The sequence below is a fragment of the Brienomyrus brachyistius genome, unplaced genomic scaffold, assembly GCF_023856365.1.
Source record: "Brienomyrus brachyistius isolate T26 unplaced genomic scaffold, BBRACH_0.4 scaffold37, whole genome shotgun sequence".
NCBI lineage: Eukaryota > Metazoa > Chordata > Actinopteri > Osteoglossiformes > Mormyridae > Brienomyrus > Brienomyrus brachyistius.
Genome location: NW_026042312.1, coordinates 534,257 through 606,345, shown reverse-complemented (window position 1 = coordinate 606,345; position 72,089 = coordinate 534,257). Strand labels below are relative to the sequence as shown.

General features: G+C 44.1%; 1 protein-coding gene across 1 annotated transcript; it reads right to left on the bottom strand.

Annotated features, from left to right (window-relative positions):
• Positions 1 to 24,352: 24,352 nt before the first annotated feature.
• LOC125722273 (uncharacterized) lies at positions 24,353 to 70,302 on the bottom strand. The gene is made up of 11 exons (XM_048998473.1): positions 70,117 to 70,302; positions 59,539 to 59,656; positions 53,194 to 53,389; positions 46,144 to 46,296; positions 45,554 to 45,719; positions 44,966 to 45,066; positions 42,352 to 42,508; positions 27,098 to 27,209; positions 25,591 to 25,786; positions 24,745 to 24,897; positions 24,353 to 24,532 (listed from the first exon to the last, which is right to left on the bottom strand). Exons 1-11 carry the CDS (start codon positions 70,268 to 70,270, stop codon positions 24,353 to 24,355), a joined length of 1,686 nt encoding a protein of 561 aa, XP_048854430.1. The 5' UTR covers positions 70,271 to 70,302.
• Between the last annotated feature and the right edge of the window lie 1,787 nt (positions 70,303 to 72,089).

Genomic DNA, 72,089 nt, shown 5'->3' with positions numbered 1-72,089 from the left:
TTATTGCCGTGTAAAATGTACGATGTACAGTGGTAAGGGAATGTGATCTCTACATATTGGTTAATGACATGCATATATGTTTGCGTCATTTCATTTTTTGGTAAGACACTTTATTATGAATTTATCCTTGAGTGAACTAAGTATGCTTAATAAAAGTTTGCCTATTTCCAGTTACTTAATGACCCGTACCAATAATAATTGATAGTTTGTTAATTAATGATAATTTCATGACTTTACTTGATGGGGCACATCATTATTAACTAATTGATGAAGTAAGTATGTAATTAAAAGAAAAATATGTGTAACAGAGAATGTAGCAATCCAGATCATGGGTATGTGAATGAGAAGCCAAAATTGCCTGTTTTTTGTGTTGGTGGCAGTTGACTATAGTTTTGACTTAAAGCAGACGTTTCTGTACAGAACTGCTCCAAGACCTTTGTTTTTGTGCCTTTCCATGTAGCTGATGTGGAACCGTTAAGGGCTGAGTACCAAGTATCTTCCTGTACTAACACATCAAAGCTGCCCTGCACCCTCACAAAGACTTAAAGTATGATATCTGCAGAAAATCCATCCATTTTCCAAACTGCTTATCCTTCTGGGTCACGGGGTCTGGAGCCTATCCCGGAAGCAATGGGCATGAGGCAGGGAACAACCCAGGATAGGGGGCCAGCCCATCGCAGGGCACACTCACACACCATTCACTCACACTTGCACTCCTCCGGGCAATTTAGCAAGTCCAATTAGCCTCAGCATGTTTTTGGACTGTGGGGGGAAACTGGAGTACCTGGAGGACACCCCACGACGACACGGGGAGGACATGTCTGCAGAAAATCTCCCTGGAAATCACCAACTTAGGGCACCGTCTTTAGGTTTACATTCATTCGGTTACATATGCAGCATTTAACAGATGCTTTTATCCCAAATGATTCCTATTTCCTAACTACAGGGGACAGTCTCGCTGGAGCCACTTGGGGTTAAGGGTCTTGCTCAGGGACCCAATGGTGGTAGTGCTGGACATAGGTTTCAAACCCACCATCACCTGTTAGCCCAGCGGCGAGTATCCTACCACTAGGCCACCACCACCATCTTTAGGTAAAACAACAGAGCAATAGACAATATTGTATTAATTACTAATTAATTAAGTAATTTTTTTTTGTCAGAAATGTGTTAGTAGGTAAGAAAGACATGAATTGTATGACTTCATTGGGTGTTAAGGGGCATGCTTCAGGATTTACTGATGTGTACATTGTTAATAAATGCATTAACTCATGGTTACTTTGGCATTCATTTCTAAATATATGCTTATTTGTTGACCAGTATTGTAAAGTGTTATGGACAAACCTGTCTCTGCCTGGCCTCACTGAGGTCCATTTTGAAGTGAAGCTCCTCACCAGAATTTTTCACAACCCTTCTCTAAAGAGCTTTACAACCTCTAGTAGATCACTTACCTTATTCCATCCAACTATCCATTTTCCAAACCGCTTATCCTACTGGGTCGCAGGGGGTCCGGAGCCTATCCCGGAAGCAATGGGCACGAAGCATGGAACAACCCAGGATGGGGGGCCAGCCCATCGCAGGGCACACTCACACACCATTCACTCTCACATGCACATTTAGCAAGTCCAATTAGCCTCAGCATGTTTTTGGACTGTGGGGGAAACCGGAGTACCCGGAGGAAACCCCACGACGACATAGGGAGAACATGCAAACTCCACACACATGTAATCCAGGCGGAGACTCGAACCCGCATCCCAGAGGTGTGAGGCAACAATGCTAACCACTGCACCACCATGCCGCCCCTACCTTCTCCCAATTTGAAACAAATGAAGCCTTTTCAGGTTACTGTAATCAGTTTTACACCACACATTTACAAATGAATGAAACCATGAAAACCGTTGTCTGACTGAATCAGCCACATCTATACAGTCAGTCAAAGGCCATTTGGGCTGCTGCCCCTGTCTGCACTTCGGCTGCTACAGCTGCTGCCCTGTTTCATGGTGTGTAGAACAAATTTAGGTATATAGACATATTCATTCAAAGCAAAGCGTTATACATCACAGCTCACCTGAAGCCTTTAAATAAGTGATTCTAAAGGCTGAACTCTGCTTTAAACCCTGGGGTGTCTAATGAAACTGCACTTAAGAAAACAAGTCCATATTTATAAAACTGCGTGTGCACATGGCTCCACATAACTTGTTTATACTTCACCAAAAACTTGAAAATATACTCTTTAAAAAAAGCTCAGTCCCACCCAATACACTCCCGCACAAGTCAGTACAAATAGTTATAATCAATATTAAGGCATTTGTGCTTTTCTAAATGTTGATATACATATAAACAAGTTTGCACATTATTGCACTCCAATGACATTAAATGGAAGATCAAAAATGTGATCTTAAAAACGTATTTATGCAATAGTATAAATTTTATTCCCCCTTGACTTTTGTTGGGACAAAGTACAGCAGGTGTCTGTGTGTAGGAGATATAAAAACAACTGAAGATTAATTCATAAATAAAAACATCTTAAAAACATTACATTTACAGTTACTGTAAAATGGGTCTTTTTTGCAGTGTAATAGTTGCCGATCCTTATCACGACCACCACAATTTTTGCAAAACCTTTAACTATGTATCAGCTTGGTACAATTTTTATTTAAACGCTTCTTAAAACACTACTTACCTGCAGAATGTGTCACTGTGTGATTATCTCGGCAAACTGAAACTCACCCCCCAAGGCAGACGTGTAATAAGAGGTCCAGCTGTGTCTGAGGAATGGTTATCCTGTTGGGGTTAAATATATATATTCAAAGAATACTACAAACGTGTCTGTCTATAGCAGTTTTCATGAAGTCTGATGAATTGAACAGTTTTATGAAATAAAAGGAATGTTACAGGAACCATTCCAAAGATCTGAATGCTAGTATTTCTGCACTCTGACTCCCCAGTTAATATGAGGGAATAAAAAAGAAAAAAGTTTGAGATGAAATTATTTGCAGTGTCTTCTAGCAACACACTACGAACTACATCAGAGAAATTCTATTACTATTATATGGAGGTGGGTAACAAAATATTTCTATTAAGGGAGTCAAATCATTAAAAACCTTGACACATTTTAACTATCAGAACTGGCAGTGGATTGTTTTTAACAATAATAAGAATGGATGATTTATTTATGTAGCTGCTCTGCAGCCCCCCTGCACTGCATGCTGAGGCATTATGCTTCCTCCCCTGATCACCTGTCAGCGGTGCGACCTCATGTGTATGACTGCTGGTAGAGAGTCTGTTTAAACATTTCCTGAAGCGATTCACTTTTGAGGGCCTGCATGGTTGTGCTGTGGTTATCACTGCTGCCTCACAGTCTTCATGGCTCCATGTGTGTGGAGTTTGCACGTTCCCTCCATGTCGTCGTGGGGTTTCCTCTGAGTACTCCGGTTTCCCCCCATGTCGCTGTGGGGTTTCCTCTGAGTACTCCGGTTTCCCCCCATGTCGTCGTGGGGTTTCCTCTGAGTACTCCGGTTTCCCCCCATGTCGCTGTGGGGTTTCCTCTGAGTACTCCGGTTTCCCCCCATGTCGCTGTGGGGTTTCCTCTGAGTACTCCGGTTTCCCCCCATGTCGCTGTGGGGTTTCCTCTGAGTACTCCGGTTTCCCCCCATGTCGTCGTGGGGTTTCCTCTGAGTACTCCGGTTTCCCCCCATGTCGTCGTGGGGTTTCCTCTGAGTACTCCGGTTTCCCCCCATGTCGTCGTGGGGTTTCCTCTGAGTACTCCGGTTTCCCCCCATGTCGTCGTGGGGTTTCCTCTGAGTACTCCGGTTTCCCCCCATGTCGCTGTGGGGTTTCCTCTGAGTACTCCAGTTTCCCCCCACAGTCCAAAAACATGCTGAGGCTTGGAGTTACCGAACTGCCCACAGGTGTGCATGTGTGTGTGAATAGTGCATGAGGGTGCCCTGCGATTGGCCAGCGTCCCATACTGGGTTGTTCCCTGACTAGCACCCATAGCCTCTGGAATAGACTCCAGACCCCCTGCAATCCTGAATAGGACAATGAATGGATTCACTTTTGATACCATTAATTATGTGAATATGATAACAGGAAACAATAAAATGAATATAATGATGCTACCTAACAATAATAACATTTTCTATGGCGTGTATCCAGTGTTCAGCCTGGTGTCCATTCCTGGAGGCACAGGTACAGTGCTGTGCAAAAGTCTTAGGCAGCCAATGAAAATGTTTACAGCTATTTGTCTGAGTAGAAAGCATGTATTAGCAGTAAAAAAAAGTCAGAACTGAAACAGTAACCCAATAAAAAGCAACTTGAATTTCTCCTGTTTTCCAAAAAGTGACTGATACCTTGTTGGATGGTTATAAGAACACAGCTTTGGTTCCCAAACCTCTCCTCAGCTCAGCCATTCCATGTGTTTGTTAGATCTCACAATCAGCTCACTTAACTTAATTGATTAGCTCTGCCCTCAACAAAAGGAACAGCAAGCAGATTATTGCCGAAGCGTACCCCCAATATTTAATTTGGCTACCTTCGCTCCTCCTATAAATATGCCTTTGCCTTTATACTATTAAGTTGTGCCCCCCCCCCAATATCAAACTCTCTCCTACACGACCATGTGATGATTTGTTTAATACTGACTTAATGCATTAAGTTCATTCATTAAAAAGAAGTGTGACTGAGCTGTCACCTGAAAGCACTGTGCTACAGTGAGTTCTGCTATTACATTACATGCTGGGCAGCACTACACAAATGCATTAACACCAACAGGCTAAATTTAAAATCAGCAACCCCGCCTGCCTTCTTTAGGAAAGCACTGGCCAGGCCATATCTGTGGTGGAGTTATGCCAATTCCAGGGGACCACGAGCACCATCATGGTGGGACATGCCTCCATCACCAACAAAGTCCAGAAAAGACTTTTCTTCCTACATGAACTCAAGAAGCCTGTAACCTTAGGGGGGAGCAAGTGGCTTCGTGGGCTCAACCTTTCAGCCTGTGACCAGAAGGTCACTGGTTCAAGCCTGGGCTCAGTTATGTTTGCAGGTTCTTCAGCAAGGCCATTCACCCCCAGCTCCCTAGGTGCTGCTACAGGTGGCTCACATTCACCCATCCACACACAACACATTCATACTCCGGAGGCAGAGGCTGCCATGCAAGGCGCCAACCTGCACGCCGGGAGCAATTTGGGGTTCAGTGTCTTGCTCAAGGACACTTTGATGGGGTCAGGAGAAACCAGGCCTTGAACCTGCAACTCTCTGGTTGCTAAACGATAGCACTACCTCCTGCACCATCATCTTCCCCATAAGATGGGGCAAGTTGGGGGATGTGTGAACAGAATTTGCTCACAGGGAATAATTATTATAATTATTATTAGCACAGGGGGCGGCATGGTGGTGCAGTGGTTAGCATTGTTGCCTCACACCTCTCTTCATCTGGGTTTGAGTCTCCGCCTGGGTTACATGTGTGTGGAGTTTCCATGTTCTCCCCATGTCGTCGTGGGGTTTCCTCTGGGTACTCCGGTTTCCCCCCCCACAGTCCAAAAACATGCTGAGGCTAATTGGAGTTGCTAAATTGCCCATAGGTGTGCATGTGTGAGTGTGCCCTGCGATGGGCTGGCTCCCCACCCTGGGTTGTCCCCTGCCTCGTGCCCATTGTTTCCGGGAAAGGCTCTGGACCCCCCGCGACCCAGTAGGATAAACGGTTTGGAAAATGGATGGATGGATAGATGGATTATTAGCACATCATGGAATAGTTAAAGATGGACAATATACACTAGTGGCCAAAAATGTGGATATTAAGTAGCATTTCTGGCATTGTGTTTTAAAAAATATTACACAAATATTAATAATAAATAATAATAATACATTTTATTTATAAGCGCCTTTCAAAACACTCAAGGTCACTGTACAATGCAAAAAATACATAGATTCAATAAAACAAGAAAAAACCTAATGATTAAAAGAAACATGTGTGATTAAGAAAGATAAGACAATCTAAACAGGTAGGTTTTGAGTCTGGATTTAAAAAGCGGAAGAGAATCTAAATTACGGAGATCAGGAGGGAGAGAATTCCAAAGCTGGGGGGCAGAGTAACTGAATGCCCTGTTCCCCATTGTCATTAAACGAACAGAGGGTACAGTGAGAAGGAGAGAGGAAGAGGAGCGACGAGTGCGGGCAGGAGCAGCAGAGTGGATGAGGTCAGATATGTATGGAGGAGCGAGGTTATGTAGAGCTTTAAAAGTGGTAATCAATATTTTGAAATTAATTCTATGTTTTATGGGAAGCCAGTGGAGTTGTTGTAAGACAGGAGTGATATGGTGAAAAATAGGAGTCCGTGTTATGACCTGGGCTGCAGAGTTCTGAAGGAGCTGCAATTTCTGGAGGGATTTATTAGGGAGACCAAAGAGAAGAGAATTACAGTAATCGATACGGGAGGTTACAAGGCTGTGAACTAAAATAGCCGTGGTGTGGGGAGTGAGAGAGGGGCGAAGACGAGAAATATTACGTAAGTGGAAGTATGCGGACCAAGTAACATCATTGATGTGTGAGTGAAAGGAAAGTGTACTGTCGAGGACGACACCCAAACTCTTAACCTGAGGGGATGGATGGACAATTGAATTGTTGATATTAATTGAGAAGCTGCTAGATTTGGAGATTGCAGATGGGGTGCCTACTAAGAGGACTTCTGTTTTGGAACTGTTAAGCATGAGAAAGTTAGTGGAGAACCATACATTGAGTTCCTGTAGACAGAGAGTAAGTGAGGATGGAGGAAGTGATGATGAGGGGCTAGAGGAAAGGTAGAGCTGGGTGTCATCCGCGTAACAGTGAAAATGAATGTTGTGCTTACGAAAGATAAAACCAAGAGGGAGGATGTAGATAATGAAAAGGAGGGGCCCCAGGACAGAGCCCTGGGGAACCCCAGAGGACAGAGGGAAGGTGTTAGATGTGTGTGATTTTAAGTGTATGTACTGTGTACGGTTGGTGAGGTATGAGGTGAACCAAGTAAGTGGAATGTCCGTGATACCGATAGAAGATAGTCTATGGAGGAGAAGGCTGTGGGAAATAGTGTCAAAGGCAGCGGTTAGATCGAGAAAGATGAGAATGGAAAGCAAACCGGTATCAGCAGCTATAAGAAGATCATTAGTGATTTTTATAAGTGCTGTTTCTGTACTGTGGAGGGGACGGAAGCCGGATTGAAACTGATCATAAAGATTATTATTATTAAAGTGGGCATGTAATTGAGAAGCAACGATTTTTTCGAGAATTTTGGAGATGAATGGCAGATTAGAAATGGGACGGAAGTTGTTGAAATCATTAGGATCTAAACCAGGTTTGTTAAGAATCGGAGTCACAGTAGCAGTTTTGAGTAATAAGGGAACCGTTCCAGAAGTGAGAGATGAGTGAATAATGTTGGTGATGAGGGGAGCTAGTACTGGAAGGCAAGTTTTTACAAGGACAGTAGGTAGCGGGTCAAGGGGACATTAGAGGGTTTAGATTTTTTAACCAGTTGAATAATGTCGGTAATAGAGAGGAGGGTAAAGCTGGAAAAAGTGGTACCTAGGTATGAAGGAGACGCACAGATATCCACTCCAAGGACTGCAGCGCCGGAAGATGAGAGGTGTTGGTGAATGTTGCTGATCGTGAAAAATGACATGAGTGAATTAGCGAAGTCGGTGGATTGGAGGTGGTAAAAGAGTGAACCAGGGGGTTTGGTGATGCTATTAAGAAGAGAAAAGAGAGTCCTAGAGTTATGTTGGTTTGACAAGATTAAACCAGAGTAATAATTAGATTTAGCAAGGCAAAGAGTGTCCTTGTACAATTTAATGTGATTATTGTACATTTCTTTATGAATAGTGAGTCCAGTTTTATTGGCAGTAATGTTTCAAAACAATGAAAGAATGTTACACATATTATACATTAGACAATTAAATAAATAACTGGTGTAACAGTTCATAAAATCTTTAAAAATTGCAAGTGTTTCCACAATTTTGGTCATCAGTGTATATATCAGTTAACGTATCGGTATTGGCCGATAGTCATTACAAATCAAGATATCAGCATCGGTCGGGGATGTCAGTCAGGCTAATATTACCGGCTGAATTAACTGGAGAATAGGCTATTTCCTTAATAGCCCCCCCTTTCACCAGATCTGCATGTACTTCTCTCACTCCCTCCTCTGCATCTCTAGATAAGGGATACTGGGCCTTGTGAGGCCGAAAGTCAGACTTGGGGTGGATCACCAAAGGCTCAGCTGACACCACTCTGCCAAAATCATTTTTCCCTTTTGCGCATAAGCAGTCAGGTACTTCCCATAACCAATCTGGCAGTGGATGAACACTTTTCTCCCTACATTCTTCTGCATCCCCCATTCTCTGTACCTCTACACAGTGATCTATTTTGTACCTTTGCACCTGTCCATCTCCACACATCCACCTTCCATCCTCTACACACACCCACTCAGTCCTTCTCTCATATTCTGCGACTCAGGGTCCTAAGTCCTTCTATTCTAATGACCCCTTTTGCCCATATGATAAATGGGGGACCGAACCTCCCACATATCACTGCTCCTGGGCGGCTGACAAATGGACAGATGCAGCAGACCTGTCCTCTGCCACATAGAGGTAATCAAGCACAACAGTCTCTCCCAGTTTTCCTGCAGCTTCGAAATCCTTTATCCACTCAGCCCCTCCTCTTCCAGAAAACTGAGCATTGCAATGCAATCTTTCAGGCTGTTCTTGACCTTCAGGGATACAGTCTCTCAGAATTGTGTCATCTGCTAGCCACCAAGTGGCAAAGTTTTCTTTCTCCTATAAACAAAACAGTCCCAAAGCCTCTGTCCCGGCCTTTGGGTACATGTTCTTCTTCCTCATCATCATTCTCTTGGTCATTGTCCTCATCCTCCTCATCATGGGAAGACTCTTCCTGCTTTACAGAAGGATGTGGCATCGGACCCACTGCCCCCCTTCTGCAGCAGGGGCAGAGGGCTCACCTCTTCCTGTTGGAGGAGGGACCTGGACAGGAGGGCGAGGTGCAGGTGGCAGCGGTGGAAGAGGGGACACTTCAGGCAGGACAGGATACAGGAGATCTGCATTAGGCTTTTTCCTCTTCTCAGCATTAGCCACAGGTGGAGAAACAGCAGCAGTCGGATCGGCCCCCCTTTCCTCTCTGCTAACCATTACATGACTTTCCTTATCAATCATCAATCCTCATCAAGGCCACAGACTTCCACCGAAAATAATATTCTGGCTTGTACATTCCCATACTACAACAAACATTCCCTCTCCTTTCCAATAACGTTTCACAACATTCTATCTCCAATATGTTTAGAGTGCCCTCCTTTGGTCATCTACCCCCAGTCTGATGATACCAATTTTTACAAGCCTTCTTTAGTCTCAGGCCAGTCACCCGTTCCATTATCTGCAGTGGGGATGGTTTTCCCTTATCCCCCCTTTTTTTTTTTTTTTTTTACATTCCCTCATTATCTCCCTCTCGATCTCTGAGTCCCTTTCAGGGGAGTGCGAATGTTTGCAAGGTAGCTGCCGTCTGTACAAAGCACGCAGCTACTGGGTGACCACTAAACTAAACAAGACAACTTGTTACTGGGTGACAAAACCCTAAAAGAACCAAGTGTAATTCTAAACATTAGATGTTCTAAAAACACAATTCTATCTTTACTTTTGACACCTGCATGCGTCAGTGTGGAGCAAAATTCCATGTATCAATTTATCTCAATGAGGATACTGCACCTGGGAGGGTACTGCACACCCTTTACCACATACACATTCTCCAAAACCATACACCCTTTATACTCCCGTGGGACCGAGAGTGGACCAAACCCCAAACAGTCCCTCAGCCTGGAGTCAGGGGTCTACGACAGCGCCTGTCTTAGGTTGTCCCTGTCCACACACAGGAATCTTACCCGTCTTTGGCCTGTTACGCAGTGCTGGGCTACTGCATGCAATGCATTCACTGTCCAGCCTCCGCCATACAATGCCACGCCACGCACTGTGTGTATCAGACACACACAGACCCAATATGCCAACCTCCCGGGCCTACCGATGTCCAATTTTAATTCCAGTTACCTGAAATAAGAAAGAATTTTATATTCATTTCTATCTTCGACATCGGTATGTAACAAACTCTTCATCATTTATATTCCCATATTGTTAGGTTGAAGAAACAGTTGTTAATCATTTCTGTATGATCAGCAATGAGTGTAAATATATATGTATACGTTATTTCTTATCTTCTAGCCACATACTCTTAGCTATTGTACTCTAAGTAAGTGGTTAACAGCTGCCTACTTAGATAAGAATCTCACTTCCCTCTCTTGCGCCCCCCATTGACTATAAATAAAGAAGTCAAGGGGAACCACCCTTTGTAACACATTCTGCTGTAGTTTGCATTGCAGAGAGTGTGGGTACCCTTGCAAGTAAAACTGTAACCTGTGTGTGTCTCGTAAATGTGGAGTTGGGGTGGAAACGCCGGGCGCTTTCCCCAACAAAGAATTTGGTCCTTCGAGCCGGATCCGAGGAACCCCGAAGACGTCTCCAGTACGCCGAGAGAAGCGACACCGAAGTCTGTCGACAGCCACTCGAAGTCGGGTGCAAGAAAGACCTGTGATGTGAATTCGTCATCAGGCCGGTGGTTAGAACTGCGCTCGACGTCTGGTGATGTCTGAAGGACCTCGGTGACGGATCAGAGAGCACACTATACAGGTGAGAGATACGGCACCTAAGTGAGTAGGTGGCCAAGTGAGAGATATGGCACCTAAATAAGTAGGTGGCCAAGACATGCATGTGGTTGAGGTTAGCCGAAATTAACCGGGAGAGAAAGTAGGCGTTATTGGAAATATATATATTGATGTATGTGGATGTGTTTTTATAGGTTTTAGATTAACCTACACGATCCACCCTAAAAGCAACAACATACTGGTGACTGAAGGATAAAGGACGGGTTTCATCCCTGAAAACTAACACCGCTGCTCTAATAGGGAGCAGTAGAAGGCCGTGTTAGTGTCCTCCTGAGGTCTCATGCCAGGGACTTGCTTTTAGGATTTTTTATTTTTTGTAGTGTATCCATTAAAAGGTAACAATGGGGAAGAATCAAAGTAAACAAATGGAACTAGAGGGAGATGAGAAGTTTATGGAAGGATATAAGCCAGGATCAGGACAAATAAGTAGTCAGAGATGGAGGAAAAAACATGGGTTTGAAGGAAAACTCCACACTCCAGATATATTAAAATTACAGGGAAACTTAAAACTGGAGATGTTACAGACTACCAATAAGAAAGAAGGTAAAGACAGAAAAAAAGAATATGTTTTTTCTGATGCATGGTTGGAACAAAGTAAGTTAAGAGATGTACGTAGAAAACAGAGTATGCAACAATTACATGGAAGGATAGAGATAGTGTTTATGAGACGAGCAGATTATGGCAGAATAGCGCAATGTAAACAAAAAGATGGAGAGGAACCTGAGGATTTTATGGATAGAATGAGAGTTGTATTTAGAGGAAACTCAGGGATCCCATTTGATGAAGAGGCAGTAGGAGTGTACCAACAACAGCTAAAACGAGCTTTTGTTGCAGGCCTAAAGCCCGAATTGCGAAAATATCTTGACAAACATTGGGTACATCAGAATACTGGTTCAGTCCAACAAGCACTAGAATATGCCCAACACGCGCAGAGAGCGCAGAAACAGGAAAAGACAGACACAATATTCAGCGCCTCAGAAGTAGTAGCGTTAGTGCAAATGAATCCTCCGGGGAGGGGAGGATTCAGAGGAAGGTCAAGAGGCCGAGGAAGGGGGAGAGGTGTTTTCAGAAACAATTACAGGAATTCGTCTCAGCAAGATAACATTTGCTGGACATGCAGGAAACCTGGACACTTAGCTAGGAATTGTAGAGTAGGGAAACAACCATATAACCCAAACTCCATTGAAAACAATGATCAATGACCCCCCTCGGAGGCCCCTGTTACCGACACCATCCGAGGCAAAACAGAGGTGATTTTAAGAAAGGAAACGGAGGTCACTTTACAAGACCTTTTAGATAAGGAAATAGATTTACAAGCAGTGTGTCAGTTATTAGCAGAAAGGCAGTGGGAAACCTTGCCAAGTCGGAAGTTAGTCATAAACGGCAAAGTATATGAATGTCTGTGTGACACTGGAGCATGTAGGACTGTCCTAACCTCCAGTCCTCCCGGAGTCACATATTCTTCATCAGTCATAAATATAAAAACGGCAGGAGGTCAGACAGACAGACATCAGTTAACAAACCCAGTTGCAGTAAAAGATAAGGAAACTGGACTTGAATGTCAAGCACAGGTGTTAATAAGCCCTTCTTGTCCTGTTAACTTGTTAGGTCGAGACCTTATGGTACAAATGGGCATTAGCGTGGTTGCCACAGCCACTGGCATGAAAGCAATCGTAAATGAGGAAGCTTATGTTGTGCAAGGAACCACAACACCACAATATTACTGGTCTCTGGACCTAGGGGGAACTGCACAGACACGAGAATTATTGCGGAAAACTAGAGAAAAGCAGTCCCCTAGACAGGCCCAGTTCATGCCTGACGATGCCTTACACGTCACTATGTGGTACAAAGACACCCTTGGACCAGATTATGTCTATGACAAAATGTTTCATGCCCTCCAAGACACTTGTATTACCTTACAACATATGTATGTTAACCCCACCACTGGGTTTTCAGCAGCCTCAGTCATTTTATCTAACAAGCAACAGGCTGTATTTAGAGAGAGAACACCACACGTATCTCTTTCAAAACCACCCCAGATGCAGTGGAGAGATGTAGAGATGTTCTTACGAGATTCTATGCACAGTTACAATGACTACCAACCCGTATCTGGCTCCTGTTGGAGCTATGATGAGAAACACAATGTGTGGCGGTTTCCTTTGGGATGGAGAGTTCAAACCACTCCCACCACACACTTAAAGGACCCAACCTGACAAATTTTTTCAACCCTGGAGGAGGGATCATGTCCAGATCTAGATCGCCTCCCAGAAGGGTTATGGTCCTCCTCCCCCACTGATGTAGGGCTGGTAAAGGGATACCCACCTTACAAAGTAACTGTGAAATCAGAACACCGTCCGGTAGTTAGACAATACCCATTAAAACCTGATGCAGAGAAAGGATTCGCCCCTGTAGTGCAAGACATGTTAGCATCAGGAATATTGCGAGAGGCTCCTGAAGCCACTTGCAACACTCCTATCTTTCCAGTCCAGAAGGGACATACAGGGAAATGGCGCATGGTGCAGGATTTAAGACCGGTTAATAACATAGTGCAACATGCAGCACCAGACGTGCCTAACCCACACTTATTGCTCAACTCATTGACTCCTGATAAAAGCTACTTCTCAGTAGTGGATCTTAGTAATGCATTTTTCTCAGTACCATTGCACCCTGATTCTCAACATTTATTTGGATTTACCTATAAAGGGAAAAAATATACATATACTAGACTCCCTCAGGGATTTTCTGAAAGTCCACATGTATATACCATGGCCCTTAGATACTCTATGAGTACCTGTGAAATACCATCACATAGTCAGGTATTACTATACGTGGATGATATCTTAATAGCAGCAGATTCAGAACAACATTGCAAAGAAACTACCCTAACTGTGCTTCAGCACTTATACAATACTGGACATAAAGCTTCTAAACAGAAGTTGCAGTATTGCAAAAAGACAGTTGTCTATTTAGGGCATAACCTTTCACAAAAAGGTCGCTCGCTGCTAGAGATAAGGAAACAAGCTATACAGGAAGCACCTAAACCACAGACTAAACAACAGATGATGTCCTTTTTAGGGCTCTGCAATTATTGTAGAGAATGGTTACCAGATTATGCTTTTCTAGTTCAACCTTTGCAAAATTTAATATACGGGAAGGAGATGACTCTAAAGGACAAAATACAATGGACTGAGGACGGAGAAAATGCTTTTACAAATTTAAAAAGAATGTTGCAAACCAATGTGACCCTTGCTCTACCAGATTATCAACAACCATTCACCCTATGTGTAGATGCTAATCAAGGTTATATGAAAGCAGTATTAACACAGCCATTCGGAGCAAAAGAGAGACCGTTAGCATTCTATTCAAAACGATTAGATGCAGTAGCAGCTGGCTTTCCACAGTGTTTACAGGCATGTGCAGCTGCTGCAGAAGCAGTAAAGGTATCAGCAGAATTGGTACTTTGTCACCCCCTCATACTTAAAGTTCCTCATTCTGTGTCTCTAATCTTGTTGCAGACACCGCTTCCATTCTTAACACATACAAGACATCTCACCTTAGTGTCACTTTTGTCTCACAACCTAACATTGAACTTCAGCGGTGTGGCCTATTGAACCCTAGCACGCTCCTCCCCACCGCAGAGGATGGGGAGCCACATTCTTGCAAAGCAACAATAGAAGAACAAACAAAACCAAGAGCAGATATTCTGCAAACTTTTATACCAGGATCAGAAGTTGTTTATGTAGATGGCTCAGCATCAAAAAATGATATGGGAAAAAATAAAGTTGGGTATGCTGTAGTTACATCTACTGAAGTGTTAGAAGCCAATGCACTCCCTTCTACTTGTTCAGCACAAGCGGCTGAACTTTATGCTGTGATCAGGGCATGTGAACTGTTCAAGAACAAGTCACTTACTATCTACACTGATAGTCAATATGTGTTTGCAGCTGTCCATCACCATGCAAGAGTCTGGAAAAATAGAGGTTTTAGAACATCACAGGGCACATCTCTTACTCATACAAATTTGCTACTTAGATTATTAGACGTTGTGCATTTACCGACTCACTTTGCACTGTGCAAATGCAAAGCACACCAGACTGATGACTCTGCAGAAACCGCAGGAAATAGTTTTGCAGATAAAACCGCCAAAGAAGCGGCACTGAAACAACCTACCACAGTGGCAGACATTCTTTTTATAGATAGCGATGTGCTATGTGATGCACAGATTCATGCTCCTAAAATAGAAGTACAAAGTTGGATCAAAAGAGGAGCAATACAACGAGAGAAAGTTTACTATATGAATGACAAGCCCATCCTACCAAAAAATTTATACAAAACAGCTGCTTTGGTGAGCCATGGAAATACTCATGTCTCAACAGGAGGGATGGTACATATCATACAACAATATTTCTATGCTATAAATTTTTCTGATTATGCAAAACAATTTTGTAGGACATGCTTAATTTGTTGTAAACACAATGCACAAGGAAACATCAGACCAAAACGTGGCCAGTTCCCCACAGCTGAGTATCCGTTTCAAGTTGTACATATGGATTTTATTGAATTATCTTGGTCACAAGGAAAGAAATACTGTCTAGTTATTATAGACACCTTTTCTAAGTGGGTAGAAATATACCCTGTAAAGCATTGTGATGCAATGACCGTTGCAAAATGTTTGGTAAGCCATTATTTCCCTACCTATGGCATACCTCATATTATAAGATCAGACAATGGGACTCATTTTGTAAATCAGACTATGTCCCTTTGCTCACAAGCATTAGGTTTTACGCTTAAGAATCATTGTGCGTATCACCCCCAGAGCGCAGGCTTAGTGGAAAGGACCAACGGCACTATTAAAACAAGGCTAAAAAAGACAATGGAAGAGACAAAAAGGCCGTGGCCAGAATGTTTGTCTCTAGTAAAATTATGGATGAGAATAACTCCCACTCCTGCAGGATTAACACCTTTTGAAATAGTGTATGGTAGACCGTTTCCCCTAGCAACTGAAATGAATGACATAGAAAAAGCAGACCGAGAAAATACGCTGGCTGATTGGATGCGTAAACTACTAACATCACAACAAAAACATAGCCCCAGTAGTCTGCCGGTAAATTCTGTTTCTACTCAACAGGATAACTTGCAGCCGGGAGATTGGGTCCTGGTCAAGGTCCTGTTGCGGAAAGATTGGAGCACACCTCGGTGGGACGGTCCTTATCAAGTCCTTCTTACAACACCAACAGCAGTAAACATCGCAGAACGACCTTCCTGGATACACAAAAGTCACTGTAAACCCATCAAGCCCTTATCAGAGGCCTCAGCAACAGAGTAGCAGTGGAAGTCCGCTACAAAGGCACAGTAACCAATAGGGTGCTGTTGTCTCAACCCGGTGAAGAAAACAACTGAGCTGCACTCTATTTAGGATGGCCCTGATAGGGTGGGGATGTGGTAAAGTGACTCTAGGGGTCATTCTTGTTGTAGGACTTGTATGGTTGTCCTGGCTCTCACCAACTCCATTACAGCACCTACGGCGATGGACCCATGATGACTTCCATCTACGCCCGTTGCCCGCTGACCACTCACATCCATTTATGCAAAACTACTGGTACCGATATGTACATGATACTGTAACAGCGAAAAATGTGACAAATTGCTATGTTTGTTCAGTAATGCCCACTCATAGTGAAGGACCTACGGTGTATGGTAAAGCTATGAACATATCCCAAGCCAAGTGCGCTGCTTCTTTCGCAGGAATAGGATACCAGAGCCGTCTTTCCCTTATATTTTCGCTAGCAGGGGAAGATGTGAACATAACTATACCTGGGACTAATAGAATGACAGTGGTCCGAATTAAGTATCAGGAGGCTACAGGAAACTACCCAGATGACGTTGGGTTTCAAAATGGTACCTGTATACAGGATTTCTGGGTAGACTTCGCTGTTGCTAAAACTAATGTCTCACTTCCTTTTTCTTTCTTGATGGACCGAGACCCACTGACATATCAGCATGCCATTTGTTTTAAGCAAGATAATGGTACGCGATGGATAGGAGGAAACACCACGAACTGTAACCTAACATATGTAGACAGCATGTATGGATCTCCAATTTCGATGCTTCGCCCCAGTAATGGAACATATTGGGTGGACGGAGTAGCATGGTTGTGTGGACCTCGTGCATACTTTGTCTTACCACCGAACTGGTTTGGAGTATGCGCTCTTATTTTTGTTTCAGATCACACCTTCCTGATAGCACAGGAAAGTAAAACTTTCTTCAGAAGCAGGAGAAGGCGTTCGATATCAATACAACCCCATGATAGTGTGTGGGGAACCGACGTGCCCGCTGAACATAAATTGTGGGGAACAGGCAGTAAAGTTATGCTGGCCCTGTTCCCTGGGCTAGGAATCGGAAAACTCATGCTACGCGTAGAAACTCTAAATTATAGACTAGGTCTATTTATGAATGATTCGATACTGATTAACCGAAAACAAAATGAACAATTAGACATAACCAGACAGATGGTAATCCAGAATCGTATGGCATTAGACCTACTGACAGCCGCACAAGGAGGAGTATGTGTCCTCCTGAACCAAACGTGCTGCACTTACATTCCTGACAATGGGCACTCACCCAATATCTGCCTTAGACCGCCTCCGAAACTTACAAAAAGTGATGACCATGGACAGTCGACCGCAGTCCTCCTCATCCTGGTTAGACTGGTTTATTACAGGAACATGGTGGTCAATACTGATGAAAACATGCCTACCTCTTCTTTTGTTTTTCATTTTATTTTTCTGTTGTTTTATTACTGTTATACCATGTTTGAAAATGTTTATTAATCAAGCTCTTAATGCTGCTTTTCGGACACGCAGTACAATGTTTCTCTCCCTTACCCAAACTATAGAGACAGAGCCTGTTTCCAGCGATGGCGATGAAGAAGACATATAATTCATAATGACGGCCGAGCCGAAAGCACCCGTGCAGGGCTCGGACCTGAAGAACCGGAATTAAATGTTTTCCAGGACAATGACAATGTGGTCTAAATGAAGGTTGTACCTAAAGTGCCTTTGCAACTTGTACAATGTTGATGCTTCTGATCATACTGTCATGATAAACAGGAGGGACTGTTAGGTTGAAGAAACAGTTGTTAATCATTTCTGTATGATCAGCAATGAGTGTAAATATATATGTATACGTTATTTCTTATCTTCTAGCCACATACTCTTAGCTATTGTACTCTAAGTAAGTGGTTAACAGCTGCCTACTTAGATAAGAATCTCACTTCCCTCTCTTGCGCCCCCCATTGACTATAAATAAAGAAGTCAAGGGGAACCACCCTTTGTAACACATTCTGCTGTAGTTTGCATTGCAGAGAGTGTGGGTACCCTTGCAAGTAAAACTGTAACCTGTGTGTGTCTCGTAAATGTGGAGTTGGGGTGGAAACGCCGGGCGCTTTCCCCAACACATATAATGTTATTTAATATATTTATTTTTCAAGACCTAAAAAAGATGACGTTTTATATGAAAAACTAGAAAGGTTAAAAATATGATTACACTTCTGCAGGTCTTCCTTCAGTCTCTGAGCAAGATCATTCAGGTTCATCTAATTCCAGATTTCAAGCATGACATTGAGAGCTTACCTTGTTAATTTGTTTCATGGGATGCTCACCCTGTTCAAGGACGCTTACCTTGTTAATTTGTTTCACGGGATGCTCACCCTGTTCAAGGATACTTACCTTGTTTTTCTGAGGGGTTTTCCTATGGACAAGAGAAAGTGTTGCGCAATATGTTTCGTAAGCCCCTGATCGGTTCACAGGACACTTGTCTTCAGGAAAGAGGGAAAGCGTTGCTCAAGGACACTTGTCTTATCATTTCTGATTGAAACCGCAAGCAGCATCACCCAGACAAAATTGGAGAATTAAGAGTGCATTGGCTGAGGGGAGGGGTGAGCCTGGCCAGCTTGACCCCGGCCCACATGCAGCGCCAAAATTAGTATAAAGGAAGGGGGAGATCCCGGTGTTGACCGGAGATCAGCCGTGGGATAGAGCGCGCATCGCCCGGCACTTCTCAGGAATCACGTGTTGGTCTCCTGCCAGGACTGAAAGGGGCTCCCCAGTCCATGTGTGAAGGTGGGTGATTATAGCACGTCCGATTATAAATAGCTCTGCAACTGCTTATGCCTTTCATTGATTCTTGGGAATAATTATCACTGCTTGTGATAATAATTCTTATATTTCATTGCTTCTTTTCTATATATATATTTATTTTCCTACTGTATCTTTGCATCTTTTCTTATTAGCTATATATAAAATAATTCGATATCCATGGTAGTATGGATTATTTTGCATTTGCTTTTGATACGATATCTTGGTATTGCTGTTAAATGCGAGGTTATTTTGTGTTATTTATTAAAGTGTATTTGAGTGAACCTAAGCGTGCCTGTTTGTTCCTTCGAGATGCTGGAACAATTTAAAACGGTCTTACCCTGCTGCCAAGTTTGCATTTCAGCTGGCAAGAAGCACATTGCGGCTGGACCATATGGAAAGCACAAGTGAACGATTTCAATGGCTGGAGACTTAAAATTCAACGTTTTTAAATGTTCAATTTTATTTTTAAGGTTTTTCCTAAGAAAGGTTGTGAGAGTATTGAGGTTAATACTATTAAAGATATTAGCTGAAATGTTGCCTGAGATGTCTTCAGTACCAATGGTACACACATTTAAAATCAGCACATTTTAATAACATTGAAGCATTCATATTGACTAAATATTTTGTTCATATGAAAATGTGTGTGTGTGTGTGTGTGTGTGTGTGAGAGAGAGAGAGAGAGCGGGTATACCTATCCTTATGGGGACACAATGTCCCCATAACATGATAAATATCCGTTTTTTTCCCTTATGGGGACCAGGAAACTCTATTTTATAAAGGTCAGTGACTGCTATGAAAAAACTAAAAATGCAAAAACTCTTGTATTTTGCTTGGTTACTTATGGTTATGGTTAGAGCAGGGTGGGGGTTAAGGTTGTCATAGTTAGCGTTAGCATTTTTCCCATAGAAGTGAATGAGCGGGCCCCATAAGGATAGGTATACCCTACATGTACATGTGTGTGTGCGTGTGCATGCACGTGTGTAACATGCTGGGACACACAAGCTGGTAGAGTACATGTAGTACAGATAAGCTATGTTGTGAAAAAATAGCATCACTGCTGTAAAGAAAAGTAAAAACTAAAATAAATTTCCTATCCACAGCTGCCACTGGGAAAGAAAAAAAAATCCCTTCCAACCCATGACTGACAACCAACAGGAACCAAACCTTTTTTTTTTCATTGAAACTTCTGCACTTCTAAATGAAGACGACAGTTTTGAATTCCAGCTGCCAAAACACCAGCGCTGTGCTTGTAATCTACTAAACCCAGTAGCTAGAGAAGATGGCATAAATGCAACATCCAGTGAGGCATACAGGAAATTGTACCATTCTACATTTAGCAAGTGTAATGGTCTGCGGAACAAATGTGGAAGGTCCACTGTTCCCTCCAGCTTCTCCGACCGAATAAGACAAGGTGGAATTCCTTGTTCCTGGCAGTGGAAAGACTATGTAGGATAATCGAAGACAAGGGTGAGGGGGCAGTAGGAGTAATGTGCACTGGCCTGAAGGTCCCAATGTAAGTAAGAAATATGCTATGTGTTTTATTAGTTAATTAAAATGAACGTGTTCAGTTTTTTCTTTTTTGTACAATATTCTGATTTAATTCAATGTAAAGGTAGGCTTAAAATTGCGGTGCTGTTTGTTTTGTTTTCATTACAGGTTCAACCCAGCCGACTTGCGTTCCTTACTGAGTATGCTGCTGTAATGAACCCTGTCGCCCGGGCAACCAACATTCTGCAAGCGGAATCTAATGCCCAAATGGGGTGGCTACTTCCGACAATCAACCTCCTGACCATCAAACTTGACAGTCAAGATGCAGCTGAAGTACTGCAAGCCTCTTGTTGATATGCTACAGACTGGAATTAAGAAGCGTTCTGGGCACATGTTGGGGGATGCTGAGCTGATCGCAGCTTCGATTCTTCTTCAAAAATTCCGAACATAATGGACAAAGGATGATATCACAATCAAAATGGATAAGACAGCATGTGTATACACTGTAAAACCTAACAGTACTTCTTAATAAAAGAAGTTAATATAACAATAATTAATTGTTGGTGGTGTATTTAATTGCCAGTGCTGCCCTTGGATGATTAGCATATGCTGAAAGGTGTTAGGACTGTTGTGATACCCTTTTCGGTGTAGTTCCTGGTACCGCCCACTCCCCTGTAGATCAATGGTGCTGGATGTATATTTGCATAACATGACACAGTACTGTTTTTGACTTAACAGATTTTTTTTAATTCACCACGATTGTGATGAATAGGGCAAGATAACAAAAACCACAGAAATGGCTATTGTATGTTAGCCAGTGACTACGCGAGATAGTATAGTCTCTATGGTTTAACTAGAGAAGGCATTGGCCGGGAAGAAAATGCTGTGAAAATCAACTATTTTGTTTCTCTTGTAAGACTGGGCTGTCTAGGAAAAACATCAAGTCCATATGTACTTCTATAATTGAGGAGATTTCTTTGGGGATACACATATATAAAGGATATATCGAATTTATATTGTATAGAATATATCTAAGCATCATTCATACTCAAATGACAAGACAATTATAAATCCAGGTTATGAAAAGGTTTCTGTGTCGGAAAGGTACAGAAAGAGCCTAACGCAGGTTTACAGGAAACAAAGGTGTGGTGTAGAACACAAGGACATGGACAGAGAAAGGCAATGGCACAACCCCTCAATATGATCAATTCATCTACTCTGTGTCGTCCTCCCAGCTGTCAAAGTAATTGTCAGCAAAGTCCAGCATCTGCTTCATGGCCTTGAGGAGCAGGATGTCACAGGTGTCACTCAGCTCACTCTCATCAAAGTAATTCTTCACTGGAATCACATTTGATGGTAGGATGCCCAGACACTCGCTAGCTCTGTAGATCTGCAGAGAGACACATACATTCATGTATAATTTCCTGCTGCTCTATCACATGATTTGTGTCAAACAGGGCTGTAATAAGCCACAACTGAAATGGTATAAATCTGCCTTTAGCAGATGCTGCCAAATGAGAATGTACAGTAGAACCTTGGAACTTTAATAACTCTTAACTCAACCAACTCTGATATCAAACGGGTATTTTTTTTCAAGGCAATATGTTGGATCTCAACCTTTCCTACTAGAACATCTATGGGTCGAGAAGCGTTCAACTGTACAAATTCGGACCTCGAAAGGGTCTATGGTGTTTAATTAGTCTCAAAACTCACGCACATAAAAACCACGCTTGCATATGCACTCGCCAGCAGAAATATCATCTTCACTATACGCTTCACTATACGTATTACACAATACTCACTTGCTCACTCAGTATTTAATTATTACTCTCAAAATATGTGTCACGCCCGGCTCGTACGATCCTCATGTGTGCCACGCCCCCCTGATTATCCACGTGTGCTTCCCTGATTATACCCAGCTGTACCCTGTTGTCTTGTCTATTTCAGTCCCCGTCTTGCCTCAGTTCAGGGTCTGTAATTGATGTTAGTTTGGTTGCATGATCCTGTCCCGTCCGTAGCTGCCATTAAATTCCCGTTTACCCCGATTTCACCTCCTGCCTCCTTCCTGCCCGCTTGCCTACCCATGCGCCTTACTCGCACAACCGGCGAAGCGTGACAGAATGACAGACCCTAGGAAGAAAGCACCTTCCGTGATTGAGGAAGAATACGCCGGTTACGCTGACCAGGTGCTATTCTGGATCGCCCAGCCCGGCATCCGGGAAGATCCCCCGGCATGGGGTCTCGTCAGCTGGAGCTGGGTCATCCTGGACCAGCTGTCCCTAGAGGAGGACGCACACCTCGCAGAGGAGGTGCGCGATAACTTCCGGCAGCTGGCCGAGCTCCGGACGGAGCGGTGGGTCGCTCCGAGTGAGCCCGGGACTGTCCTCCCGCCGTCTGCCTTTGTGGACAGCGCGCAGCCTCCCTTCCCGACGAGGACCCGAAAAAGGAAGAAGCACGCGATCGTCCCGGCGATTGTTCTGGGGGCGTGCGCACTCGCCCCCGCCTCCCTCTCAGCCGGGGAACAGGAGGACTCTCCGGCTGTTCCTGAGGTCACCTGCGCAGCTAAGCTGCCTCCCCGGGCAGCTTCTCCCGTCCGGAGAACACGCTGGGCCGCCACGCAGCCTGAGTGGCTGCCTCCCTCTCAGCCGGGGAACAGGAGGACTCTCCGGCTGTTCCTGAGGTCACCTGCGCAGCTAAGCTACCTCCCTGGGCAGCTTCTCCCGTCCGGAGAACACGCCGGGCCGCCGTGCAGCCTGAGTGGCCGCCTCCGCTGCCTGCAGGTCCACCGCCCGAGGTGCTCCCTTTGCCTCTGCCTGCTGCAGCTGCTGCACCCCAGCAGGAGGTCCCGGCTACGCCCGCTGCCCTCGCCACCAAGTTCTTCACCCTCCAGGGACTATGCTGGAGGGTACCACTGTACGACTAAAGTTCTAAAGCTCCTGAGGGCAATTAAATGTCAAAAAACTGTACTACTTGCCGATAGAGTTTTTTAGTGTGATAGTATTCATAACCGGCTTCTACTGAATATGTATCAGAATGTACTCATTGATAAGACTTCTACCCACTTATGCAAGTCGCTCTGGCTAAGGGCATCTGCCAAATGCAGTAAATGTAAATCCAAATTTTGGACACAAATTTGTCATCCATCCATCCATAACCCCCAATCCCAGGAAACAGAGGACCCGAGGAAGGAGACACCCAGGCCAGCATCCTGGTTTATGGAGGCGTGAGGCCACAGTGCTGCCCACAGGGTCATTTTGCTGCCTGACAATATGTTTTAGAAAATAAAATTGAGATAAAGTTTTGTGAGCCATTGGAATATAATAAACCAAAGGTTCAGACCCCCCAGGGCTGTGGCCTCGATCCCTGCCGCTGGTTGCATGTGTGACGTTTGCTTGTTCACCCTGTTTCCTGCTACTGCCCACAAACATTCACCCAGATGAACTGCTATCTCTCACTTGTTCACTGTGTGTGTGTCTGCTGCAAGCTTTTAGTACTGATTCCAGTGTTAGACCCAGAAACTCACCATATCCTTTATGTAGCAGCTGTGATACACCTTCTTCAGGTCCTTTTCCACATGCGGGCACGCTTTGTCCACATGAGTCAGTAGCACCAATAGAGGGACCTCTAAAAACAGCAACAGAAACGTCTCACTAGTGACATATTATATGTTGTCTGCCAAAGGCATGGAAAGCGTTCAGTTTGCCATATTCCAGTCCGGTAAACTGAACTTCTCTGTGTTCATACTGAATATCCAAATACATTATTAAAGTCATTACTTCTCAGGGGTGAACTTACATTTCTACTTTCCCGTATGATTGTTCAGTATTATTCATGGTTCAGGAAAAGCAGGTCTTAAAGCATATTACAACATGTATATAAATAGTTGCTTGTGAATTGTGACCCCCAGATCCACCCCCTCCCCCACTGACACACACTCCGTCATAGATGCCACCTCCCTCCCTGTTCTCCACACTCACTGACCTGCCGAGATAGTTCTCTTTCTGATTTCATCAATTTTATTCTTCATTCCTTGGTCCACAATTCCAATTGTGGAAGCGTCTATCACATACACCACACAGTGGATCCTGTCCTTAAGAGCCAATGTGCTCCATGCCTGAGAGTTATCAGCTTTCATTGGCTGCGCAGGGTTGAACTAAACAAACAAAAAGGTGTGAATGACATACAGACATGCATTGACTGTGAGATCATAGGAAGCTAAAGCGAAAAGCAATGTGAGTCCTTTCATATGACACTTATGTAACAACAGCACATTATTTATGCCAAAAACAATCAGTGAATGAGATTTAATTTCCTGTATTCATATAGCAGTAGTTTTTGAGGTGTGTTTAGATACACAGTTCTTACCTGGTACTTGTCTGGAACGTGGCCCTTCAGGATGCTCTCAATATCTTCAGTTCTCACCCCTCCATCCTCCCTTGCTTCCAGTCCCATGGTGTCACACAGTAGGAATCCCAGAGGCTGTCCGCCTCGGCCCGCTTTCACCTGGTAAGTGTGATACTGGAAGAAGACACATGATGTCATTCACCTTCTACCTGCTTATCCAGTTCAGCAGGCATCTCAAAATGATGTAACTTGGTGGCCACTGGTGAGGAGGTCTTCAGCTCAGGCAACCCACTTTATTTAAACAATACAAGGATAATGGACTTAACAACCAGCATTAAAATGGGGGTGTGGGGAGATTCACTAAGCTTGGTGTCACTGCTGATTAGTTTTTTATTTTTCAGGGAGACCAATCACTTGGTCTGCGGATTGGATTTAATAACCATTAAGAATGACATTATGTGCTCAACCGGTACGATGTGATTTCATATCACGGAAAATACATTTGAGCACCACATGTCCTGTAGGTAATGGCAATAAGAACATGATGAGGGTGGGACAGTGGCTCAGTGGATGGTGCTGCAACTTCACACTTCTAGGGCTGGAAGCTCAAATCGTGCCTCTGGCTCTGTGTATGTGGAGGCTGCATGTTCTTGCTGTGTTATGTGGGTTTTCCATAGGTTAAAACTAAATATCCTGCCATAGAGTCAATCCCTTCCTAAATCGCAATGAGGATAACAAACAGCAACTGAAACAGAGTGAAGCTAAAAATAACAGAATATCGTCCTTCCTCTCAAGCAAGAACATCATATAAAGACATCTGGATACACGAATGTTATACCAGGAAATGAAGTTAGACAGTCACATTACCTTCAAGGTCAGGCTGGTTTTCATTTCTCCTACTGCAGCTTGGCTTGTAATGTTGCCACGGAAGATAGAGTTGATGGAGTTGAAGAAGCTTGATTTTCCAGCTGTAATCTGACCAATTAGAAGAATCCGAGCCTGAGGCACTGAATCAATAGTGGGCTTGTAATCTTGCAGGTATTGCTTGAGATCAGTTCGTGTGCTAAAAGAACAGACATTGGAATTGGAAATAGGAATTAGTCAGAAATCATAAGGAATATAAACGATCCCATAATAGCATATTACTATGGCTTCCTTTACATCTCATTAGTCATCTGCAACTGAAACCACTTAATGAAGTGTCATGCATGCTTATTAGAAAGTGTTTATTTATTTTTTATTTACAGATGCTAACCAAAGCTATGCAAGGGTCTTGTTCAAGGACCCAATGGTGACATCACTCTGTGGAACATAAAATCAGAATCTTCAAAATCTTTATTCCATCCATCCATCCATCCATCCATCCATCCATCAAACCGCTTATCCTACTGGGTCGCGGGGGGTCCGGAGCCTATCCCGGAAACAATGGGCACGAGGCAGGGAACAACCCAGGATGGGGGGCCAGCCCATCGCAGGGCACACTCACACACCATTCACTCACACACCATTCACCCACACATGCACACCTACGGGCAATTTAGTAACTCCAATTAGCCTCAGCATGTCTTTGGACTGTGGGGGGAAACCGGAGTACCCGGAGGAAACCCCACGACAACATGGGGAGAACATGCAAACTCCACACACATGTGACCCAGGCGGAGACTCGAACCCGGGTCCCAGAGGTGTAAGGCAACAGTGCTAACCACTGCACCACCATGCCGCCCCCTCAAAATCTTTATTGCAACATAAAATAAAACTTGCTTTGGCACAGCTTGTTACAATTGGAGGAGCCCATTACAATAGACCATTAACAATTAGGGCATAAGCAGACAGATTAAATGTGAGGCAAAAGATACCCAGCAGAGATACATAAATGCAGTGTAGGTGATAAATGCAGTTACCAGCTGGTGAGCTAACCTGCAGGGCTGCACACTGCCCAGTGTTTATATGTGTGTTTGTGTGGGAGGGGAAGGTTATAGAACTTATGTGTCACGGGAACGCTCGCGTTTGCTGGGTGAGCAGGCAAGCACGAAGCAGGAAGGCAGTATACGGGGCAAAACGGGAGTTTAATTGGGAAGACGGGGACCGGGAAACAACTCACGCTTTCAAACATCAGGAACATCAATGACAGACACTGGATTAGTACACAACAGGAACTTAAATACAAGAAACAAGGCAGCAGGAAACAAGACATGACTGGGCACAATCAGGGAATCACACATGGGTAATTAGAGGGCGTGGCACACACGAGGAACAGACGGAGCGGGCGTCACATTATGCATATTTTAAATATATATCCATAAAATTATGTGATGCTAGTAAAAAATAAACAAAACAAGTTGTTGATTATGTTGGATAAAAACAGGCTTCAAACCTGTGGTCCCACACAAGATCCCTCCAGGCTTTACCAAGGAGCTCTGGTTTGTTCTCCTCTGTCACTGGGGTACTGCTCCCACTTCCCATTTTCCGAACACCAACTTTCTGACCTGTTCATGGAAAGCATTGTGTTTTCATTATCGGTCCACCAGTCCCTGGAGAAACTGGGGTTAAGGGCCTTGTTCACATGATCTGAACCAGCAACCTGCTGACTACGGACACAGAGCCCTAACCGACTGAGCCACACACTGACCCATTACCCTTTTGCATGAACCTTTTTAACAATATACTTTATACATTTTCAATATGCCTTATGCCACAGCTGGCTTTGGAGTAAAATGTTTCTTACATGGATTTTTACAGTGCTTGAAGTAGGGAAAATCGAGTGCCGGTACTCCCCTTGTTGTCTTTTACTGTTACTAGCAAATCAAACATGGTAGAAATGTTGCCGGTTCTCTGAAAAGAGAGACAGAGGTGCTGGTACAGCCTCTCTCTGAACAGCCCACTTCAAGCCCCGAATTTGTACTTATACCTATTATACCTGGTACATTCAGGGCTGGTCCTCACTCATGTGGCGACCTGGGCAGGAATTACCGGCAGTGCCCCCCCTCCCCAATGCAAACTCCAAAATAAATGTAGAAACAATAAGAGTGAAGAAATAAAGATGCTGGTGACTAACAGTGCCTAAACCAATCCACAACATTAAATAATGGATGTCAGATTGAACAATAAATTAACTTAAATATATAAATATATATAAATACAGAACATTTAACAAACACAACACTATGCATCCATCTGCTTTTAAGTGTATCCATGCAATGCCAGATGCGTCATTAAATTTGATGCCCCCCCACGTAATTGCTTTTAAACACATCCCAGTGTCGGAATCCTTTCCAATGAAATACAGTCACACTTTACACTGTTCAGCTTTTGGCTTGAGGTAGCTACCGGCTAACGGTAGCATCTGCTGACATCAGAGCAAGTGAAACATGAACCAGAGATGGAACGTAAGGTGCAGTGATGCTTCTGCTGTCTGAGCAAAAGTGGGCAAATATTACAATCAACAGTTCAGGCATTTAAGTGACACCAAAATAAGGCAACAAAATCTGCACTTCAATACAGTCCGGTACATACTGATCGGTACCCATCCCTATTGTGCATTGTTTAATATTGATTAAATTTGTCTGCCTAATGCAATAAGTGATTTGTAACATTTTCATATTATATGAGTAGTGCTGCACGATGAATGGTTTTTGAATCGCAATGTTGATTCATATCATTATGCTACTTCATTATAGGGCTGAATCGCAATGTTGATTCCTGGATCCCAATGCGATCTCATTCTTACAGGACAACAATTCTGCCACTCTCTTCTCAATATCATGGACAATTCATACTCCTATAAAATCTCATGTTAACATGACACAGATTCTGCTGCATTTGCAGTAGCAGGGTATTCACTGCACCAAACCAAGTGCTCCCTTTTGCAGGGCCTGAAGAAATCATTTGTCCTCCACTACATATAATGTCTGGTCCTTCAATCCAATCATTTCATTTCATGTATTTCAAGTGTTGTGTCTTTAACTTTGAAAACTGATTCAATTTAAACTTCAACGGACTGACATATTGGACTAATGCTGATTTCATGATTTTTTATCAAATATTAGTCAATATTTACAATATATTTTGTACAATGGTACTAAAATGCATCAAAGATCAAATGATCCTGTGTGATCCTGTTCACAATCATCTCACCCATCTTTTTGTTGTCAATAAGTACCACTGCCTTAATTTTTGGGGCAGTTTGTCTCAAAATTTGATCAGGTTCAGATCTTCCCCCTTACAACATATCTGCAAAGGTTTAAAAGAATCTGGGAATTACTTTTATCTGTTATCATACTACCGGGATCAAATGTCAAGTACTACAACTGTTTTTTTTATTTTTTTGCTTTCATTATGCTGTTTGAAAAAGATCCATAAAATACTTTTAGAGTTATTGTGTTCACAAGACTGAGTATCTTCTATAGCTGTCATTTCCTTCCTTTGCTACCACACAGTGCTGCTGCTTCATTTTTGAGACAATTTATCTGAAAATAAAACCAGGCATAGAACTTCATTTAAATAATGTTTTTGTTACACATTAATAAAACTCACCCAACACTTTTTTTTTACAAAATCAAATGTAGTCTGCTTTCACCCTTCGTTTTGCTGCCACTAAGCTGCTGTAGGATCACACATGCACATATCACAAAGCTTAAATTCCAGGTGGCCTGAGACAAGGCCTACCCTGGTACGAGAAGGCACACATCGACCTAGGCCCCAAAGGGGGGTTTGTGACCCCACACACACAGATAACAAGGGAGGCCAGCACTCCAACTTTTATTGCTCAAAGTTTTAACGACCTACAGACAGCAGAGTGGACCCCAAGGACAGGGGCCCCTCGACTTGGCACACAACCCCCTCCCCAGACATCCTGCCTTACATACCACTCACCGAACGGACGAACACCCCAAAGAAAGTTTCTTTTAAGTTTGGCTTTTGTATATCTGTATATGTATTTACTCTTGACTACTAGTCTTAATATACAGATATGTACAGGTTATGTTCGAATGTGTCTTAACTTTTGGAGATTCTTTTTCTTTGTTTGACAAACCTTCTCCCCCCCCTTTTTCTTTGCCACATTCCTCGGCAACCCTTACCTGATCTTTGTATTCTACCATGCCTATCTAAGGGTAAGATGTGCTTATGACATGAGAATATGTCATATAATGTCTGTATAAAGGGTAATATCTGTTGAGGTACAACCTAAACCACCTGTACCATATACTGGTGTGAGTAATAGAACATAACATAATAGCATAATATAAGTAATCATTAATTAATCATCACAGATGGTATTTGGTGTGAACCGCTAGGCTGGTACGGCATGTTTGGTATCAAACCGAAGGAAAATCACTCCAGTTTCCAAATCTGGTCAGTGGTTACCACAAAAGTGGACGTATGAAAAGTTACACCAGCCTAATGAAAATCACCATTACCAGAGAAGTCAGTCTGGTCATAGATCCCAAAAAGACTGATACCGACCCCCTTCCGAAGCCCGCCAAATGGATGGTCAGCCATTGGTCCAGGACTCGAATTCCTGGTCACTCCTAATCACGAACCTTATGCTATAAAACCTGGCACCTCAGAACAAAGCAGCGGAAAAAAAGGCGGAGAAAATCGGGAGAAAAAGAGAAGAAAACGGAGAAACAAGCAGCGTTCTTAAAGCCCGTCGGTGAAGACCCAAAGAACTGCAACTCAGCCCAAGCTTCACCAGAAGAAAGAACCGGAGGGACTCCACTCCAACAACCGCTGCAAACACCGCGCCTCCCTGAGAGCCATCACCCATCAGCTCATCAGCCACTGCAACCAACTGCAAAGACCTCCCTCTTTCCTGCATCCAAGTAAACCAACTTCCTTTCCTTTCTAACAACCTAAACTGTCCTATTCACCTGCTATATTCCTTTAGGTTTATATTCCTACAAACTGCTTGCTTTGCAGAACAGTTTTCCCTTTTTAGGTTAATCATTTTAAATCTGGTCACTGCATTTTCATGATTACATCGTTTGTGTCTTTTCCGTTATTTCATGTTTATTGTTTGTTAGGTGTAATGTCTGTCTTATGTTAGTTGTAGGAATAAATGCATGTCTTTTTACACAACTTCAGCCTCCGTCATTGAGTGCTCACAATAGTCCCTGCCTCTGTGCGATCTGGCTACTACGCTCTGAAACCTCAAACTCGTCTGAAATATCGCGAGACTCTCTCTCATTGGCCGTGAGGGGAGCTTCGCTACCGATCGTTTACATTACCTGGTGACGCAGCTCGCTGGACGAGCCTACTAACCCAGGTTATTAAGCGATACTGGTTATTAATGAATCCCATTTAAGTCTCACATTAACAGACTCACGGGGATTCGCCATTGAGTTTGGAGGAGCCGACCATTCGGCATAACAATTGGTTACTAATCAGCATCAAATAATAATTAATTAAAAGTTAATTAATTTCAAAACATATTGGTGGAGATATTAAAATTTACCTGAGCTAATAATTCCTACATAATTGGTGGAGAATGCGGGCACAAGGTTTAAACTTATTGTGAGCACACAATTTAAACTTTTTATGACTGAACGTACAGTTGAATAAGCGCTACAGTGAACTGGTTGCAAAAGGTTGAGGATCAGTTGCACTCAGGGCAATCTGAAGGCATATAAGCGGGAACATACGGGCTTAATATAGTTATTTTTATTTCTGTTATTAGTAGTTATATTATTTTGTTTTATTTTTGGTTATTTTATTTTAGTTTATTTCGTTAAAACTGCAGTAAACCTTAACCCTATGTCTGACGAGATTCTCAGATATAGCGCGTTGTTTCCAGGATCGATTCGGACGAGTTTCTCCGTTTCCATATATCCTGGCAGAGATCTCTCTATTAGCGAACAGGAATTCTTGTTACGAGGTTCTAACCTGAATTCTGTTGCGCTTGGACTCCCTGAGATAAGACCGATAGCTTAGCTACCTATCAGGATCTTACTCATATGTGTGTGCCTGCTTTAGACAAAGCAAGTTTAACACCACTTTGCGCTGCGAGCCAAGTGTGTGTGTAATTTGGAAATTGGGAGTCTCCAGTTCTTGAGACCCGCCGTGGTTTCAGCACCATTTGCGACGAGATATAGTGCACTCACTATTTAGATCCGTCGCCGTAACGCGAGCGCTGCCTCGCTCCAGTAATTGTTTTAAGGGGTTAAACTGCGCAAGGCGCAGAAGGCCGCAAGCGGCATGTGCATGCATTAAACGTGTGTGGCACTCATTGATCGTCGGCAACCGCCTAGCTATCTCTTTGGTTACGAGTGCAGTCTGCGAACGCCACTCTAACCACTTAGAGATCAGAGCCCTGAAGGCCTGCCTGACGCCGTTTTTTTTTTTTTTTGGTCACCAGTGACCCTACCCCTTAGGCTCACTTGCCTGGGACCCCCCACAAAGGGAGCAACGCCCCAGTGAGCCTCTAGTGGTCAGTCATAGAACTACCACTCCATTTCGAAATTGCGCCTCTAGTGGTCAGGCATAGAACTACCACTCAATTTCGAAATTGCGCCTCTAGTGGTCAGGCATAGAATTACCACTCAATTTTGAAATTGCGCTTCTAGTGGCAAGCCATAGCAGTGCCACTCCATTGAAATTGCACCTCTAGTGGTCAGCCATAGTAGGTTAACATCTGAGTTGGGTCTCTGGTGGTCATCTGCGGTAATACCAACACGCATAATCGGACACACAGGTTCTTGCCTGAAAGCCTTAATCAACTTTTTAATCAACTTGATTACAACACATTAACATCTAATTAGGTTATTGCTGCATAACTAATTGATGTTTTCAATTGAATAAGAAACACAACTCATTGGGTTAGATTTCTGTTTTACCTTTTTGATTTATTTTAGGTTTCATTTCACTTTATGCTTTTATTCACTCCCTCTCCCCCAACAAGGGTACTTGCATAGAAGTTCAACCATTATTAACAACGGTCAACATACACAATCACATCAGAGAGTCGTTTGGTTCTGATCAGTTGAGCTCTTCCTGTGCTAGGTGCTTACCATTCGCTCTCTGTTGGGTGAGCTTGTCTGTGGCTCTGCTGTTACTGCTTACGATCATACAGTTTGTCTCTCAGCAATTGGACGCCCAAAAGCGTGCCAGCCCGGCTACACCCACTGACTCATTAAGGGCAAGGCTGACAGGTACCTCAGGCGATCATTACAACTTTTGAGCAGGACCTCGTCTAGGGTGAGTTCTGAGAACGGCCCTAGCTTGGACTCACACTAGGGTGGGTGATACCTGAAGGCTATTTTGCCAGCCTTGGTCGAGTCAGGTCTCAGGTAGTGCAGCCGATAAGCTGAGCCCCACCTGGGTTGTCTCAGTTGTGCATACAGAACACCCCCTTCCAAGTTGACATTGCTGGGGATCGGGGGAGTGGGAGCCGGACTCGGGCCTGCTTGGCTGGGATTGAGCTTGTGGGACGTGCCCTGTTCAGGAGGGACACCTGACAGCGTTCAAACCTCTCCGCCTGCATCACTAGCTTAACACCGCAACAATTCGGATAGGGACAAGTAAAGCAGAACCTGCTAGTGGTCCCCCTTCTGGTCAAAGCGGAGTTGTTCAATAGTCCAATCCAGGGGTAATCTGATCTGCAACAGCAAGCTAAGTTTGAATGCAGTCCCATTGCTTTTGAAGCTCTTGCTTCCCACTTTCTATTCCCAACTTCTCCTGTCATCTTCTGACACTGTCAGTAGTCACAGACCGACAATTTCCTGGATAAGGTTTTACCTTTTACCCCTGACTAGGGCATCTCTCAAGCCCTAGAGTAACTCACACTGTTCTAACCTGCAACAACTTCTCCCAGGGAGCAATTTTTGTTTGTTTATTTTGTCGTGGGTAACTATTCCCGTGGTTCACTACACCCTTCCAGTTACCCAGTGACAGGCCCCAGTTCTACTTAATTTTATTTTGTTGGTTTTATTTGTTCACCCAGATTTAGGTGTCAGGTCACCCACCTAGACAGCCCCCAGTCTGAGTGTAACAGATTTCTGCGGCCACCCTGCAGTTGACCGAGTCACAATGATCCACATGGAAAGCCCCCTCAACCAGTGGAAAGATTTGGGTACCTGGCCTGATGTTGTGACTTCCGACTTCCTGCCCAGTCATGCCGATCTCATACGGTCCAAAGCAGCTGACCAAATTGAGGACGACATCGCTGAACTAATGGCCATGCCACCCACTCAGAAATGCGGGAGTAAAAGGCTAACCAAAGTACTCGGCTCCCTCACACACAAACTTCTAGCCAGGCTGAAGATAAATGAAAAGGAAACTTCCTGTCTCCAGCAAAGGGTGCAAGCACTCCAACAGCAGGAGAGAGACACCCAACAACTTCTGGCTGAGACACAGCGAGATGCGGCCCAAGCTCAACATCGCATTGAGAACTTCGAGCAAGAACTCCAACAAAGAAGGTCTCCGTCCCATGAGGAAGAGGATACAGAAGAAGGCAAGACTCCTCAAACAAGCAAAAAGCTTCAACAGGCCTTGGAAGAGCTCAGAGCTGAAGCTGACCAGCAAGAACAGCAAGCCAGAGCCACCAAAGAGAACCCCGAAGCCAGACTGGACCAGGCCGAAACACTGTTGGACAGAGCCCACACAGAGCTCAAGAACAAGGATGCTCGGATCCAGGCCCTGGAAAACCATCTGGCTGAGGCACAGAGAAGCCTGCACAAGCTGACTCACCAGCTAATCAGCTCCCAAGAACAGCTCACCGATACCAGAACGAAACATCGAGCTGACACAGAAGAGATTGACCGGATGAGACAAGAACTAATACAGGCATATTAGGTGAAGTCAGAATTTGGAGCCTCCTACAATTCAGTGATGGCACCGACTTCCTCTCCAACAGTGCTGTTTCCCCCAAGGCACTCAGACCGCGTTCAAGGGACCTCTCATCGGGACAAGGTACCTCCGTGCCCATCACCGGACCTTGAGGAACCAAGCGCCTGGAAGGTCTCTCTCAAAGAAGGCACCCCAGATGAAACAGGTCTACTGAAGCGATACCAACACCGGGTTACCACAAAGGAGCTTGATAAAGTAGCTCGGAATATCGACATGTTTACACCTAACCCCATGGGTGGCCACGACATTCATGCCTACCTCCAAGACATTGACTTTCACCTCCAAAGACTGGACAGTGTGACCAATGAGGACAGAGTCTACCTCATCAGGATCACATCCAGCCTGGAGGTCCGCAGCTTCCTGGATCGACAGCCCAGTCGAATCAAGGCCAAGTCCAAGCTGCTACACGAAGCACTGATTCAAGAGTTTGCTGATGCTGAGTCGGAACAAGGTATCAGTGTCGCCTTGGATGTCAAACAGAGCAGACAAGAGACTCCCCAAGCCTACTACAATCGCCTTCGTCGGGCATATTTTGGGTCCAAAAATGAGGCAGACATGGAAGAAGATGCAACCTTCAAGGCTCTCTTCCTTCGGAATCTCCACCCAACCTTAAATCACTACCTTGGGCTCATGGCTTGTCCCCACACCATGACAAGTCAACAACTACGAGACCTTGCAATCAAGGCATACCACAAACAAAGAGCAGCAGCCGAGAAAGCAACTAAAGCGATGGCAGTGCTAAATCTTGGCATTACAGACTCCAACCTGGCATTGGAAGGTGGCCACCCTCATCCGCAACCACCAATCCATGACCGAGGTTGGAGAGCAGCAAGCCACAGTGAGCGTTACCCTGGTCCGCCTCCACAGCAGTTGAAGACCCAGCCAGACCGGTGGGAGGCACAGCGCTCTCTTAACCAACGGAAACCAAGACCCACAGAGCCATGGAATAAGCGGGGAGATCGGCTAGGAAGCCAGTTCTCTAATCCTAGCTCTCCACTAAGTTCCCGACGGAATCAACCGCGGAACTGGAAAGACAGGAGAAAAAGTTATGAACCAGACTCGAAGCCTGGACAAACCACGGAGAAAGATGAGTGGGTTCTACTCCAGTTGCTGCGTGATTTCTTTGCTCAGCATCCCCTCAAGGGTCAAGAGGACTTTCGGAAGAAAGATCCAAAATGACTAGGACGGATGCACAAAACACGCACGACCCTACAATCCTCACCAGAACCCAAACCAGACAATGCCCACAGACTCCCTTGGATGTCAGCCCTAAGTAACACTCAACAGCCATCAGCCTTCCCTACCAGAGATATTGGAACAACTGAAGACGTCCCACCTCAACTAGAAAAAGCTGCCGACTCAGGCCTGGTAAGAGCACCTGATGTTGCCGTCACCAACACAGAGCTCGATCAAGAGGATGAGCCCCCACCAGCACCTGACAACGCTGTCCTAGTTGTGTGCCGTGACTCAGAAGAGCACCACCCCTACTGTGGTGATGCCTCACCAATTCCTGGCCAGGCCCTTGTGCCACAGCTCCTGGGAGATCTAGTGGAAAGGGGGGTAGCCAAGAAATTCTACCTCTCCATCACCCTGGAAGATGTTCTCACCCTGGAGGCCCTCATCGACACTGCAGCAGACATCAGCCTAATGTCAGCCAGTCTTTTCTGCCAAGTGCAGCACCTAGCCGCCCAGAAGAACAAAACCCTCCAGCCGAGGAAATGCTCTTTGGACGTGCAGGCGTATTCACCAGTGGGCACCAGGATGGATCACATGATACCCCTCAATTGGTCCATTGGTCCCATGAATGTAATGCACCCAGTATACATTTCCCAACTTGAGTCCATTCCTCTCCTCATTGGGAAAGATTTGCTGAACCGGTTCGAGCCGATGTTAGACTTCCAACGTCTGAAAATTTGGGCTCAAGTTATAGAACCACTGCCACTGTGGAAACCTGACGCAGCCACACAGGAATGTCAAACCCTGGCTGTATCCTCAAACCTCACTCCACACCATGGAGAGTACCCAGCTGGAGATCAGAATCGTGACACGAGAGACCCATGCCAGCACCATGACTCTTTCCTGTGTAGGCTGGACCCTACCTCAGGATCCTTCAGCCCCAAGATCAGGAAAGGCATATGGCTCCAAGGCATGGAAGTCACAGATGTGGTAATGACCATGGGGGTAGAAAAATATCCAGTGACAAAAGGGACTGTATGTGACATGGAGCTTGCTGGTGACCAACACCTGACAATTCATGCTATAACTGCCCAGCCTGACACAGTACAGTCACCCAGCTGCCACTACTATTCTCGGGAGGGACCAGCAGCACCCAGCATTTTGTACACGCCGACGCCAATGGAACCGTCGCAACACCACTACGTTGATGAGAATGTCTCTCAAGACGTGATCACCATTTATGTAGATGGATGCGCATTCAAACAAAAGGGGACCCTGAAAGCTAGAGCAAGCATTCTGGGGCTCAACGACGACCTCGTCCCACCACAACAGCTCAAGCTCTGTCCTCACACATCGCAGTATGCGAAGCTGGCAACAATCTTAATCGCCCGGGAGGTGGCCTCCGAACATGGAGTAGAGTACCTGCTGATCTGCAAAGACTCCAGCTATACACGTCTCAGCTTCATGTGCTATCTCCCTCACTGGACACAGAATGGCTTTAAGACATCAGGCTACAAGCCAGTCAAACACCAAGACCTCCTGCTGACGTGTGACACTCTGATTACAGCACAAAATACGCATATCTATTGGAGGAAGGTCCGTGGTCATTCCAGACTCCCAAGACCGGACAAGATGTACAATGACCACACGGATGCACTCACTAAAGCAGGAGTACTACACTGTGACTCATGGGAGTTTTGTCCCCTCCCACCCACCCACGCTGTCCAGATCGTCACCCGCAGTCACAGCCGAGCATCTGCCCCACCGCCAACGATTTCACTGTTGGAACTTTCCCCTCAGGTTTCCAACTCTGACATCGTCTCCCTCCAGCCCACTGATGCTGTGCACAGTACGGTCTGCGATCACCTCCGCGACCCCGCTGCGAACTCGATCTCCACAACTGACCAAGAATCCCTTCCTGACCTCCATCACCTGATGATGGTTTTATCCTCTCTTCATCTTGCCGAGGGCGTATCTCTTCATGTCCCTGATGCCCACACTTCACCACGGCTCGTGGTCCCTCAGGCACAAAGGGGGGTCATGCTACTGTACGCCCACGACGCACCCTGTGCAGGCCACCGCAATGCCAAAACAACCTATGAGGCACTTAGTCAAGTAGCCTACTGGCCTAACATGCGACAGGATGTGACGGAATATGTGAAAGGATGTCTGGTCTGCTGCCAATTCCAACCAAAAGAAGGACAACTTTTCCAGTTCAAATCTCCCCAAAACCCCCAAGAGAGAAGAACAAAGAGGAAGGGAAGGAGAGAAGGTCACAGATAGGGTAGACCAATGTGGTGGGCTTGACTACTGATATCTGGGTGATCTTGATGTTTTTGTTTATCTGTTTGTTTGTTTTGATAACTTCTCATTTTCTTTGGTTGTTGTTTTTGGTAAGGACCTGGGGTGGCTCACGCGTGCCCGGGAAATTACTGAAGAGGATCCGGTTTTGCATTTTCTTGTCACGTTTGTTTCTTTACAATTGTCCTCTGGCCAAGAATTGTTGCCACTATATCTTTTTCCTGTCCCCTTTGCACAAGGGTGCACCACACTCCAAATCAGTCTTGACTCACCCCCTCACTCCTAATCCGGTCCTTATTTTCTATCCCCTTACCACTAGGATGACGCTGCCCTGCTACTAGCGTTACTCAGCCAGGAGGGGTGAGGCCCCAGTCCAAGAGGGCATCCCCTGGGCCTCCGTCAGGCATTGTCTTCCGGGAACAGCCCAGTCTCTTGATTACTAACTGTTGTACCCACATACAGCGAGTATTCGTCTGACGATGTCGACCGAGCCCATTACCTCCATGAGAGACGCCAAACGAGTGGGACAGGTGTCCGATGGACCCAGGATGCCATGCATCATGCTGCCGTGGACACTACCCACATGCTGGAGCAGTTACCCAACGACCGTGAACCAAGCTGAGTCCAATCGACTGCCCGAGAGGTTCCTGGACGCCTTGCTGGGAGCTGCGGCACCCTGTTCGACAGAGGGTTAACCACTCCTTGCTGTCCCAGAAGCCAGGGGCCAGCCCTTGCGCCTCCTCCCTGTCCATCCAGTTACTGTACCACCCAGAGTGCCAAAAACGGGACCTTTCATGTGCCTCGTTGCATGTGGATGATCCTGTTTCAACTTCCGTCGCCTGAATGATGGCAATGCCATCATCAGCCGAAAGGGGGGATATGTAGGATCACACATGCACATATCACAAAGCTTAAATTCCAGGTGGCCTGAGACAAGGCCTACCCTGGTACGAGAAGGCACACATCGACCTAGGCCCCAAAGGGGGGTTTGTGACCCCACACACACAGATAACAAGGGAGGCCAGCACTCCAACTTTTATTGCTCAAAGTTTTAACGACCTACAGACAGCAGAGTGGACCCCAAGGACAGGGGCCCCTCGACTTGGCACACAACCCCCTCCCCAGACATCCTGCCTTACATACCACTCACCGAACGGACGAACACCCCAAAGAAAGTTTCTTTTAAGTTTGGCTTTTGTATATCTGTATATGTATTTACTCTTGACTACTAGTCTTAATATACAGATATGTACAGGTTATGTTCGAATGTGTCTTAACTTTTGGAGATTCTTTTTCTTTGTTTGACAAACCTTCTCCCCCCCCTTTTTCTTTGCCACATTCCTCGGCAACCCTTACCTGATCTTTGTATTCTACCATGCCTATCTAAGGGTAAGATGTGCTTATGACATGAGAATATGTCATATAATGTCTGTATAAAGGGTAATATCTGTTGAGGTACAACCTAAACCACCTGTACCATATACTGGTGTGAGTAATAGAACATAACATAATAGCATAATATAAGTAATCATTAATTAATCATCACAGATGGTATTTGGTGTGAACCGCTAGGCTGGTACGGCATGTTTGGTATCAAACCGAAGGAAAATCACTCCAGTTTCCAAATCTGGTCAGTGGTTACCACAAAAGTGGACGTATCAAAAGTTACACCAGCCTAATGAAAATCACCATTACCAGAGAAGTCAGTCTGGTCATAAATCCCAAAAAGACTGATACCGACCCCCTTCCGAAGCCCGCCAAATGGATGGTCAGCCATTGGTCCAGGACTCAAATTCCTGGTCACTCCTAATCACGAACCTTATGCTATAAAACCTGGCACCTCAGAACAAAGAGCGGAGAGAAAGGCGGAGAAAAAGAGAAGAACACGGAGAAACAAGCAGCGTTCTTAAAGCCCGTCGGTGAAGACCCAAAGAACTGCAACTCAGCCCAAGCTTCACCAGAAGAAAGAACCGGAGGGACTCCACTCCAACAACCGCTGCAAACACCGCGCCTCCCTGAGAGCCATCACCCATCAGCTCATCAGCCACTGCAACCAACTGCAAAGACCTCCCTCTTTCCTGCATCCAAGTAAACCAACTTCCTTTCCTTTCTAACAACCTAAACTGTCCTATTCACCTGCTATATTCCTTTAGGTTTATATTCCTACAAACTGCTTGCTTTGCAGAACAGTTTTCCCTTTTTAGGTTAATCATTTTAAATCTGGTCACTGCATTTTCATGATTACATCGTTTGTGTCTTTTCCGTTATTTCATGTTTATTGTTTGTTAGGTGTAATGTCTGTCTTATGTTAGTTGTAGGAATAAATGCATGTCTTTTTACACAACTTCAGCCTCCGTCATTGAGTGCTCACAATAGTCCCTGCCTCTGTGCGATCTGGCTACTATGCTCTGAAACCTCAAACTCGTCTGAAATATCGCGAGACTCTCTCTCATTGGCCGTGAGGGGAGCTTCGCTACCGATCGTTTACATTACCTGGTGACCCAGCTCGCTGGACGAGCCTACTAACCTAGGTTATTAAGCGATACGGGTTATTAATGAATCCCATTTAAGTCTCACATTAACAGACTCATGGGGATTCGCCATTGAGTTTGGAGGAGCCGACCATTCGGCATAACAATTGGTTACTAATCAGCATCAAATAATAATTAATTAAAAGTTAATTAATTTCAAAACATATTGGTGGAGATATTAAAATTTACCTGAGCTAATAATTCCTACACTGCATTGCTTAAATTTTGGGGTGATCTGTGTCAAAATTTAATCAGTGCCAGTTGGCACCCATACAAAGTTTGAACAACACCCAGCAAATTGTTTTTTAGTTATCATCTTAAGGGGATCAAATGTCAAAACTCCATTTTTTCTTAACAAATGAACCCTAATGAGGGGCCCAAGGTAAAATCTTGTCAGATGTTAGAGGTATCCCCTAGATGTAGCATATTAAATAAACTCCTCATCCGTGATAAATATAATTGAATTTGACCAGCATATATTTTAAGTCTGAGACAGACAGTGACCAATGCTGGAATCATCAGGTCATTTTATTAGCATGGCATCTAATCTAGTGCTAGGTTAAAATGTGTATTTGAATGTGTAATTATACAGCTCTGGAAAAAATTAAGAAATCATTCTATAATTTTAAATCCTGATTTATTCCTGGGTTTACTGCTGGAGACTAAACTACAAGGCAGTCTGCTTCCAGGCAGTTTTTAAGTTTCTAAGACAGCAATAAACAAGAATAAGGTGAAGCAGGAGGTAATAACCAAAAAGTAGACAGTAAAAAGGTAGAAGCAACTTTCTAACACCAGAGATGACCATCAATTTATCCGACAGTACCTCATAAATCGGAGGATGACCTCAAGTGACCTTAAAAATAATGGGAAAAACATTACGTGTAGGTGTGAAGTGCACTGCTAGGGTTAGGATCATATCAGGCTCCTAGAAGCAGGACTGAAGACCCATAAAGCAAGGAAGAAGCTCTTCATTAATGAGAAGCAGGGAAAAACCAGGCTGGAGTTTGCAAAAAAATATGTATATTTTACACAGGCATGTACCCATAAATTGAGAAATAAGTGAAACAGAAAATTTTGCTGTGGTCTCAATTTTTTCTAGGACTGTGTATGTATATATATATGTATATATATATAATAATAATAATCCATCCATCCATCCATTATCCTCCGCTTATCCGGGGTCGGGTCGCGGGGGCAGCAGCCTCAGCAGGGAAGCCCAGACTTCCCTCTCCCCGGCCACTTCTTCTAGCTCCTCTGGGGGGACCCCGAGGCGTTCCCAGGCCAGCCGGGAGACATAGTCTCTCCAGCGTGTCCTGGGTCTTCCCCGGGGTCTCCTCCCAGTGGGACATGCCCGGAATACCACCCCAGGGAGGCGTCCCAGAGGCATCCTGATCAGATGCCCGAGCCACTTCATCTGGCTCCTCTCGATGCGGAGGAGCAGTGGCTCTACTCTGAGTCCCTCCCGAATGACTGAACTCCTCACCCTATCTCTAAGGGAGAGCCCAGACGTTATATTTTCATAAATAAAACCACATATTTGTTGATAGTGATGCATTTGCGATATATATATATATATTTAAGCATCATTCATACTTATGTGAAAAGACAATTATAAATCCAGGCTATGAAAAGGTTTGAGTGTCAGGAAAGGTACAAAAACAGCCTAATGAAGGTTTATAGGGACCTAACCTGTGCTAAAACACAGGAACATGGACAGATTGAGGCAACGGCACAACCTCTCAGTATGATCAATTTATCTACTTTGTGTTTTCCTCACAGTTGTCAAAGTAATTGTCAGCAAAGTCCAGCATCTGCTTCATGGCCTTGAGGAGCAGGATGTCACAGGTATTATTCAGCTCACTCTCATCATGGTAATTCTTCACGGGAATCACATTTGATGGTCGGATGCCCAGACACCCGCTAGCTCTGGAGATCTGCAGAGAGACACATACATTCATGTATATTTTCCAGCTGCTGTATCACAAGACTTGTGTCAAACAGGGTTGTAATAAGTCACAACTGAAATGGTATAAATCTGCCTTTAGCAGATGCTGCTGAATGTGAATGTACAGTAGAACCTCGGAACTTGAATAACTCTGATATCAAACGGGTATTTTTTTTCAATGCAATGTCTTGAATCTCAACCTTTCCTACTAGAACTTCTATAGGTCGAGAAGCGTTCAACTGTACAAATTCGGACCTCAAAAGGGTCTATGGTGTTTAATTAGTCTCAAAACACACGCACATAAAAACCATGCTTGCATATGCACTCGCCAGCAGAAATATCATCCTCACTATATGCTTGACTCTACACAATACTCACTTGCTCACTCAGTATTAAATTATTACTCTCAAAATATGAGGCATGCGTGTATGCGCTCGTGAGCAGAAAACCCATCCTGTCTACGCGCTCGCTGCACCCTCTTGTGGAAGCCCTTTAGGGCCAAAACGTCTTAAACTTTTCGCATAGAGACGGAATTATCTCACGGCTACAGACGTTATATTTTTACCTCTAGAGACAGACATATAACTTCACATACAGATGGCATTTTGCAACATGTCTTGATGTCAACAAACTGATCTTTCAAAATAAAAGCACCATTAACTTCAAACCACACCATAACACCATAACAAAATCAAATTCTTCACCCTTTGGTTATTATTCTGTATGGCTTCTCTTACGTGCAATGAAATAGACCAGGGTGACAAAATAAATATCACTGTATATACAATATTGTCATGGAAATAAATCAATTCTTATGTTTAATCAATTAGCCTATGATTACGGTTTAAAAGAAAATTGCGAAGAGCCATTTTCCTTTGAGTCCCAATAATTTATACATCATAAATAAAACCACATATTTGTTGATAGTGATGCATTTGCGATTGTTTTTCCTACAGATTATCTGCAGTATATGAAGTTCCTAAGATGTCAGGGTGAGAAAATATATTTTTTCCTCTCAATAGTTTTGCATTCCCTCACAATACTTTTCCTAATAATAATAACTGTACTCTGTCCATTTAAAGTACAAAAGATAGAATTAATGGATTAATAAGTATAAACCAAAATAATACAGACATGTCCAGTTACGTGTACTTTACTGTTTACAGTAACTGGCGGTGATTGGACACAGTGCAATTATTATTATTATTATTATTATTATTATTATTAGTATTTTATTATTATTATTATTATTATTATTATTATTATTATTATTATTATTATGTGCGGCATGGTGGTGCAGTGGTTAGCACTGTTGCCTCACACCTCTGGGACCCGGGTTCGAGTCTCCGCCTGGGGCACATGTGTGTGGAGTTTGCATGTTCTCCCCATGTCATCGTGGGGTTTCCTCCGGGTACTCCGGTTTCCCCCCCCACAGTCCAAAGACATGCTGAGGCTAATTGGAGTTACTAAATAGGCCATAGGAGTGCGTGTGTGAGTGAATGGTGTGTGAGTGTGCCCTGTGATGGACTGGCCCCCCATCCTGGGTTGTTCCCTGCCTCGTGCCCATTGCTTCCAGGATAGGCTCCGGACCCCCCACGACCCAGCAGGATAAGCGGTTTGGAAAATGGATGGATGGATGTGTGGTTTTTCATGTCTGTATGACTTTATCAGTTGTTGAATGATTGTATCATTAGTTCGCTGGGTTGATAGGTTTCGATAGGTAAACATGGAGGCTCTGCAACGAATTAAACTCATTTACATCATTTATTATGGGGAAATTTGACTTGGAACTCAACCAAATCCTAAGTCGACCAGCCTTCTGGAATGAAGTAAGTTTGTGTTCCAAGGTACCACTGTACAACTAAAGTTCTAAAGCTCCTGAGGGCAATTAAATGTCAAAGAATTTTACTACTTGGCAATAGAGTTTTTTAGTGTGATAGTATTCATAACCGGCTTCTACTGGATCAGTATCAGAATGTAATCACTGATAAGACTTCTACCCACTTATGCAAGTCGCTCTGGCTAAGGGCATCTGGCAAATGCAGTAAATGTAAATCTAAATTTTGGATACAAATTTGTCATCCATCCATCCATAACCCCCAATCCCAGGAAACAGAGGACCTGAGGAAGGAGGCCAGCATCCAGGTTTATGGAGGCGTGAGGCCACAGTGCTGCCCACAGGGTCATTTTGCTGCCTGAAAATATGTTTTAGAAAATAAAATTAAGATAAAGGTTTGTGAGCCATTGGAATATAATAAACCAAAGGTTCAGACCCCCCAGGGCTGTGGGCTCGATCCCTGTCGCTGGTTGCATGTGTGACATTTGCTTGTTCACTCTGTTTCCTCAAACATTCACCCAGATGAACTGCTATCTCTCACTTGTTCACTGTGTGTGTGTCTGCTACAAGCTTTTAGTACTGATTCCAGTGTTAGACCCTGAAACTCACCATATCCTTTATGTAGCAGCTGTGATACACCTTCTTCAACTCCTTTTCCACATGTGGGCACGCTTTGTCCACATGGGTCAGTAGCACCATTAGAGGGACCTCTAAAAACATCAACAGAAACGTCTCACTAGTGACATATTATATGTTCTATTCAATAAGCCATCATCAGGTAACAGTTTCTTAAGCAAACTCATAGCAATCAGCACACTGATGTCTGTCTTACTCAGAAGCACCTGCCAGCATCACTCTGCCTTTCCTCAATCCACATGTATTCAGCTCAGCTCATGTTCATACCCTAATCTTCAGTCCCAACCCTTTAAAAGTGGACCCTATGTGACAGAAAGCCCTCCAGCTTCTCACAGATGGAGCGGCTCTGTGTGGAGGAGCATCCAGGAGCTCCTTCAGTTACAGCATGAATACCGTTTCTGCCAAAGCCCCGGAAAACATTGTTTGCCATTTTCCATTCCAGAAAGCTGCTCTTGTTCTTACTTTGTCAGGTTCCTGTGTGATTATTCTGTGTTATTCATGTACCCCTGCCCAACAACACACACTCAATAACAGATGCCACATTCCTCCCCACTCACTAACCTTGAAAACTAGTTTTCTTTCGGATTTCATCAACTTTCTTCTTCATATCTGTCGTCATAATTCCTAATGTTGAGCTGTCTATCACATACACCACACAGTGGATCCTGTCCTTAAGTTGTAACTCTGTCTGACCAGCACCAGGTTGCCATGGTGATGCAGGGTTGAACTAAACAGAAAAAACATTGTTAATGACACATACAGACATGCACTCACTTTGAGATCATGAGAAACTCAAGTAAAATGTTGTGTATCTCATATGACATCTGTGTAATACCTTATTTATGTGAGAACAAATCAATGGATAAGATTTAATTTTGTCAGAAGAGAATGTAGGGAGAAGACAACCAGTATCTGTAAACATGTGACTGTTATAAGCCATTAATGGGATCAGACATGCATGCATTCATATGGCAGTTGTTACTGAGGCCTGCTTAGATACACAGCTCTTACCCAGTACCTTTTTTTATGCAGCCCTTCAGGATGCTCACAATATCTTCAATGTTCACCCCTTCATTTGCTTTTTTGAGATTTAGTTTCCTGTATTCATATAGCAGTTGTTTTTGAGACATGGTCAGATACACAGCACTTACCCGGTAATCGTCCGGTATGTAGCCATTCAGGATCCTCTCAATATCTTCAGTTTTCACCCCTCCCTCCTTAGTTGCCTCCAATCCCATGGTGTCACACAGGAGGAATCCCAGAGGCTGTCCTTCTCGACCTGCCTTCACCTCGTAAGTGCGATACTGGAAGAAGACACATGATGTCATTCATCTTCTTGGTGCTAATACACTTCAGCAGGCATCTCAAGCTCAAATAACATGGGGGCACTGATGTGGAGGTCTTCAGCTCAGGCAGCCCACTCAGATTTGCTTAAGAAAAACACCAAATGCAGATAATCTACTAAAGAGGCAGCATTAAGATGGTCATGTGTTGTTCTGTGGGCCAGATTTAATGCTGATTAAAAATCCTGTTAGACATGTTATTGGAAGGATGGATGTGAGAAATGTCATTTATGTCTATGCAGGGTCACAGAAGTCCGGAGCATATCCCACAAAGCAGGGAATAACCCAGGATGGGGAGTGACACACACCATTCCCACACACATTCCCACCTATGGACAATTTAAAAACTCCACTTCACTCTACAATGTGTTTGGGTGACGGGGGAGGGAAGCCAGAGAACCCAGAGGAATGATGGGTAATGGCAATAAGCACATGAGGGTAGGACAGTGACTTGGTGGGTGATGGGGAGGGAAGCCAGAGAACCCAGAGGAATGATGGGTAATGGCAATAAGCACATGAGGGTAGGACAGTGACTTGGTGGGTGATGGGGAGGGAAGCCAGAGAACCCAGAGGAATGATGGGTAATGGCAATAAGCACATGAGGGTAGGACAGTGACTTGGTGGGTGATGGGGAGGGAAGCCAGAGAACCCAGAGGAATGATGGGTAATGGCAATAAGCACATGAGGGTAGGACAGTGACTTGGTGGGTGATGGGGAGGGAAGCCAGAGAACCCAGAGGAATGATGGGTAATGGCAATAAGCACATGAGGGTAGGACAGTGACTTGGTGGGTGATGGGGAGGGAAGCCAGAGAACCCAGAGGAATGATGGGTAATGGCAATAAGCACATGAGGGTAGGACAGTGACTTGGTGGGTGATGGGGAGGGAAGCCAGAGAACCCAGAGGAATGATGGGTAATGGCAATAAGCACATGAGGGTAGGACAGTGACTTGGTGGGTGATGGGGAGGGAAGCCAGAGAACCCAGAGGAATGATGGGTAATGGCAATAAGCACATGAGGGTAGGACAGTGACTTGTGGGTGATGGGGAGGGAAGCCAGAGAACCCAGAGGAATGATGGGTAATGGCAATAAGCACATGAGGGCAGGACAGTGACTTGGTGGGTGATGGGGAGGGAAGCCAGAGAACCCAGAGGAATGATGGGTAATGGCAATAAGCGCATGAGGGTAGGACAGTGACTTGGTGGGTGATGGGGAGGGAAGCCAGAGAACCCAGAGGAATGATGGGTAATGGCAATAAGCACATGAGGGTAGGACAGTGACTTGGTGGGTGATGGGGAGGGAAGCCAGAGAACCCAGAGGAATGATGGGTAATGGCAATAAGCACATGAGGGTAGGACAGTGACTTGGTGGGTGATGGGGAGGGAAGCCAGAGAACCCAGAGGAATGATGGGTAATGGCAATAAGCACATGAGGGTAGGACAGTGACTTGGTGGGTGATGGGGAGGGAAGCCAGAGAACCCAGAGGAATGATGGGTAATGGCAATAAGCACATGAGGGTAGGACAGTGACTTGGTGGGTGATGGGGAGGGAAGCCAGAGAACCCAGAGGAATGATGGGTAATGGCAATAAGCACATGAGGTTAGGACAGTGACTTGGTGGGTGATGGGGAGGGAAGCCAGAGAACCCAGAGGAATGATGGGTAATGGCAATAAGCACATGAGGGTAGGACAGTGACTTGGTGGGTGATGGGGAGGGAAGCCAGAGAACCCAGAGGAATGATGGGTAATGGCAATAAGCACATGAGGGTAGGACAGTGACTTGGTGGGTGATGGGGAGGGAAGCCAGAGAACCCAGAGGAATGATGGGTAATGGCAATAAGCACATGAGGGTAGGACAGTGACTTGGTGGGTGATGGGGAGGGAAGCCAGAGAACCCAGAGGAATGATGGGTAATGGCAATAAGCACATGAGGGTAGGACAGTGACTTGGTGGGTGATGGGGGAGGGAAGCCAGAGAACCCAGAGGAATGATGGGTAATGGCAATAAGCACATGAGGGTAGGACAGTGACTTGGTGGGTGATGGGGAGGGAAGCCAGAGAACCCAGAGGAATGATGGGTAATGGCAATAAGCACATGAGGGTAGGACAGTGACTTGGTGGGTGGTTTGGGGGTTTGAATCCTGCCTCCTGCTCTCTCTGCATAGGGATTACATGTTCTCACTGTGTAATGTTTCATAGTGTGGAAGAAATTTAGCAACTGAAATAAACTAAAATTCCCACTGCCTTTCCAAACTGATTAGTGTGAGGAGCAGTGACAGACATTCCAGACTGATGGGCCATTGAGAGTATGCAAAGGTGTGGTGACTCCAAAGTAACTTCAGAGTTGTAACACTTTAGTAATCAAACCTCATACAATTCTTTGAATGTCTCATTCACCTTTGTGTAGCCAGCCCCTATGTCTATAAGCTTCAGAGCTCAAAAGTCTTGGCTAGAAATGTTTATAATGTGATGTTTTACAATTTGTCAGCACCACTGAAAATAGGTTTTTGAAAAGTGTATGTTTAAAGTAGATTTTAACAAAAAAAAATAGAATAATCACATTCTAAATGATCTCAGATTATTGGTGCTGAGTTTGTGCTGAATAAAAGCATTTGTAGCACTTTGGGATAAATGTTGTTTACATAAGTGAAATATTTTACAGTTTTTCTGAATTGCTGAATTATTATAAATCATTTTGGGAACAAAACTGCCAATTGCCAAAAGTCATTTATTGAATCAGTCACTTGTTTGGCAAAACTTTAAACGATGTTCACCTAGTTAGAGACAATTTGCAGATCTCAGTCACCCTTTTTGCAAAACTCAAAACACATTCTCATTCATTAAAACACATTTTGCGCTATGGTGAACTTTGATGCAAAATAGAAAACACAGCTATAATATGCCTCTCATTTGTTTACATTTTGGCTTTGTCCTTTACAGTAACTTTTCTGGAGTACTTTGTACGGCAAACGTTATATATTAGTGTCAGTTATAACTGTACAGTATACAAATATTTTTGGTAATCGACCATACTTTTTTTTTTACTATACTGTAGTTGTCACGCCCGGCTCATATCCTCGTGTGTGCCACGTCCCCTGATTATTGAGGGGGGGTTAGGCTTCGTGCTAAACTTTGTCACACTAAGAAATGGGAACAAACTGGAACACAGGCAGGAAGTAAAGTGGGGCTGCAGCCCTTCTCATAATGCAAGTAAAATTAGGAAAGCAGAAGGTGCATTATCAGGGTCATGGTGACATTATGCTTATGCTTGACCGGCTTGGCTGCGGGGCCTAACAATGGAGGGGGTCTCTGAGGGTCGATGACGCTGCAACTCTGCAACATAACAGGATAGGATAAAAGGGAAAGGGGGTGGGTACTAACGCACAGCATGGTCAAAACAATAGTTGTATGTCACGCAACTGGAAAGGTACCAACAAGGACAGCAGACGCCCTAAACGGGTTATAAAAACCAGACACAGACCATAGAGAGAGCTTCCTTTGGTATGTACTGTTCGTGCATCTGAGTGTGGCTCCCGGATCGCGATCTGTGCTTGGATTAAAGAGAGCTGACTTACAACCATCCTTCGCCTCCAGAGTGCATCTTTTCCTCATCAACGGACTCGGTGGAGTCTAACTCCAACATCATCCACGTGTGCTGCCCCGATCTAGCCCAGCTGTGTCTGATTATTTTCGCCCAGTCCTGTCTATTTCAGTCCATGTCTTGCCTTAGTTTCTTGTCCGTCATTGATGTTAGTTGGCGTCTGATGTTTCCTGCCTCTAGTTTCTCCAATAAATCCCCGTTTCCCCGTATTCCGCTTGCCTGCCTGCTTCTTGCCCGCTCGCCTGCCCGAACGATCACCCTCTTTCTACGGCGATCGTGACAATAATTTCTAATTTCTAATTTACATGCTAACAAGAGTTTTGACTGGTAGCGTTTTCATTTTTTTGTGAGTTTAGCTTGAATTTTAGGGTTTGTGCTTAGTGGTTTAATTAAAGGAGAGGAGATTTTAGGAAATGTGTTTTAGCAATTCAGAAAAACTGTAAAATGTCAAGACATGTCAGACTACTTTGAAAGAGGGTGAGAGGCCTCAGACACCATAGGGTTACAGTAAATACTTATTATGCTATGTTTCTTTTATGTTCCTCTATCTATCTAATTCCCAATCTATCTATCCAGTGCTACTTCATCATTCAATCCTCTATGTGCAATGTAGTGATGTAAAGTGCTGTCAGCAAAACAGCATGATACTACTGTTCCACCACCCTGCTTGACCATTGGTTCAGTGTTCTTAGGTTAAGAAAGCAACCTCACCTTGATCCCCTGCAAACATATCTCTTTTCATTGTGACCAAGCAGAGAAGTTAATGACACATTCACACGTCATTGTGACTGCCCCCCATCCCCACCCCGTGAATATGCAGCCATCAGCAGCCTTTCAGACTGTTAGCCAGACAGAACACACTAAGGAATGTGTCATTTTCCACTCTGTCCACCTTTATTCTCCACAATCAATCTTATTACTTTGTTTAGGCATGTAATTAGTCTGTTACACATATCTTGGGTCACTCTCCTCTCCCATAATAACTCTATTGCTTGGACACGCTGCTGCTTTGTACCTGGCTTGGCCTCCTTGCGGATCAAGTCAAGTAGTCAAGTCAAGTAGGTTTTATTGTCATTTCAGCCATACACACAGTATATAGAGAAATGAGTTACCGTTCCTCCAGGACAATGATGCAACACAGAGTAGGACAAAGACCGAGCAACATCATAAGCGCCGAATTAATGGTGGTATCAGTCTGGATACAGTATTTGAGTTACTGTATGGTAGCAGCGAGGGTTATTTGTGCAAAAATGCTGTGCAAAAATGCCGTGGTATAGAAGAATAAGGAGTTGAGTGGCAATAAATAACAATAAATAGAATATACAGATGTACATGTAATGATCCTTACTGGGGAGCACCCTAAGCTCCCAACCCAGGAGAGGCCTGCACCATGCCTGGGCCAGAAGAAGTTGCTACTGCACTAGAAGGAGCAGCCTTTGTCGCTCCACTAGCCCCCAGCCCAGGAGATGCCTTCATCACTCTGTTAGCGCCTGGCCCAAGGCTTCCAGCCCCGAGAGGGCTGCCCACCTTGCACCCGCAGTGGCCACCACAGATGAGCTTTCTGCTGCTCCCGGCTCCAAGGGCGCCACTTTGCCCACGCTCCCAACATGCCAGGTCATCTGCCTTGCCCATTTCTGGAAGGCCTGGTTCTACCCCGCTCACTGCATGATGTCCTGTTGGATATAGCTTCACTCTCAGCTGCCAGGCCAGTGAGAGCTGTTCTGTTCTACCCGTATCTGGACTTCCTGGTTCCGTTCTGCCTGTTTCTAGGCCTCCAGGTTCCCTCCATCCTGTCCTGCTCATCTTCAGCTGTCCCAGTCGTCATGCCCTTCAAGCTCCTCAATGCCCTCCTGTCCCTCCATCTCTCACCCTGCAGGTTCCTTATCCTCCTGTTCCTATCCTGTCTCCTAAGTGCCCCCCGGTCTGGTTCCACTGTCTCTGCAGCACCATCTGACCCTGGCCCTGCTGTCTTCTTGGTGCCACCTAGCCACTCTGACCCCTCAGTGCCACCTGGTCCCACAAGTTCTCCAACCCCAGGAGGCTCTGCGTCCTTTAGTCTGCCCCCCACATCACAGGGTCTGGATGATCCCCTGCCAAGCCCTGTTCCCTTCTGCTCTGCCCTGCTTTTGCCCTGTTGCCCCTTCCCAACTGTGCTCTTCCCTAATCTGTGTCCCTTGTGGTCCTTTTTTCTGCTCTGTGTTCCTAATGGTGTCTGGTCCTGTGTCCCTGGTCTTGTCCTTGTATCTGGGGACTTTGTATGTCTATCCTGGTGTTAGGCTCCACGGTCAAAGCCCTAGGGTGGTGTGTTCCTGTCCAGTCCTGTTTTGTCCATGGGTTCTGTCCCTCTGTAGTAAAATCTGTCCTGTCCAGGTGTGACCTGTTTTATTTGCCCCCATCTCTTTCCTGGGTCTCCTTGGTCATTTTCAGTCCATTCCTGGCCTGGTCCCTGCCTGGTCTGTGCCCCTGTCAGTGTTTGTCCTGTCCCATCCCGATTCTGGGGAGGGGTGGGGTACTGCCCTTCCCTGCCCATGATGTCTGCCTGATCCTCCAGTTTCCTCCCTGCCACTGCTCTAACAAACCACAACTGGTGCACGTTTTTCACCTCTTGTTCTTGCCCTCAGGTTAGCAATTCCCAACTGCCTCTTGTCTGGGCCCTCATTAACTCAGTATTTAAGTGCTTCCCAGTCTTGTGGTCCCCAGTTCCATCATTAACGTTGTTTGCCTGTTGTCCATATCCACACCTCCCTGTTTCTTCCCCTGTGATCCTGTTTGCCAGTTCCATTTCTATTAGTCAACCACCTTTTCTTTGCCCCTCCCCACCTGCTCCCCAAGTCTTTTGCCCTGGTGTACAACACAAGGAATTGAACTTAGCAAAGAAAAGAAAGAATGACTGGAATATTTATGGAGAGTAGACCATTTATATATAGCTTGTCCCATTGTATAAATTAGAACATTGCACCTCCTTTTCATTGAAGCTGTCTGTGATCATCTCTTGTGTATCACTCTGCTTCCCTTTTGCAAGAAGAAATAATTTCCCATCACTTCAGAACTATGTCTCTGGGTAAAATTTTTGTGACAATGGGCTCAAACTAAATTTCATACAAGGGATTCAGTACTGTCCTAAATGAGGGCAACAAAGAGCAACGAGTAACAAACTGCAAATAAACATAGCAGATGTGGAACAAACACTGAACCAGAATGGTGGACAGCTGTATAAGCTAGTCTTTCATGTGAAATGAAGACTCGCATAATCACATTACCTTCATGGTCAGGCTTTCTCCTATAAATCCTACATCAGCTTGGCTTGTTATGTTGCCACGGAAGATAGAGTTGATGGAGTTGAAGAAGCTTGATTTTCCAGCTGTAATCTGACCAATGAGAAGAATCCGAGCCTGAGGCACTGAATCAATAAGGGGCTTGTAATCCTGTATGTATTTCACAAGGTCCTTTCTTGTGCTATAGGAATGGAAATGGGAATTAGTCAAAATTTATAAGAAACACAAATAGTCCTATATCTAATATACAACAGTTAGTTTCGACCAAGAAATCTGATTTGACAAAATGTTTTTTATGAGTGCTGTTAGAGTATAACCACACTTGGACATTTCACATCAGATGTATCATTCCGCTTTACAGGTGTATCTAAAAACCATTAAGCAATAACATATGAGAAGGAATGTGGTTGTACTCCAATATATCATCGCTGTGATTCGGTCATGCAGCCGAGTGCTGAAGATAATCACAGCCGTCATATAATGTAGTACTAACACACAACTTTGAGTATGATATTGCTTTTATACAAAATTCCAAGTGGCATTTGTAGGTTAACACCAATAAGCCATAACGAATAATACTTGCTTGATTATTTATTTAAACCATGGAGTGTTTATCCTGGATCATTTGAAACAATATGACATGCTGCATGGAAATATAAAATGCATTCAGGCCGGCTTTGTTGTGACTCAAGACAATTCCTGAAAATAAGCCTACTGGATCCTCATGGAACGCAACTCTGGTGCTGGAATCATCTTCAGAGATGTTTGTATTAGAATATAGGTCCAAACTTTTTATGGCATGTGGAATCATAAACCTGAATGCTTTTTCGATGCATCAGCTTATGTCCATGAAGTATGCCGTACTGTTTCAAGTGATCGGTTTCAAAACAGAAAATATTACTCAGAAAAACAGGATGATTATCTAATTATTTCAGAAAAACTGAAAATTTTACTTATAAAAACAGGGTTCTTATGTCCTTATTTTGGAAAAACAGATCTTTTTTTCCAAGAATAATGTAATATGCTTCCAGAACTAAAACTTTAAATCTCATTAAGATTTTTTTGCACATTTACAAATCTCATTACACACACAAATGTACTCTCCACACGCATTTGCAAATAATTTTGCTACAATAATAGCCATACTCATGGGCCCACTGGTGAAATCACTACCAGCCATGGGATTACAACTAGTGAACGTTTTATCATGGGTGCAGAGACCTAACCTGCAGTGCCACACACCACCATATGCAGGCTGTATGTGTGTCTGGGTGTGTTTGATAGCAGAAGGTTTACAGTATATTACTCATGAATATTTAAAAAAATACAGGTATATAATAATAATAATAATAATAATAATAATAATACATTTTATTTATAAGCGCCTTCCTGGACACTCAAGGACACTGTACAGTGAATGCAAAAAAACAATATAAATCATAAAACCATAAAATACAAAAAAATACAAGAATATAAAATATAGGTTAAATTAGACAAAGCAGAGAGAGAAAGCCAGCTTGAACAGATGGGTTTTAAGTTTCGATTTGAAGAGTGGAAGTGAGTCAGTGTATCTGTGCTCTGATGTAATGAGTTCCAGAGCCGAGGAGCTGAGCGACTGAAAGCTCTGCTCCCCATGGTGGCAAGACGGGCGAGGGGGACAGTGAAATGGATGGAGGATGAGGATCTGAGGGTGCGAGGGGGAGTGGCAATTTGTAGGAGGTCAGACAGATATGGAAGGGCAAGGTTGTGGATGGCCTTAAATGTTAACAGCAAGATGTTAAAGTTAATACGGAACTCAACTGGCAGCCAGTGAAGCTGCTGCAGAACGGGAGTGATGAGGTGGATGGAGGAGGTTCGGGTGATAAAACGGGCAGCTGAACCAATTGAAGCTTATGAAGGGATTTCTTAGAGAGACCAAAGAGGAGAGAGTTGCAGTAATCTAAGTGAGTAGTAACAAGACTGTTAACAAGAATAGCAGTGGTATGTGGAGTAAGGGAAGGACGTAGGTGATTAATATTACATAGGTGGAAATATGAAGGAAATATGAGTGATGTTATTGATATGAGACTGGAAGGATAAGGTACTGTCGAGGATGACATCCAATTTATTTAATTTGAGAAAGTTTAAAGAGAACCAGGACTTAATTTCTGCTAAACAATCAATGAGGGAGGAAGGTAAAATGGAAGAGTTGGGTTTGCTACTGAAGTAGAGCTGGGTGTCATCTGCATAACAGTGGAAATTGATATTGTACTTGTGAAAGATTTTTCCTAGGGGAAGGAGGTAGATAATGAAGAGGAGGGGCCTCAGGACAGAGCCCTGGGGCACACCTGAAGTGACAGTGGAGGGCTGAGATGTGGAAGATTTGAGCTGAATGAACTGAGTGCGGCCAGAGAGATAAGATTTGATCCAGTGTAATGGAGTGTTTCTGATACCAATGGAAGATAATCTATTTACAAGGGTGTTGTGACAAATAGTATCAAAGGCTGCACTCAGGTCAAGAAGAATGAGAATAGTTAGTAAACCAGAGTCAGCAGCCATAAGTAGGTCGTTAGTGATTTTTATAAGTGCAATTTCTGTGCTATGAAGAGGGCAAAAACCAGACTGGAACTGTTCATACAAATTATTGTGAGGTAAGTGGGAATGAAGTTGAATAGCTACTGTTTTTTCAAGAATTTTAGAGATAAAAGGTAAGTTAGAAATTGGACGGAAGTTATTGAAGTCAGTAGGCTCAGCACCAGGTCGTCAGTATTGGAGTTATGACAGAAGTTTTGAACGATGGAGGAACAGTTCCAGTGGTGAGAGAAGAGTAAATGAGAGACGAAATGAGGGGAACCAGAGAAGGGAGACAGGCCTAAACCAAATCTGAGGGCAGAGGGTCTAACTGACAGGTGGGTGACTTGGACTTACAGATAATATCTGAAATTTCTGAAAGGGTGGGAAGCTGAAAGGATGAAAATGTCAGAGTAGGGGAGTGGAGCTCAAATGAGTTCAAATGAGGTTGATCCAAGGTCCCAATGGATCCTCTGTATTTTTCATTAAAGAAGGACATAAGGGAATTACAGCGATTAGCTGAATAAAGATGGGATGGTAGAAAATCTGGGGGTTGGATAATATTGTTGAGTATCGAAAACAATGCCTTAGTATTACCCTTATCAGATGAAATTATATGGGAATAATAGTTGGATTTGGTATAAGCATTTGAATCCCTGTAGTATGATATATGGTCTTTGAACATCTCTTTGTGAACAGTGAGTCCAGTCTTTCTGTAAAGCCTCTCTAGTTGGCGACCTTTGGCTTTCAAAAGCCGAAGTTCAGATGTAAACCAGGGAGCAGAAATACAAAAAGAGACAGATCTGGTTTTTAATGGGGCAACAGAGTTAAGAATGTCATGAAGCCCAGAGTTATAATAGGAAACTAACTCTTCTGGGGTGGATATATTGGGAATGTCCATAAGGGAGTTAATGCTAGAAAAAAGTAAATCCATGCCATTCTCCTACATAGGCTTGAACATACTGTAGGCATAAGGGGGGTGACACTCTCTTGGTTTAAATCTTACCTGTCAGATCACTATCAGTATGTGAACCTAAATAGTGATTCCTCAGAACATGTCAAGGTCAGATACGGAGTGTCACAAGGTTCAGTTCTAACTCCCCTACTATTTTCACTATATGTTACCCTTAGGCTTAGTTATTCGTAAGCATGGAATTAGCTTTCATTGCTTTGCAGATGATATACAATTATATATATCAGCCAAACCAGAAGATAGACAGCAACTTCAGAGAATGGAAGAATGTTTAATGCATATCAAAAAGTGGATCTCAGACAACTTCCTCCAGCTGAACTTAGACAAGACTGAGGTACTTCTTACTGGCACTAAAGCCACCAGAAGTAAACTATCGGACATCACAGTCAATCTGGATGGACTACCTATTACACCAAGTACTGTTGTTAAAAACCTTGGTGTTATTCTAGACTCTGATCTTTTGTTTGATGTACATGCTTCTAACATTAGCCGTACCGCCTACTTTCACCTGCGTAATATTGCCAAGTTAAGAAACACGCTCTCCTTTCAAGGTGCAGAGAAATTGGTTCATGTGTTTATTACCTCCAGGCTCGATTACTTTAATGTCTTATTCTCCGGCTGTCCAAAGAGGTCATTAAATAAACTCCAGCTAGTCCAGAATGCAGCAACCAGAGTCCTCACCAAAACTAAAAAATGTGATCATATTACCCCAAATTTATCTTCACTGCACTGGCTGCCAGTTAGATTTCGTGTTAATTACAAAATACTGCTCTTAACCTAGCTTTAAATGGTCTTGCACTGCTGTATGTGAGTGACCTCATTTGCAACTACATTCTGAATCGTACGCTTAGATCACAAGATGCAGGTCTTCTATCCATACCCAGAATAAAGAACTTTACTTTTGGGGGAAGAGCATTTGCTCATAAAGCACCACAGCTATGGAATAAACTTCCAATTAGTGTTCGGAACTCAGACACAATCTCTGCATTTAAGTCAAGGCTTAAGACGTACCTCTTTAGCCAGTCTTTTGAATAGTTAAATCCCCTTTTCTAAGGTGAAGGGAAATCTGGAGATTCATAGTCATTTGATATTAAAGGTGAAAGGGGGGATTGGTGCTGTCGTCCTGCCACTCTCGCCGATCACTTAAGCTGTGGACGGCGGGTTGGCTTGACGCCAAAACCCCTGGAAACCCTCATGTCTGTGCTTCCTTCCAGGTCTCTCTTTTAGCCAGGCTGCCATAGTTACTCTAGTCCTGCCGGAGGTTAGGTTAGGTGTAGGGCAATAACTCTTCTCCATCTTCTCTTTTTCTGAGCTGATACTGAGCCGACTCTACACCATGTGAACCCGCACCTGGACTCCTGGAGAGAACAACATGAAACCAACTGGGACTTCATAACTATATGAACTCTAATGAATCTCAGTATAAATGCAGTTCCATGCTCCCCGGTGGCCCAGAGGAGGATGGGGTCTCCTTCCGAGCCTAGGTTCCTCTCAAGGTTTCTTCCTGCTAGAGGGAGTTTTTCCTTGCCACTGTCGTCTCAGGTTTGCTTGGTGGGGTTCTGGCCGGTTAAATGTAGTACTAAGTTAAGTGCTTCGTGACAATGACTGTTGTTAAAAGCACTATATAAATAAAATTGAATGGATGAATTGAATCTTGTAAAAGGGTTATTGTTATTGTCCATGTGTATATTAAAATCCCCCAACAATTATTATATTTGATGATAATGTAGATAAGTGAGTTATAAAAATAGCAAAGTCATTTCAAAAGTCAGCATTTGATTTAGGGGGATGGTAAACAGTTGCAGTGATGGTAGGAGTAGGTCCAGACACTTGGCATACAGTGGATTCAAAAGAGCCAAATGCCTGAACAGACACCGGCGAGACTCTCCATTTCTCATGCTAAATTATCGTGAGACCTCCTCCACAGCCGGAGCCACGGGGTTCAGAGATGTAAGCAAACCCCACAGGAGTAGATTCATTAAGCTGAGAAAAGTCATCAGGTAGTTGCCATGTTTCAGTTAGACACAACTGACTGTCGATCAAGAGCTACTGGATGAGATGTCCCTTGCTCTTAAGTGAGCGGATGTTTAACAGACCGAAGTTGACAGTTGAAGTTTCACGTAGAGTAGAAGTGTTAGTCGACCGAGCTTGGCTTGCTAGCACACTGTGGTCGACAGTCCTGCTGGAGTTATGTGGAGGATGATGGGAGCTGGATTAGATGGAGTTTATTGTTTTCGCGGGGTCAGTCCGGAAACCCCTGCGGGACCCACAGTGAATGTATTTCCGGCGAGGGCAGAAAGCGATGTCCGGATAAAGCTGCAGAATAGTCAGCAAATGCTCAGACAGGTGGAAACGCAGTTGGAGGAGCTCAGCTGCTGAATACTGGAGCAGACCCATCGCAGCTTGGAAAACAAGCGACAGTGGAGTCCAGATAAACACAAACCAGGTAAAAATGCAACTGATCCACATTGTGGGCAAGGACTCGGACAACTTAAATGTCCAGTGGGCAGATCTAGATCCAGGGAAGACTCAATAGCCCAAACAGAACAGGTGGGCTAAAACATCGGTCTTGCAAAAAAGTAAGATCAGTAAAAGCAGAAAAATAACTCTTCCAGTCGAGACCAAATGCACATAAAACAAATTACCAGAGTTAGAATTAGAAATCAAAGGTTAGAATTTACCGGCGAGCAGCAGCAATCAGTTTGCACCAGCATTCGCACAAGCAAGTCAGACTCATGCATAAAATTATGTGATACTAGTAAAAAAACAAATCAGTTGATTATATTGAACAAAAACGGGCTTCATACCTAGAGTTCCACACAACATTCCTCCATGGGTCTTTAAGGAGCTCTGGTCTCCTCTCCTGTTCCACCACAAGTTCAGTACTGCTGCCGCCTCCCATTTTCCAAACACCAACTTCCAGACCTGTTCAATGAATGCATTGTATTTTCCTCATCCATTTAAACGCAAATTACATTTAACAACAAATTATAAATGACATTTCTTTACCAGGTTGTTTAATCCAAAGTGACACAGGTTAGAAAGCATGATCAGCCACTCCTTGGTGAAACTAGGGTTAAGACTATTGCTTAAGGCTCCAGTGCGGAAAAACACTTAACCATCACAGGATCGGCAACCAGCCAATTACAGGCACAGAGTCCTAACTGGCTGAGTCACACACAGCCGCATTATCCATCGACATTGACCATTTCTACCAATGTGCAAATTTTCAAGAAGTGCTAGAACCAGGGGTGCTGCTAGAGAGTTTGGGCCCCATGAAAGCATCATTTCAGCCTCTCAACACAGACCAATCCAATTATGTTTGAAGATTTTTAGGGCCCCTGTCAGTCAGGGGCACTTGGAAACTCCCCCCCCCCCTCTTATGGCGCCCCTGGCCGGTATGGTGAGGACCAGTCTGCTTCTGCTACTTCTTCAGGTGAATTTTGCCAAGCTTGCTGGCACATATTAGTTGAATGATGTTTTTTTTAATTTTATTTACAGCAACATGTTCTTTCTTTGGGCTACTTATAATATATTACTACTAACCCCAATGGTTTGAGGAAATCGGAAACTCACAGGCCTCATACACCATCATTCAGCTGAACTTTTCACAAAATGACTAAACGTGAACAAGTTATGCGGTTTACTAGACATTGCACACATTTGAAGTATAGATATATTCAGGCCGGAGTTGCCAGTCAGGAGGCTCCGGAGAATTCCGGGTGGGCCACTAAAGCTTTGCGGTTACATTTCACAGGTTTTACAAATATTCACTCTCATTTCTTGTTTAGACTGTCTTGCTTCCACAAGAATAATAAGTTAACAACAGAAAAAAATTTTTAACCAGCTGAAACGACTCGACCACCCAGCATCCCTGCATTAAGAGTCCGTTAAGAGCTTGTTTGTTTCACCTCTTTCCAGCACAAGTTTTTGTCCATATATATAAATGTAAATAATAATAACAGCAATAATAATAATGCATTTATATCAGACCCAAGTAACATACAAATTTAGGAGGGGCCACAGGGGGGCCATGCATGTTGTCACAGTGACATTGTATTATATATTGATCATATTACTACTTCAAAAATTTAAATGTATTAAAAAAGACAGGTATCTGTCGCCTTATGTCTGATCGAGTAGCGACTGATTGCATTTACGTCAAGGTTCATAGTAAATTATATACACCAATCGAAAGACGACTAAAAGAGGATGTAGCAGGATGTTAATGGATGTATCACTTTTTATTCTAAACTGTTATGATTTTATATTTACATTATTATTTGCTGTAGAGTACTGAGTGTATATTATAGTACAGTAGCTACTGTCCTGGGTTTGACGTTAAACTGCATCCGGACCTGCGAGTGGATCTTCAACTTGCAGGGAAAAATTTTCGGAGGTTAGTGGTGGGACTGACACTCCAGTCATCATAAAACACTTCACAGCAGCTCAGTCTAAACAGACACGACACCCTTCTGTTCTCCACAGGCGTAGCTCCGCTGCAGCCGCCCACAGTTAGACTGCATGCATCATAAAGTGGATGGGGGAGCAAAGCCCTCGCGAGCCTCATCCCCGGGCGAGTCCAAACCTTCGGAGAGCTAATAGTGTCAGGCCTGTTGGGGATTGGGGCTGGTGTGGTGCTGGGGCGTCACCTGCTGCATGGCAGTACTTGGGTCCCAATTTGAGGCGGCCCACCCGGGTAGGTATGTAGAACGTCTTCTCAGGTAGCAAAATGATTCAGTACTAGATAACTAAAATTCATAGATAAATTGCAACTCCACATACAAATTAGATTTAAGTAGACTGAACATGAGTGCTATTGAATTCATTTAAAATAATTAATCCCAGTCTTCTAAAATTTGTTTAGTTTATATAACATAAAATTGAACTGTGAACTCAAAATGTACATCCGTTCTTAGATAATTTAACTTTGTGTACTTCCAACAATCCATCCAACAATATATTTTTAGTGTAGGTAGGTAGATAGGTGGAGAGGATGGAATAAATATTAATTAGAAATCACAAATAATTATTAATTAATATATTTATATAATGTAAGATTCCACGACCTTAAAAAATAGGCTTGATTTGATTAATGTAAGTTTTATTTAATACATACAACAAACGTTACGTAAGACCAGAAGGTAATTATTAAATTTCCTTATATTTAACATGTTATTTGTAAGGCTGGGTGAACTATGATACTGGCAAATATGGGTAGAGTCTGGCCTGGATCCAGTGATCTTTAACTGTTTTGGATCCGTCCTGCTGAGCAAGTGGACTCCGATCCAGACCAGTTATGTGGATCTGTTCCAGATCCTCCTGCCGGATCCGGCACCGAATCATTTCGCTATCTGGGTTGTCTCTCTGGCAAGATGTCCATCTTTCTCTACTGTCGGGGAAGCTTCGTAAAGTCCACATTTCAGTGGTGGCACTCTGAAGCATGCAGACCAGGAAGTGGCCAGATCTCTGTACGTGCGGATACCTGCTGTTGGTCTGGTCATTCTGAATGCTGCCATACTCAGGGTGTTGCTATTGCTAACGGCTCTTCCCTATGGTGTCTGACGTCACTCCTTTCAAGGAGCGTATCATGAGACTCAGGCTAAGGCCCTCCTTGGGTGTCTTATCTGTTGTCTCAGTGTTTGCTCTGACTACGGTGAGTGATGTCATGTTGAGGGGGACATTTTACTCGCAGCTTTGCTCGGTGATTGATGGGTGAAATCTTCAGGTTTGTCATATATTTTTGTTATATTTGTGTCCAAAAAAGCGACTTGCATACACAGATGCTGCTCATTGGGTTAAAATTGACCTGATAGTGTGTATGTATTGTTTCATAATATAGCATTGCCTCAATAGCAATGTAACAAGTAAGCTAGATGCTATAGACGTTTGCAGGACGATTTGTGTCAGTCGATATGTCTTGTCAATGTCGTAGCAGCTGCGTTACATCCATCCATCCATTATCTCCCGCTTAATCCGATGTTGGGTCGCGGGACAGCAGTCTCAGTAGGGAGGCCCAGACTTCCCTCTTCCCAGCCATTTCATCCAGCTCCTCTGGGCGGATCCCAAGGCGTTCCCAGGCCAGCCGAGAGACATAGTCCCTCCAGCGTGTCCTGGGCCTTCCCCGGGGCCTCCTCCCAGTGGGACATGCCCGGAATACCTCACCAGGGAGACGTCCAGGAAGCATCCTAATTATATGCCCGAGCCACCTCATCTGGCTCCTCTCAATGAGGAGCAGCGGCTCTACTCCGAGTCCCTCCCGAATGACTGAACTCCTCACCCTCTAATGGAGAGCCCAGCCACCCTGCGGAGGAAACTCATTTCGGCTGCTTGCACCCGCGATCTCGTTCTTTCGGTCACTACCCACAGCTCGTGACCATAGGTGAGGGTAGGAACGTAAATCGACTGTTAAATCAAGAGCTTTGCCTTTTGGCTCAGCTCTCTCTTCACCATGACAGACCGATGCACCGCCCGCATCACTGCTGACGCCGCACCGATCCGCCTGTCGATCTCTCGCTCCATCCTTCCCTCACCCATGAACAAGACCCCGAGATACTTAAATTCCTCCACTTGGGGAAGGACCTCCTCCCCGACCCGGAGAGAGCACTCCACCCTTTTCTGGTTGAGGACCATTGTCTCGGATTTGGAGGTGCTGATTCTCATCCCAGCTGCTTCACACTCGGCTGCAAACTGCTCCAGTGAGAGCCGAAGGTCACGGTCCAATGAGGCCAACAGAACCACATCATCTGCAAAAAGCAGAGACCTAATCCTGAGGTCATGCTCATCATTGAACTGCGGCCTAGGGTGTCCTGGTGCCAAGTGCATATATGGACACCCTTATGCCTGAACATGGTGTTCATTATGGACAATCCGTGACGAGCACAGAAGTCCAATAACAAAGCACCGCTCGGGCTCAGATTGGGGGGGCCATTCCTCCCAATCACGCCCCTCCAGTTCTCACTGTCGTTGCCCACGTGAGCATTGTGTCCCCCAGCAGAACAAGGGAGTCCCCAGGAGGAGCGCTCTCCAACACCCCTTCCAAGGACTCCAAAAAGGGTTGGTATTCTGAGCTGCCATTTGGCGCATAAGCAAAAGCAACAGTCAGGACCCGTCCCCCCACCCGAAGGCGAAGGGAGGCTACCCTCTCGTCCACTGCTACATTTGTGGTGAATATACGCTTGCTCCTCAAAGATGCTCAATGACTGCTCTTGTGAATAAAGCATATAATCTGTGCTTCGGCTGTAAAATCGGTGATCAAGACAAGGAATGACCGCCTCACATTTGTTGTGTGACATGTGTTGTCTGTCTGAGAGCCTGGCTCAGAGGCACTCGAAAGAAAATGTCGTTTGCTGTCCCGATGATATGGCGAGAACAGAAAGACCAGGTAACAGACTGTTACTTCTCTGGTTTCTCTGCCAAAAACATGAAGCCAATTGAATACCCTAATCTGCCTTCAGCAATGAGACCTGTGCCACATGACCACAGTCTTCCAATTCCGAAACCACCAGAGGAATGGATCTTAGATAAGCCAGATGAAGAAACTGCAATGCAGGAACTGGCAGGGACAATGATCCGGATTTTGAACCGTACTCATCAGGCGATCCACATCTCATAACACAGTCGGAATTAAATGACCTGGTCAGAGATTTGGATCTGTCAAAAGCAAAGCCGAATTGTTGGGTTCGGGACTGCAGGAATGCTGTCACCAGATACAAATATTTCTGCTGACTACTATTTAACACTGCAGTGTGATGCACCTGACATTGAATACAAATGAAAATCAAGAGCAATACATTTCTAACTATGGTAAACACAATAGCATATGTGAAACATAAATGCGATTAAATACGTTATTGCCAGTAAACAGTTAACTGTCTATTTCCTATGTGAAACAACAAAACCAAAACTATATTTGTGCATGCCCTCCAGGTACCTGTCACGATCAGCAAAAACTTTTCAGGAAGAAAAACTTAAAAAAAAATTGTTGTGCAGTGTAATCAATCTTAAGTAATAGATAAACTATTTAGCATAACAAAACTTTTGGAAAAGCCACCCCAGTTCAGCATACAATTATTTATTTCCATATGCTATTTATTATTTTTTTTCTTCTTGAAATATCAGAATACTGTAGCATCATTTATGAAAGTTCCCCCAGAACAAAGACAAAATTGGATGGGCACAGTTTCCTGAAACCTTCTTAACTGTCAGATTCCGCCCCTGTTGTCTCAGTCTTTTGTGTCCCTTCCCCGTTTGGCCAGCAGGCATCGCTGGCCATCCTGTCCCTCTTGTCAGTCTTTGTCTCCCTTGTTTTCTGTCAGCCGCATGGCTCAACATGTTGAGCATGTGACTGCTTGCAAATCCCTTTGTCATGTGTTCAAATCCTGCTTCCTCTGTGTTTGTATTTCATTCCCTAGTGTTTCATTTGTGTGAGTTTTTCTAGTTCCTGTGTCTGGTGATTTTGTAGTTGGTTTTGGTTTCGTTCCTTGTGCCCCTGCTTGTGTTCCTACCTGCCTAATTCCCCAGTGTTAGATTCTGTTTCCCTGTTCCTTGCTTAGTTTTTAGTTTCCCTGTTTTAGTTCCTTTGAGTTAATTAGTTTTCTTGTGTTTTCTCAGTCTGTTAATTAGCCTCATCTGTCCAGTGTTAGTCTTGTTACCCCTTAGTATTTTAGTCCCTTAATGCTACGTCGTTCATAAGTTCTACCTTAATTCTCTTACAGCTCCACTGTGTTTCCCGAAACATTTTTAATTAAGTATATCTTCTATGAAGATGGTCTGAGTCTCACTTAGCTGTCTCTTATCACTGTTATTGACTCATATTGCTCATTTAAAATAAGATTGAAATCATTAAGGGTACAGTTTCATAACCAAACATCACTTAATTAAAAAATGACTGGTCTATATGGTAACATTACTTTGTCTGATACATGACTACAATCTTCATTAGATTTCATCCTTGTGCTCTTTAGAGTCTTTGTAAGATGCTAAGAGTCACCGATATCAAGAAAGTGGGCCCTGGTCTTTGGCATAAAAATTCTGGGCTGAAAAGTAGTCCCACTCCGTGTCTGTATATCTTTGTGAACAACCTCACTTTTTCCAAATGGCCCACAAAAGCTGCCTCTTTACAGACAATTGTGAAAGTGAATTTAGGAGTTGATAGGTTTTTTTTACATCAGAATTTTTTAATCAAACAGATTACTGTGGCCACACCACAGCAAATATTGCAACAAATCTCATTTTAGAGTTGTCATACAGTCGTTGACTTAAAACGCTGTGCTATGAACATGAAGGCATATACACATTATCTTATAAACTGCCTTAAAGTAAAACACTTGACAAGTGGATTCTCCTGTTTTTCTATCTGGTATATTAAAATGAACTCTTTTTTCTTTCTGTTTACAAAGGAACAATATAAGTGTCACGCCCAGCTCGTCCGATCCTCGTGTGTGCCACGCCCCCTGATCATCCACGTGTGCTTCCCCGATCATGCCCAGCTGTTTCCTGTTATTTTCGGCTTGTCTTGTGTATTTAGTCCGCGTCTGAGTCCATCTTCCCCAGACTTGTCATTAATGTCAGTTGATGTCAGTTGATGTCAGTTGATGTCAGTTGATGTCAGTTGATGTCAGTTTGTCACCGTCTGCCCGTGCCGTGATGTCCCGAAGATCCTGCCTGCCCGCCTGGTCTTTCCCCGCTTCCTGCTCGCCCGTCCAATCCCCAAACCTAACAATAGGTACAGTGGATATTTAATAGTTAAAGAATTTCTAGAATTGAGCCTAAATTATAATATTGATACGGCTGCTGAAATCTTACTTCACATTTATGAGTTCCCTAGGAAGATCCCCTGAGAAGGTCGGTTACTGTTCATTCTAGCCAAAGGTGTTTCAATACACATTGTTGACTAGGACTTTTCACAAACCCAGTAAATTAACTATTTATGGAGTTTTTTTGCACGCTACTGAGATATATTCTATAGATATTTCAGTGTTTCCCCTACCATTATATTAGAGGGCGCCCTGTCCCCCCAAAGGCACCTCCCGCCTCCCTTGAAGGTCAAGTTAATTTTATTTTATTTACTATACAGTGCCAGATCACAACAGAAGTCATTTAAGGTTACCTTTCCTATAGAACAGGCCTATGCATTGTCACACACAGATGAGCACACTCTCTGGACCTGAATTACCCAACTCTGGTAATAATCCACTGAGAATTAAGAAAGGATAGGAGGAAGGGAGGCTGCAGCTTTCCAATGGCTAAAATGACCTGCTCATCTTCTATCTCAGACTTGTGAAATGCGAAATGCTATTTGTTAGACGTGGCGCTTTAGTTTCATTTTCGGAATACTTTGAGCCCCTTTTTGAATAGAGAGCTCCATCTAGTGTTGACATAAAAAAATTGCTAAATGTTCCAGAAGTGTCATTTTGTCCATCACTACGGTTTGGCACGTACGTGTTAGTTAAGTTCTGAAGATAAAGTATAGCCAGACGTTTCTGACTTCTCATATCAAGAGGCTCTAGAAATGTTCTTCCAGAAGCCCAGGAAGATGCACCGCAGTGACAAAAGCTGCACACTTTGTGGGTAATTGTCATAAAAAGAAACGTTCTGATGTTTAGTTCAGTTGTTATATTGACTGCTGTCATTAAAAAAAACACATGAACCCCCCCCCCCCCCCCAAGCTGTATACTTAGGGAAAGCACTGTATTTGTCAGACAAAATCACTTTTTTCAGTTCTTATAGACGATTGTGAAAGTGAAAGAAGTTCAAAAGCATTTTAGTCACACAGACAACAGTGATAAACGGTAAAATATGAATACATTTGTGATTTACCAGTTATATAATTACTAGAATAAGTTCTTATATATTAATACAGAAATTGACATCTTCTGTACATCTGCATGAGTCTCCTGGGAATAACATGATTCGAGAACAAGAGTAACTAACAGTTAAAAATATATTAAAATATTTCCACAGACGGACAAAATGAACGAGTTATTAGGATTACTAGCCTACGGTTTGTACGGTATATTTGCCTTTTTCATTAAACAAACTCACCTTTTCCAAATGACCTTCGAAAGCTTCAGTTCTACAGACAATTGTAAAAATGAAAGTATGAGCTCACAGCGTTTTATATAGTCACAGATATTGGTGGCCACACCACAGTTCATGAATATTGAATATTGCAGCAATTCTCATTTCCAGCTTGCCGTACAATTAGTGACTTAAAATGCTGTACAACAGCCTAATGTAAACAGAAAAGCACTTACATGTCGTATAAATTGCTTAAAAGTGAAACAAATGTCAAATGGAATCTTCTTTTTGTAGTTGACATTTTAAAATAAACCGGTTTACGTTATGTAACCATAGTTAATGTACACATTATTCCACTGATTTTTGTTATATAGGACTGTTATACATTTTAATATAAAACTAATATATATATAAGTTTCATATTAAAACAGATCCTCCATCTGCTTCCCAGCCCCCCTCTTTTTATTCTCGTTGGCCCTCTGTCTAGCCTCCCCCACCTGTAACTATAGTAATTGGGTTTGGAGCTCTTTAAGGTCACTCCCCTCCTTCCTGCCTCGTCCTTGGCCCTCTGTAGGTGGTGTATCACATGCCTATCCCACATGTGGGAGTCCGCACCCGGTAAGTCTGGGTTGTTGAGGATCGCAGCCCACACCCCCTCTGGAACCCCCTCCATTCTCGCTGCACCCCCTCCTGTCCGGGGTGACACCCGGTTCGCCGTCCAATCCTCCTTACACTTATCCAGGTATTCCCTGGGGTGCAGGGTTTTATCCCACGCCAGCTTTGGGACGCCTGCTCCAGTTGGAGGAGGAAACATTTCTCTCATGGCGTTCCCAATGTGTAGTACTACGGCTGTCAAGCTAATGCCATCAGGATGCGTCAGTGTTCCTGCCCTCTCTTCCACCTCCAGCAATGAGTGTTTAGTCAGACATCTGGCTCCCACTGCCCGGAAATCTCCCAATGCCAACATGGTCCCCTGAGTGAGCTGGTCTAGCTTATCCATCCACTGTCCTCCTCCTTCTGCTGGGGGCGGCATTTTATCAGCCAGTGCCTGCACGTCTCCTATCGGGAAGGGTCTATATTTATCCTGCATCTGGCCCGTCCCTCTTAGCAGAGGTAGTTGATGCTTTGGGGGCCTTGAGACCTTGTAATGACACTCCCCCTTACTCTCTCCCTCTTCATCGAGGGCAAAGCCCTGAGCCCTCACCCTTTCCTCTAAGAGTGAGGTTTCCCGTTGTAGTGCTGCCTCTATTTCGGCCATCCGCTCCTCTACCTGGTCTGCGAGGGCCCTGCGAGCCCTGTCCTCTGGGTCGTCCTTCCATACCCCCGAAACGTGACCCCACATTTTCACCTTTTTACCCTCCTCTAGTTTCCCTGTGTTGGTCCCTGCCCGCTGACCAGGCGAATCTACTCCCCCTTGTTCCTCTAACTGCTCCCTCCTTAATCGAGCTGCAAACGCCACCTGGTCCTGTCTGCCTTCCGCCCCCGCCGCTTTTTGCTTTTTCCTTTTCTCCTCCCTGCTTGCCTGTCTCTCCTTGGGTTCCCTACACTCTGTATCTACGTTCGAGTCCGCCTGCGATCTCCCACCTAATCCGGCGTCTGAGGGAGTCCAGGTCTCCCCCCCAGCCGGATGCCCCCCTTGTACATTTATCGCCCCGGACGTAACTGTGATCATAGGGCACATATGGGCAGGCGGGGCAGAAGGGGCGACCTTTTTACACGTATAGGCAGAGGGTCTGTCTCCCTCTCTCGGTTCCCCCTTCTCGGGTTCCGGCTGGCCCTCTCCTCTGCTCTGACCCTCACGATGTAAATGATCTGTTCCCTGCCTAAACAGGGCCAATTTCGCCCTCGGTCCCTGACCCCTGGGTCTCTAACCCAAAATAATTACCTCAGAATCCTGGGTCCCTGACCCCTGGGCCTCTAACCCAAAATAATTACCTCAGAATCCAGGGTCCCTGACCCCTGGGCCTCTAACCCAAAATAATTACCTCAGAATCCTGGGTCCCTGACCCCTGGGCCTCTAACCCAAAATAATTACCTCAGAATCCGGGGTCCCTGACCCTGGGCCTCTGACCCAACCTTTACCGGGACTCCCACCCGGTAACCTGTAGAATTCGGGGGTCCTGAATTCCCCGGGACTCTAACCCAGCTCACTGGGACTCTAACCCAGTGCTTCTATTTGCTCGTCAGCGAATAGTGGGGCTGCCACACCAAGGACACCACAGTGGGACTCCAACCCAGCCTTAATATTCTTTTACCTACCCTCATTCGCCGCCTCAATGTACTGACGGCCGTGATGGACACTTCGGACTACTTTATTTACTATAGCCATATATGCAGATTTTGATATAACAGGCTCTGCTTACCTTTTGTTAGTGGCGCCTGCAGCCTTCCGTGCCCATTCAGGTCTCGTCTGGTATTTGCCGAATGCCGACCTCTATCTCGATCCCGAGCCCCCAGATTGTTGGAGTTCGCCGTCTCCACCGGGTCCGTGGATGAGAAGAGATCACCCGGGGCCATTCTACAAGCAGCCCCCGCCCCTGTCCATACTTTTCCACTTTCAGGCAATTTCGTCTTATCTGGTGCAACATGTTGTTCTGTATGTTCCTAGTTATTGCGTCACCCCTATATCATTTGCCTAGCGACTGTCACCGCAGCCTGCGTGAATAGATTAACTTTGGTGTGCAGAGAGCTTCCCTATATGTCCTTAGTCCCCTGCAGATATCGCTCTCCACAGAGGTGTGTCAAGAAATCATTTTAATAAATTAAGCAAGATCATATATATTAATTATCATGTCATATACATGCACTGTTAATTGTAGCTATTTTGTTTGTCTGGTACAGAAAACATCTGTGTATTACATGCTGTTGATCTTTGAATAAAAATACATACATGTCATGCCCCGATCGTCCGCTCCTCCCGTGTGCCACGCCCCCTCATTAACCCCGTGTGGATTCCCCGTGCCCACCCGCTGTTTCCTGTTGCCGTCCTTAGTCCAAAGTATTTAGTCCGCGTTCCAGTTAGTTTCCCCAGTCCGGTCATTAACATTGTCCTACTGTGTGGTGTTCATCTTGCAATACACCCCGTCTTTTTGATTTCCGTGAGCCCGATCCTGATTTCCTCGCTTCCCGCTCACTCATCCCACACACGGTACATAACAATACAAGTATCACGGCATCCAGTTTTATTCTATTATATGGATGGATGGATGAAAATGGAATGTATGGATAAATGCAGGAAGACAATAATAAAAAACTATATGAACCTGAAGCAAGCAGTCCCCCAATGCCACATATGGGAATGATGTGGACACATTAGATGGTATACTGCATTATGTGCAGTATGAGCCCTGCACCCCATTTTGGGGTTTTTCATCATTTAACTCACTTGATCTATGGTGTCAACTGAACACTAAAATAGCTAATAAATTTAAAACTATACAACAACACTCATTGTACTCTGTAAAGTGTTAAATGCTCCAGTCAGTGAAAGTGTGTCCCCTACCCTTAGACCCCAGAGGATTAAAATGGGGCAGATATGTGGAGGTGGAGACTCATTGACTTAACACCCTATGGTGTAAATTTAACACTATTAGAGTTAATAAAGATAACTGCTGTAAAAACAACACACTCAAGGCACACTCTAAAGGTAACACCGAATGCTGTGGACCCATATAAACACTCCAATATATAAACAGTGTTAATTTAACACTGGCACATTTTCTGTGTAGTCTTACTTCACTTAACTTTTTATGTCACTTTTTAACTCAGTCAAACTGTACTAACAACTTATGATTAACTGATTTCATTAAAAAGTATTTTATGAGTGGAAGGTTAAAAAATATTAGGTGGTACATTGGGAGGAGCTTAATTCTCTCCCCGTCTATGATGTCATAAGCGGGAGGGGGACGTATCCCTTTTTCGCGGGCGATCCTTGTTAAAATAACTGTCGCTCTCTCGCCATGTCGCACTTGTGCGTAGAGCCACGATCCCCACACACCACTGTCTTTTATTGAAAACAGCTGAGGCAAGTCGTTTTCTGAACTTTAAAATGTGTATACAATAAGTAAACATGTGAAATAAGTATAAAATGTGTTATAAAGCATATAGCCAACGACAATTAATAAAGAATTTAAGCAAAATATCCCAGACGTACCATGGCCTATAGCTGGTAGAAATGGAGCTATCCTACGGCCTACAAGATAAAAGCATATGGCACTAAATTGGAATCAGTAGTCTTTAAAAGAATGAAATACATTACATGGATTTATTAATGCGATATTTTAAATATGTTTTAAGGCATAATACAATTTTTAACAATAATTTTAACGGGGTCACC

What these genes read in the sequence shown, in the direction of transcription:
- LOC125722273 (XM_048998473.1), bottom strand. Translation starts at nt 70,270, where the DNA reads ATGGCCCCGGGTGATCTCTTCTCATCCACGGACCCGGTGGAGACGGCG. An exon ending in AATGTTGTGTGGAACTCTAG is followed by an intron (nt 53,390 to 59,538) that starts GTATGAAGCCCG and finishes CCATTCCTATAG; the next exon opens with CACAAGAAAGGACCTTGTGA. An exon ending in GAGAAAGCCTGACCATGAAG is followed by an intron (nt 46,297 to 53,193) that starts GTAATGTGATTA and finishes GTCTTCTTCCAG; the next exon opens with TATCGCACTTACGAGGTGAA.